Source organism: Arachis hypogaea, chromosome 19 (genome assembly GCF_003086295.3).
Source record: "Arachis hypogaea cultivar Tifrunner chromosome 19, arahy.Tifrunner.gnm2.J5K5, whole genome shotgun sequence".
Taxonomy (NCBI): Eukaryota; Viridiplantae; Streptophyta; class Magnoliopsida; order Fabales; family Fabaceae; genus Arachis; species Arachis hypogaea.
This window is the reverse complement of record NC_092054.1, coordinates 100,602,398-100,674,486: the sequence shown is the minus strand read 5'-3', so window position 1 is coordinate 100,674,486 and position 72,089 is coordinate 100,602,398. Positions and strand designations below refer to the sequence as shown.

The 72,089-nt window shown below is 36.4% G+C and overlaps 1 protein-coding gene, 1 long non-coding RNA gene and 1 other non-coding gene across 4 annotated transcripts; 1 reads left to right on the top strand and 2 right to left on the bottom strand.

Annotated features, from left to right (window-relative positions):
• Positions 1-12,868: 12,868 nt before the first annotated feature.
• LOC112781538 (small nucleolar RNA R71) lies at positions 12,869-12,975 on the bottom strand. Its single transcript, XR_003192311.1, has one exon. It is a non-coding gene; the product is annotated as a small nucleolar RNA R71 (small nucleolar RNA).
• A 38,200-nt stretch (positions 12,976-51,175) lies between these two features.
• Positions 51,176-54,661, bottom strand: LOC112779224 (uncharacterized). Its single transcript, XR_003816097.2, has 5 exons — positions 54,124-54,661; positions 52,946-53,080; positions 51,976-52,056; positions 51,754-51,816; positions 51,176-51,617 (listed from the first exon to the last, which is right to left on the bottom strand). It is a non-coding gene; the product is annotated as an uncharacterized lncRNA (long non-coding RNA).
• Positions 54,662-62,381: 7,720 nt separating this feature from the next.
• Positions 62,382-65,845, top strand: LOC112775094 (aluminum-activated malate transporter 10). 2 transcript variants are annotated; one of them, XM_072228002.1, is made up of 6 exons: positions 62,382-62,850; positions 63,222-63,359; positions 63,656-63,928; positions 64,248-64,366; positions 64,457-64,600; positions 65,188-65,845. In XM_072228002.1, exons 1-6 carry the CDS (start codon positions 62,493-62,495, stop codon positions 65,707-65,709), a joined length of 1,554 nt encoding a protein of 517 aa, XP_072084103.1. In that variant the 5' UTR covers positions 62,382-62,492; the 3' UTR covers positions 65,710-65,845. The 2 variants fall into 2 exon arrangements, with proteins under 2 accessions (XP_072084103.1, XP_025674347.1); XM_025818562.3 differs by having other exon boundaries at positions 62,383-62,850; positions 63,222-63,362.
• Positions 65,846-72,089: the final 6,244 nt, after the last annotated feature.

Below are 72,089 nucleotides of genomic sequence, written 5' to 3'. Positions count from 1 at the left end.
CGACTTGAATATAAAGCACCAGTACACCTCCGTTGAACATCCACAAGCCAATGGACAGGCCGAAGCTGCTAACAAAGTTATATTGGCCGGGTTAAAACAGAGATTACAAGATGCAAAGGGAGCATGGGTAGAAGAGCTTCCACAGGTCCTATGGGCATATCGAACGACGCCACATTCCACCATAAAGGAATCCCCCTTCCGATTAGCATATGGAATAGAGGCAATGATTCCGATAGAGATTGAGGAAGGATCGCCCAGAGTAGTTCACTACAATGAGGGAGCAAACTCCCAACTCCAGAAGGAAGAGCTCGACCTGCTACCCGAAATCCAAGAAAGAGCTCGGATCAGGGAAGAAGCGCTAAAATGTCGAATGGCTTCCAGATATAATCAAAGGGTAGTGCCAAGAAGTTTCGCAGAAAATAATCTCATCCTAATCCGAAATGATATCGGCACAACTCGACCAGGAGAAGGAAAATTGACAGCAAACTGGAAAGGACCCTATCGAGTTGTAGAAGTACTTGGGAAGGGCTACTACAGACTGTCTGAACTCGATGGACGAGAGCTTCCCAGATCATGGCACGCCTGTGACCTAAGAAGGTACTACAGTTAGAAAAGATAAAGATCTCATTGTTGGATGCACTCTTTTTCCTGAAAAGGTTTTTTAACGAGGCACCAAATTGAGACTCAGACACTATCCGCCTTAAAAGGATGATCTCATATGTATATATTTGCACTTTTCCTTTGAATAAAATATATCTTAGATATTCTACAAGTGTTCAAGACGCATTAATCTGAAGCATTCATCGTCCGATTATAAAGCAACCGATCGGCAGAAAGTGAAAAATAATTTCACTGCATGATCACGATAAAGACAACCATCCGATAAAGGTGAAAACGCGTTTCACCCAAAGGACGATCTAGAAAGGACAACCACTTTCTACAAATCGGCAAAGATGAACACAGAATAATGTAAGAAGTTATCGAAAGTGATCTAAAAAAGAACCTGACGAGGTCTTACGGATTGCTAAAATAATAACTTAAAGACGGGCCGACGTTACGAAGTCGGACCAAGTCAACCCAAGTTATAAGTAAACCCTGGAAAGAGGTCTGGCCAACCCTATTAAAGAGGATTACTTTAACTTAGAAGGGCCCGACATAACAAAGTCAGCCAAAAACCAAAAAAGTTATACAAGTAGTCCCTGAAAGAGACCTGACAAAGGTCCAAAAAAGAGGATTACAAAAGTAACTTAAAGGAGACCGATATAACGAAGTCGGACTCCTACTACTAAAAAGTTATTTGCAAAAGTAACTTAAAGGAGACCGATATAACGAAGTCGGACTCCTACTACTAAAAAGTTATTTGCAAAAGTAACTTAAAGGAGACCAATATAACGAAGTCGGACTCCTACTATTAAAAAGTTATTTGCAAAAGTAAATTAAAGGAGACCGATATAACGAAGTCGGACTCCTACTACTAAAAAGTTATTTGCAAAAGTAACTTAAAGGAGACCGATATAACGAAGTCGGACTCCTACTACTAAAAAGTTATTTGCAAAAGTAACTTAAAGGAGACCGATATAACGAAGTCAGACTCCTACTACTAAAAAGTTATTTACAAAAATAACTTAAAGGAGACCAACATAACGAAGTCGGACTCCTACTACTAAACAAGTTATAAAAGTAGTCCCTGAAAGAGATCTAACAAAGATCCAAGAAAGAGGATTACAAAAACAACTTGGAGGACCAACTTGAAGAAATCGGTCATAGATCGTCAGAAACACAAGCAAGAACGAGAAAACCGAAGAACAAGTTAAGACCCACATAACCACAACCACAAAAGGATTCAAGTACAAAGCAATCCAAAAAGGTCAAGCTGCAAGGTGCCAGCATCCTCAAAAAACAAAAAACCAAGTTAAGCGTGAAAGCATGATATAATCCACAAAGTTATAAAGATTCAGAGGCCACCAAAATCTACCTCAAAAGCTAGAAAGTTACTTTTGTTTGTCAAAACAAAAAGTTGCTAGGCAAGCAAAGAGAAAGTATCAACAGTTAACAAAAAAGAGTTTAAAAAACCCACAAGCCGGGCCAACTACGAAAATATCCAGAACAAATGGGCTAAAGGTCAGAAGACTATTTAGCAAGCATCAGTTCGAGGAGACGGAGGGCGAGTCTGGAGAGGAACAGCATCCACAGTACCATCATCCCGGTTTAAGATCTAACAGTCAGGATCAGAAGCGGGAGGGCTGACCTCGGCGGGAACGGCAGGAGTCGACACCTTGGCAGAGGATACGGGGGGAGGTTCGACATCATCCTTATCCTCGTCATCAGGGACAACCTTGCCATCTCTGACAACGTTATCTAAGCTAAAGAGGGTCAGGTCGGCCTCGGGAGCAATAACCCGAACTTGTTCCTTCAGGTTCTCATAGGCAGCAGTTACGCTGCCAACAAGATGACCTTGGAGTTTGGAATAATTAGCTCGGGCATTCTCCAACTCCTCTCTCAGACGCAACACCTCCCGATAAGATGTCACATAACTATCCTTATGTCTCATAGCCGTGTCCTCGGCCAGTCTCACAGAAGCTGCTAGAGAAGTGGAACTCGCCTTCTCATTCTCCAAAACTTTTTCCAACTTGGCCACCCTCACTTCAAGCTCCTCCTTCAAACCTTTCATCCGATCAAACTCCTGTTTGGCCTCCTCCATGAAAGCTTTAGTGGCATGGAGAGGAAGACTTTGAGCAGTTCGATATAAGGCCGCTCCCATGTGTGCCAACTTAATACCACTCCGAGTTATATGATCAAAATGATGAAGAAGCGACACGTCGTCCATAGAAAGAACACCATAAGGGCCGATTTGTTGATCCACAAACTCAACCGCATCAAAGTTTGGGGCATCAAGGTCGAAAGGCTCAGTGGTTTTTTGTTTTTTACTAGGAGGGGCACCAGAAGCTGCAGCAGAAGATTGTGGAGGATCGACCAGACGAACCCGAGGAGTAGAAATTCCTTTCCTCGGCCCGGGAGAACTTGGTATAGGAGGTTTAATTGGAACCTGAGAAGATCCCTCTCCGGCCGCCTTGGCCGAGATGTTTAAAGCAGCAGTCGCCTTCTTCACCTTCTTGTAGGCCTTCATAGAATCATTATTCTTCGACATCTCTGAAAAACACAAAATCAAAAAGACAAGTTACAACATAGGAGAAGAAAATCTCGGAAGCAGTATAAAAACAAATCAGACAGTACCCAAAGCAGCCCGAACCAAAGATGGATCACTCAAAAATCTCTTCGTGTCCAGATGGGGAGGCTTCCCCCACAAATCTTCAAGAACAACTACAAAGGCCCGCTCAACCTCACTAAGCATCTCCCATGTGTAACGTGGCACTCTTACATTCTTTTGCCACTCTAGAGGAAAAGCGGGCTCATCATTTTCATCAAGAAAAAAGGGGCGGACCCCCTCAATAGCACGGATTCAGAAGAAATAGTTCTTAAAATCTTTAAACGACTCATCATACATGGCAAAAACTTTATGCCCCTGGGCCGATCTGAAAGAAACCCAGGAAGCTTTCTTTTTGGAAGAACCTCCGGGCTTGGCCGAAATAAAAAGATAAAGGAAAAGGGTTTCAGAAGAGGTTACGCCCAACTCCTGGCAAAGAAGTTGAAATATTTTGATAAAACCCCAGGAGTTAGGATGAAGCTGGGACAGAGCAATGTTACAGGACCACAACAAGTCAGTTTTAAAAGCAGTAAAAGGGAAAGTAACATTTAATTGGCTGAAGAAGTATTCATAAGAATAGAAGGAGGGACGCTCCCCCTCGAGGAAGTCGGAAAACAAACTCTCTCATCAGAATCAGGGGCAACAAGCTCGTAATTCCCTTCACAGGTACTGTTACCACAAATCCTATGACGCTTCCTCAGCTCTGTGCAAAATTCAGCATCCACAACAGAAACACACAACAAAATAAGGGAGTCTAGCCAATCGGACATCCCCTCGGGAACTCTGGAAGACATCTCTACAATGTTATTGTGAGAAGACATGAGGCCAACTAATCCTACAAATAAGAAAAGAAGAGGGGGTTACTAAAAACATCTCGGACAAGGGAAAAAACAACTCGGTCAATACGATACAGGCGAAGAAACAGAAAAGGAAAACCCCAAGACCCAAACCAAAGTCCTGGGGCATCCTTTGGAGGCAGTAACAAAGCAAGGTTTCCAGGAAAAATCTACAGCTCGCACCCCAGCATCTCTCAGAAAGAATTCAAACAGCAAACATTCCTCATCAAAGTAAAACACAGAAAGTCATTTCGGTCTACCAAGCAAAAAGCATTCCCAAAATCAAAGCACGGCAAGTAGAAACCATCAAAGGTGCAAACTTTTTCAGAATTAGACAAAAAGAAATCTCCAAACAAAGCAAGGAATAGATGCATATTTTCTATCGGTATCAGACAGAAAACAACCAGAAGCAACAATAAAACCCTAGAAAGCCTCGACGGAAATGCCAGGAGAATGCATAAAGGAAAGTCAAGAAAAACACATTACGGTGACAAGCAATTACAAGACCACGAAAAAGATTCAAACTTTCAAATATAACAAAATCAAAGCTTCACTAAAAAACTGAAGACGAAGCTATGAAGGAAGCAAGAAAGTGAGTACCAACCTGGAAAAAGCAGCAAGCTTCAAAGAAATTGAGGATGGAAGATGAAAACTGGAGTTGCCCTCTCACGAGAAAAAAAGCACGAACAAAAGCAATATCGCTGGGAAAAACGCGAAACAACAGGCGAAAACAGAAGCTTCAGAAAAATCACCAAGTGACGCCGCAATGCAAGAAAAGCTGAAATGTGGGTGAAAGGCAGAGAATGAAGGGATAAGTGCGAAGAAGTTACGAAAAGGGCGAAGGAGAGAAACCGTTTCTGGGTTTTCAAAATCAAAATAAAGAGCCAAAAAGGAAACGGGGCAATTAATGTTAAAATTAATGAAAGCATTAAACCCCCGCACGTTCCCAAAGCGCCGATATAAAAGCGCGCGCTTTTAGAGGAAAAAATGTTCTACATTCAAAAAGGCTTCTACAAAGGAATCGACAAAGTGCTTGAGTTCGGCTCTACTAGAGAAGGACCGAAGTTGAGAACTCAGCCTCAAAAAAGAAAACCGAGCTCAAGCAGGGGCACTGTTCATACCCTGGGTCGAGCTGTCCGAACCGGGATGTTCAGTAGCAAAGCGACCGACCTGTTCAGGTCAAGCGGACCGACTTCTTTGCGAAGAACTCGGCCAAATCGACAGGAAAGCCCAGTAAAGGGCCCAAATGAAGGGACACAGCCCAATCCAAAGGCAGCCCAACCCTATGGAGATAAGGGCGGTTCCGTTGAAGATAAGCTGACCTCACCATAAGATAAGATAAGATAAGATAACTAACTTATCTTATCTAAAAAGGTCACTCTACACCACTATAAATATACTGGAGAACCCAGGTATAACTCATACTCTGATTCTACTAAAAACCTGCTTAATACCCATGCTAACTTAAGCATCGGAGTCTCTTGCAGGTAACCCCCACCCTCCGGTGACAAAGGATCAGCAGTGCAGCTAGATCAACAAGTCGGACACGACAGCTCCGGCCGCCACTCACCAGCCAGACACATCAGCACCGACCAGTACAGAAGATCTCGTCCGAGATCGACCTCCATTTTCAGGTAACCCTCGGAACAGGCGCCATTTTGATGAATTCTCGTTGCAAGTATAGTTTCTAAACTAAACAATAGTCCTTTCATACAAAAATTTGTTTGTCACAAGTAACAAACCCCTAAGTTCTATAAACCGAAGCATTTAAACCTCGGGTCATTCTCCCTAGGAATTTCAATAAAGTGTGTTGTTATTGGTTATGGACCATGTTTTGGGGTTTTTGATAAGAGACATGAAATGTAAATGGCAATAAAAATAAACTAATAACTAAAAAGACCTTGGCAAGGTTTGGTGGTCAAGAATCTCTATCCTAGTCACTAACCACAACATGGGAATTGGCAAGGATCAACCCCACTAAGTCATCCTCTAACTAATAAAGGAAAGTCAAGTGAGCTATGTCAATCCAAGACCATAAGTCCTAGTTCTCCACCAAATCAATTAGTGAGATCTAGCATTAATGGCTCCCAATCGTTAATCACTTGGACATTAGTAACTCAAGAGTTCCTAAGTTACCTTCCCAAGCCAATAGCATAAAATTATACTCTAAAATCCAACCAAGCATTTTATCAAACAGTTGGAAGGCATAAAAGGAAAACATAGTAAAATTGCAAGGAAAGTAATTCTACACTACTCAATTGCAAGGAATTAAACAACAACAAATCAAATGAACAATAAAAGAACATGAATCATAAATTGCATTAAAGGAGAATGGAAGAACAAAGGTGCATCAACATAAAAGTAGAGAATTACAAGAATTAAATGCTAAACTAGAGAGAGGAGATGTAGAAGAAGAAGAAATTACAAAAGAAAAGTAAATCAAAGCATGAATTAAACCTAGATCTAAGAACTAAACATAATCCTAATTCCTAATTCTAGAGAGAAGAGGGATCTTCTCTCTCTAGAAAACTAACTAAAGGTTCATGTTGGCTAAACTAATTGCTCCCCCTTTGCTTGGACTTCAATTCTGCATGAAATTCACGCAGAAACAAGTTGGATTTAGGCCTGGGCAGCTCAGAAATTGCCCCAGCGTTTTGCCTTTAAGTGGGCCATGTGAGAGTATCAGCGCGTGCGCGCCGTGTGCGCGTACGTGTTGATTGGCAAATTCTTTATCCGCGCGGATGCGGCATGTACGCTTGCACGTCTCTATGCGAAAATACTTCTGCGCGTGCGCGCCTTGTACGCGTGTGCGTCCATTGATGCACTCCCAATCTTTGTTTCTTCATGCATTCTCACTTTTGCATGCTTTTCTCCTCATTTCTTCCATCCAATACTTGCCTGAAATCACTCAACAAACACATCAAGGCATCGAATGGAATTAAAGTGAATCAAAATCACCAATTTAAGGGCCTAAAAAGCATGTTTTTACACTTAAGTACAATTCAAGGGAGAATTACAAAACCATGCTATTTCATTGAATAAATGTGGGAAAAGGTGATAAAATTTCCTAAAATAAGCACAAGATAAACTACGAAATCGGGGGTTATCAAATCTCCCCACACTTAAACTAAGCATGTCCTCATGCTAAAATCAAGAAATAAGCAAAGGGTATTAACACTTATTCAATGCAATCTATCTATATGCAACCTATTTACATGAATGCAACGGTTTAGTCAAAGTAAATCAACTTCAAAGAATACACATACAAGTACAAGGGCTAAGGACATTGTAGTCAAACAAACCCACAATTGAATTGAATCATTGAAAGATTTTCCAAACTTGCAAGAAAAGATGATCATGGGTGGAAACATGTAATTGAGCAATCGAACTCTCACCGGATGTGTATCCGCTCTAGTCACTCAAGTGTATGGGGTTGATTCACTCAATTCTCCCCTAATCATGCTTTCCAAGATTTGTTTTTCATCTAACAATCAACAATTATTTCATGCATGCATACAAATATCATGAGGACTTTTCCATAGGTTGTAATGGGGCAAGGGTCAAAGTAGGATGCATATGGTCAAGTGAGTTTGAAATTTGAATCTTTGATCAACTTAAACTTCCCACCTAACTTATGACTACCTATACAATTCTAAACAAACCTAACTACCCATTCTTCACTTTTTAAGACACTCATGCATTTTCTTTTGATCACCACACATATGCATTGATTTTTATTGAACCTTGACTTTGGGGCATTTTTGTCCCCCTTTTTATTGCAATTCTTTTTCTTTCTTTTTTTATTTCTATTATATTTTTTTTCAAACTAAAATGTATACAAGAACATCAATGCATATGGTTTACACATGATTAATACATGAGTATGTACCCAATTCCCAAGATTCTCAACACAAATACAAAAACACACTTTTATCACTACCCAATGTTCCCAACTTTCCCAAAATCAAATGAAAAATACTCTCACTAGCCTAAGCTAATCAAAGATCCAAATTAAGGGATATTTATTGTTTTTCACTTAGACTTGTAATGTGCTACAATTAAGAACAAATGGGTTAAGCATAGGCTCAAAATTGGCTAACAATGGAAGATAAAAGGTAGGCTATTTGGGTAAGTGAGCTATTTGAACAATGGCCTCAATCATATAAATGCATGTATACACAAAATAATGGACATATAGAATTAAACAAATCAAAGATTATAATCATAGAAAGAGGATAATGCACACAAGAATGAAAATAAGTGGCTATATGCTTGTGTTCTTAGCTCAAAAATATGATCCACAAAGTATATAATTCAAGCAAGTTCTAAATAAAAAAAAATTTTCAATAAATTGGTGTGCCCATATAGATAAAATTCTTGAAAAATTTCATTATTTTGACTAAGCTTAATATATACATATGCAAAACAAGAAAATGCAACTAAGAATCCTAAAATGAAATGAAAAAGTGTTGGGATTAGAAACTTGTTACCCAAAACCGCCGAGTGGTCAGACGACCTCCCCACACTTAAAAGTTTGCACCGTCCTCGGTGCACTAAATGAGCAAGGGGGTACGCCGACTCTCCGAGTTGCCACCTTCATCTGGTAGGTCAACCGGTTGCTGCGTGTTCTTCCTCCCGCTTCCATTTTTGCTTTTGGTGCATCGATCATAAAAAACAAAATAAACATCGTAAGATGAAAACATACAAAAGCTAGGAAGCGTGAATTATTGGAATGAGGTGAATCACTAGAATTGAGCGAGTGAATTAGTGTGACACTGATGAAAAATAGGTGTGTGGGTTCTAAAATTGTGCGCGGTTTAGAACACACACACACGCTAGTATAAAAAAAGCCATGTGACATTTACACGAAAGAAAGCATACACTTCACTCATTCTTGTGTGCTCGAAGTACTTCAAAAGAAGACTTGTAGGTTAATTCAACCAAACAAGTAGTGAAGAGGCATGAAAGTATTCAAGCAATTAATCAAGCCATTGTGAAATTGAATAGTGCATGGACATTGATTGATGTGTAGGTAGACTTAGTGAACAAAATGGTATATGAAACTCACACAACAATCAATGACACATATTGAAGTTGTTGCCACACCTAAGTGACATAGAGGTGAAACACATGGATGCTATGGAACTTAGGAAAAAGAGGATAGAAGTGAAAATTAATCACATAGCAAGCATGGTCCACAAAGCTTGAAAAGCTCAAAAATATGTCACTAGGTAAGCTTCCGATCCAACTTCACAACTCTACAATCTCAATGCATGAAATAAGTGATGCTCTGAACAAGCATCCTAAAAAAATTTCATTGATCATGTACAATTTCCTAACAATGGATAATGAAAGCATGGTGGCCAAAATATGTAATTCAAAGAGTTAAGATGCATGAAGGCAACGTAACATATACTTGGTGTTCAAAGACATTAAGCATGAAAAGTTCCAAACCAAGTAACCAAATACAACCTCATCACAGAAATCCAACAATGACAACTAAAACAATGATATTAAACTAACATCCCATTAGTAATAAGTAGCAGTAAATGGTAAACAAGATTAGTAATCCAACACTTATAATGGAAAACAAAAATTAAACTAACTAACTAACTAAAAGAAATGGTGTTACATGATGCTTGGTAGTGTTGGATGATGTTTGAAGGGTGGAAAGAGAAGAGAAGAAGGAAAGGAATGGAAAGAAGAGAAGAAAAGAAGGTGAGTGAAACAGGGCAATCCATGCGTGCGCGTCATGTGTTACATGTATGCATGAATTTAATGATAAATTGGATGATGCATGACTCATAACTTGGATTAGAGCTTTGATGCACTTTATTTGCTTGATTTCAGGACAAAGGAAGCAAGGAAAAGCCACGTTAGTAGCCACGTTAGTCTAACTAACGCGACCACTAACGTGGAATGGGAGCTAGCTTGCAACGTTAATGAGAAAAGTGATCGCTAATAACATCTTCGAAGCCATCATAACCCACGTTAATTACCACGTTAACTACATTAACGTGGTAGTTAACGTGGAGGAAAAGGAAGCTCCAAGCGTTAGTGGTAAAAGTGAGTGCCACTAACGCTCCAAAAGGGCAATTGGCCACGTTAAGAGTCATGTTAACTCAGTTAACGTGGACTCTAACGTGGAAGAGGAAGATAATGCTAATGTTAGTGACACTCACCTTTGTCACTAACGTTGGACTAAGCCCATATTAGCTACGTTAAGAGCCACGTTAACTTAGTTAACGTGAACTCTAACGTGGAAGGAGCATGGAATCGCCAACGTTAGTAACACTCACCTTTGTCACTAACGTTGGACTAAGCCACTATGAGCCACGTTAGTTACCACGTTAACGTGGAAGCTAACGCGGAGGAAAGGGATGATGAGCCAACGTTAGTGACACTCACCTTTGTCACTAACGTTGGAGATAGCAATCAACACCAGGTTAGTGGTCACGTTAATGTAATTAACGTGAGGCACTAACGTGGGAAAGGGGCGTTTTGGAGCGTTAGTGAAAAAGGTAGGTGTCACTAACGCTCTCAAAGATTTGGTAAGCCTACGTTAAAGGTCACGTTAACTATACTAACGTGAACTCTAACGTAGGGAGAAAGGGGTACTCTCAACGTTATTGGGAAAGGTAAACCCCAGTAACGTTTGCGAAGAGCCAAGAGACAACGTTAGTGGTCACGTTAGTGCCACTAACGTTGAAGTTAACGTGGACCATTTTGGGTTAGGAACGTTAGTGAAAAAGGTGATTGTCACTAACGTTCTCGACCCCACATTTTCACTTAACGTTAACACCACTAACGCCCTAAGCTAAAGTCCATGCCTACTGCACACTTTCTCTGCAAGTGAAGCTGAGCCCACTAAAGATGATAACTGCTTCAACTCAAGATCCAAACGCCCATATCCAAGACTTGAAGAGCCAACTAGAAGATCAGAAGAGTAGTATAAATAGGAGTAGTTTTGAACTAGAGAGAGCTTTTGGATTGAGAGAACTACTCTCTGTATAATTTTACTTTCTCTGCAACTTTTAGTTTTACTTTCAGAATGCATTCTCCATCTTTGTTTTCCATTCTCAGAGCCATGAACAACTAAACCTCTTTCATTGGGTTAGGGAGCTCTGTTGTAATTTGATGGATCAATAATAGTTTTCATTATTCTTCTTCTTTCTTTTCTCTTGATTTTACTAGAAAGCTTTCAATCTTCATCCAATTGGGTAGTTGTCTTGGAAAAGAAGCTATTCATACTTGGATCTCTTCAGAAACTTGGAAGAGGAATGAAGAGATCATGCTAGAAATGCTTTCTCATGTTGGACCAAATTGGGGTTTGGATGGATATAGTGACATATAATCCTACTAACACTTTGATTTGGAAATACATGTGGTATAATCAGTGACCATACTTCATCTCTTCTCATGAGCAATTGGACCAAGGAATTGGCTATTGATCAAGATTTGAGAGATTGAATTACCAAGGAATTGGAGTTCAATCACTTAAGATTTCCAAGGAGATCAATGAATGCATTGATTGAGGAAGAGATGAAAATGAACTTGATCCGGAGAATGCAACATCTCCTAAGCCAAATGAATCTCCCATTTCTGATCTTACCAATTCTCTTTAATTTCTGCAATTTATTTTGATGCTAAATTCCCCATTCCCTATTTAAGATTCTACAATTTACTTTCCGTCATTTATATTCAGCTCTTTATTCCCAGCATTTACATTTTCTGCTATTTACTTTTCGCCATTTAATTTCCTGCAACTCTCACATCAAATTTTGCTTAGCTCAACTAGAACATTCCTCTAATTAAAGTTGATTAACCAATTAATCCCTGTGGGATTCGACCTCACTCTATTGTGAGTTTTTACTTGACGACAATTCGGTATACTTGCCGAGGGAAATTGTTGAGAGACAAGTTTCCGTGCATCAAGTTTATGGCACCGTTGCCGGGAATTGATTTTGCATCAACAATGATTAAATTGGTGGATAACTAGATTGAGCATTTTTTTTCTTTTGTTTGATTTAATTTCATTTGAGTAATTTACTTTTAGTTTTAGTTATTTCCTTCCCTTTACCCTTTACCCGTTTGTGGTGTTATCTGCACATTTTTTTTTTTTTACTATTTAGTTCACCGACCCACTAACTATTTGATATATTGCATCACTCACACTAACAGCATTTCTGCAGAGAGTACTGTCTGCATCTATCTTTCTTGCTTGTGACTTGTGGGTTGTATGACAGGTAGAAGAAGCAGGGCTTCAACTTCCTTTGATTCTGAACCTAAGAGGACCTTCCTTAGATTGAGGATGGAAGCAAGAGGAAAGAGAGTCGTTAGTGCTGAGGAAGAGGAGGAGTATTTTGAACCAGACATGGATGAGAATATGAAAAACCATCATGAAGAAGAGGCTCACAACCATGGCAGAGAAGGCCCAGTGCATCATGCTGGACAAGAGAGAAGAGTTCTGGGATCCTACATCAATCCAAACCCAGGAAACTGTGGAAGTAGCATCCAAAAGCTAACCATACATGCCAACAACTTTGAACTAAAGGCACAGCTCATCATCCTTATTCAGAACAACTGTTCATTCGGAGGAAGTGTTCAAGAAGATCCCAATCAACATCTAACCACCTTCCTGAGGATATGTGATACTGTGAAGTCTAATGGTGTTCATCCTGACACCTACAGACTGCTTCTATTCCCCTTCTCACTCAAGGACAAGGCATCTAAATGGCTGGAATCCTTCCCAAAGGAGAGCTTAACAACCTGGGAGGATGTGGTGAACAAGTTCTTGGCGAGATTCTATCCTCCTCAAAGAATCAACAGGTTGAGAGATGAAGTTCAAACTTTTAGACAACAGGATGGTGAGACTCTCTACGAAGCATGGGAGAGATTTAAAGACTTGACAAGAAGGTGCTCGCCAGATATGTTCAATGAATGGGTGCAGTTACACATTTTCTATGAAGGTCTTTCTTATGAATCAAAGAAGGTAGTAGACCGCTCATCCGGGGGATCTCTGAACAAGAAGAAGACCATTAAAGAAGCCATAGATGTCATTGAGACTGTAGCTGAGAATGACTACTTCTATGTTTCTGAAAGAGGCAACACTAGAGGAGTGATGGAGCTGAACAACGTGGATGCACTGCTAGCTCAAAACAAGGTGATCACCAAGCAGCTGGCTTACCTTACCAAGAAGATGGAGAGGAATCAAGTAGCAGTAATCACCACCTCAACAGCAGCTCAAGAAGGAGTGAATGAAGAAGCAGAGGGTGATCAGGAACAAGCCAACTACATTGGAAATCTACCTAGGCAGAACCATGACCCATAGTCCAAAACCTATAATCCTGGTTGGAGGAACCACCCAAACTTTGGGTGGGAAATCAACAAGACCAAGGCCAAGATCAGATACGCCACAACCCCAACAACAATGCAGCTCACCAACATTCCACATAGAGATCATATCAGCACCCACCTAACAACACACCTCAACATCCATACCAAAGCCAAAATGGCCCTTCTCATCCCTCCAATCTCAACTCACCATCATCGGAAGAAAGACTATCAAGGATTGAAACTCTACTTGAAAGCATATGTAAGGAAATCCAAGATAACAAAGTGTTCAAGGAGGAGGTGCGAGCCAATATCAAGAACCAGGGAGACACCATCAAGAAGCTGGAATTTCAAGTGGGATACCTTTTTGAGAAGATTTCCAAACCTACTGATAGCTTCCCAAGTGACACAGAGAAGAACCCAAGAGGTGAAGCAAAGAAGGTCAGATGGGAAGATTGCAAGATGGTCACTATAAGTGATAAGGGGACTGAGGAAGAGCCGAACAAACCATTAGAACAACCTGGAGATACATCAGCAGAGAAACAGGAAGAGGATCACCAAGAAACCAAAATTTCACAGAAGGAGCTGCTGACCAGAAAAAGCTTTCTCATGTTGGACCAAATTGGGGTTTGGATGGATATAGTGACATATAATCCTACCAACACTTTGATTTGGAAATACATGTGGTATAATCAGTGACCATACTTCATCTCTTCTCATGAGCAATTGGACCAAGGAATTGGCTATTGATCAAGATTTGAGAGATTGAATTACCAAGGAATTGGAGTTCAATCACTTAAGATTGCCAAGGAGATCAATGAATGCATTGATTGAGGAAGAGATGAAAATGAACTTGATCCGGAGAATGCAACATCTCCTAAGCCCAATGAATCCCCCATTTCTGATCTTACCCATTCTCTTTAATTTTTGCAATTTACTTTCATGCTAAATTCCCCATTCCCCATTTAAGATTCTGCAATTTACTTTCCGTCATTTATATTCAGCTCTTTATTCCCAGCATTTACATTTTCTGCTATTTACTTTCCGCCATTTAATTTCCTGCAACTCTCACATCAAATTCTGCTTAGCTCAACTAGAACATTCCTCTAATTAAAGTTGATTGACCAATTAATTCCTGTGGGTTTTGACCTCACTCTATTGTGAGTTTTTACTTGATGACAATTCGGTATACTTGCCGACGGAAATTGTTGAGAGACAAGTTTCCGTGCATCAAATTTTTTGCACCAAACCAAGCATTCTAAATCTCCAAACAGCTACCAAAATATCACAAAACCTTATTTAACCTACTAGACTCCCAATTAAACTCAACTAATCAAACAAAATATGAAATTAAACTTATTTTACTAATATGTACAAAAGAGAAAAAATGAAGAGATGTTACCATGGTGGGGGTGTCTCCCACCTAGAACTTTTATTTATTGTCCTTAAGTTGGACTTATGGGGAGCTCTTCATCAAGGTGGCTTGTGCTTGAATTCATCTTGGAACTCCCACCAATGCTTGGTTCTCCATTGTGCCCCAAGATTTCATATTTGTTGCACCAAGTGTTGATGGAGTTCTTTACAAGCATGAGGCTCCCAAAGCTGATCCTCATCTTGTGATCCGGGATCCCACACTTTATTTTCACACCTGTCTTCAAGTTGATCATCATTATTAGTCCAACCGGGTGGTGAATAAGGTGAATTCTCAATAAAGTGGCCGACAATCCTCCTAGACCCCTCTAGTTGAGCACTACTCCAACCTTTATATCTCATGTTTGAAGCATCAACCATAATGAGCCTTGATTTGCAATACCAACCACAAAACATTTTTCTTTTACGCTTCATCCCACAAAGCTCCCTAAGTTGGCCATCCGTTTCAAGAAAACCATATACAAGTTGTATAATAAAGCTAATAGAAATGAATTTCACCCACTCAAATGAAGGAGTTGATGGCAACCTAGGTAAAGAAGCGTCCAAGGGTCTTGACAAAGCGTATTCAATTCCCATCCTCCTTTTTCTAAGGATCTCCACCTCTTCACAAGTTTTCTCAAATGTGATCCTTTGTTCAACAATATTATCTAAGCCTTTTCCCGTACTCAAGTCATAATTGGGAGGGTGAGAAAAATTTACCTCCACAACGCTTTCAAACCCAACGGGAGAAGGTTCTTCATACTCAAAGGATTCTTCATCACTAAGACTTGATGCTTGATCTTCATCACCAAGGGGACTCAATTCTTGCTCTATCCCATCCAATTCTTTATAAGGGACATGACTTGGAGGTTGTGCATATTCCTCCTTAGCATCAAATTCAATCATCTTGGAGCGGTTTTCTTCAATCCTAGACTCCCAAGGTGGTTCCATATCTCCTAAGTCTTCAACCACCTCTTCCTCTTCTTCAATAATTGTAGCTTCCTCCAATTATTTCAAAACGAAGCAACTTCCCTCATTCTCCACCAATCTCTCCTTCATGTTATGCTCTTCATTTGTTTATCCACATGTAACCATGGGAGTTCCTTGAGTATTCAAGCATTGGGATGCTAACCGGTTTACCACCTCGTCCAAGGCGGCTGTGAATTGTTGCACATCCCTTTTCATCTCCTCTTGTCCTTGAACAAGAACATCAAGGATGTCATCTATTGGAGGTTGGGGTGGATGGAAGGGTTCATCAATTTTGGGGAAGGATTCATAGTAGGAAGGTGGTTCTTTTAGGTAGAGTTGTGGTGGTTCAATATTTCCCATTCTTTCCACTTGTTGCACAACACACTCCATGGTTGCTTGAAATTGATCCAATGCTTCCTTGAGACGATCCCTTGACTCTTGTTCTGCTTGGATATCATGAGTAGGACCATATGGCTCTTGGATTGAAGGACATGAGTATTCCTCCATAGGAGGTTGTAGTGGAAAGTAGAGTTCATCTTGTGGTTGAAAGTTTTCATATATTGGAGGTGGTTCATCTTGGTAATAATATGGAGGGGCCGGCTCTTGAAAATGTTGATGTTGGAATAGTGGTGGCTCTTTGTGTGGTTCATATGGCTCATTTGATTGATGGTAGGATGGATATGGATTAGGGTCATATGAAGATGGTTTGTAAGAAGGGGCTTGTGAGTATGGTTGAGGGTTATGTTGGGGATATGGCTCATAGGCTTATGGTGGTGGTTCTTGAAAGTCACAAGGGGATTCACCATAGCCATTAGATTGATATGCATCATAGAATGGCTCTTGTTCATAGTGTGTTGGTGGAGGTTGTTGCCATGAAGATTGATCATATGAATATGGTTCCTCTTACCTTTGGTTATCCCATTCTTGATACACATCTTCATTGTAGCCCTCATTTCCTACAACATAGTTAGAAACAAACTCATAGCCAAAGTGAGAATTCATGATAGCAAGAGAAAATGAAAACAAAATCAAATAAGAAGCAAGAAAATTAAATCCTAAAACTACCAAAAACTAACAAAGAAGCAAAAGGTAAACGTATTTACAATATTCACATATATACAGTAACCAATAACACAACACCATTGCAAGTCTCTGGCAACAGCGCCATTTTGATGAGAGGACTTTTGACGGTTTAGAAATTCACAAATGAATTCTCGTTGCAAGTATAGTTTCTAAACCAAACAATAGTTCTTTCATACAAAAAATTGTTTGTCCCAAGTAACAAACCCCTAAAATTCTATAAATCGAAGTATTTAAACCTCAGGTCATTCTCCCTAGGAATTTCAATAAAGTGTGTTGTTATTGGTTATGGAGCATGTTTTGGGGTTTTTGATAAGAGACATGAAATGTAAACGGCAATAAAAATAAACTAATAACTAAAAAGACCTTGGCAAGGTTTGGCGGTCAAGGATCTCTATCCTAATCACTAACCACAACATGAGAATTGGCAAGGATCAACCCCACTAAGTCATCCTCTAACTAATAAAGGAAAGCTAAGTGAGCTATGTCAATCCAAGACCATAAGTCCTAGTTCTCCACCAAATCAATTAGTGAGATCTAGCGTTAATGGCTCCCTATCGTCAATCACTTGGACATTAGTAACTCAAGAGTTCCTAAGTTACATTCTTAAGCCAAGAGCATAAAATTCTACTCTAAAATCCAACCAAGCATTTTATCAAACACTTGGAAGGCATAAAAGGAAAACATAGTAAAATTGCAAGAAAAGTAATTCTACACTACTCAATTGCAAGGAATTAAACAACAACAAATCAAATGAACAATAAAGGAACATGAATCATAAATTGCATTAAAGGAGAATGGAAGAACAAAGGTGGATCAACATAAAAGTAGAGAATTACAAGAATTAAATGCTAAACTAGAGAGAAGAGATGTAGAAGAAGAAGAAATTACAAAAGAAAAGTAAATCAAAGCATGAATTAAACCTAGATCTAAGAACTAAACCTAATCCTAATTCCTAATTCTAGAGAGAAAAGGGAGCTTCTCTCTCTAGAAAACTAACTAAAGGTTTATGTTGGCTAAACTAATTGCTCCCCTTTTCCTTGGACTTCAATTCTGCATGAAATACACTCAGAAACAAGTTGGATTTGGGCCTAGGTAGCTCAGAAATCGCTTAGCGTTTTGCCTTTAAGTGGGCCACGTGAGAGTATTGGAACGTGCGCGCCGTGTGCGCGTGCGCGTCGATTGGCAAATTCTTCATCCGCGCGGACACGGCATGTACGCTTACGCGTCTCTATGCGAAACCACTTCTGCGCATGCACGCCTTGTACGCATGCACGTCCATTGATGCACTCCCAATCTTTGTTTCTTCATGCATTCTCCCTTTTTCATGCTTTTCTCCTCATTTCTTCCATCCAATACTTGCCTGAAATCACTCAACAAACACATCAAGGCATCGAATGGAATTAAAGTGAATCAAAATCACCAATTTAAGGGCCTAAAAAGCATGTTTTTACACTTAAACACAATTCAAGGGAGAATTACAAAACCATGCTATTTCATTGAATAAATGTGGGAAAAGGTGATAAAATATCCTAAAATAAGCACAAGATAAACCATGAAATCAGGGGTTATCAAATCTCCCCACACTTAAACTAAGCATGTCCTCATGCTAAAATCAAGAAATAAGCAAATGGTGTTAACACTTATTCAATGCAAGCTTACTAAATGCAATCTATCTATATGCAACCTATTTACATGAATGCAACAGCTTAGTCAAAGTATATCAACTTCCAAGAATACACATACAAGTACAACGGCTAAGGCAATTGTAGTCAAACAAACCCACAATTGAATTGAATCATTGAAATATTTTCCAAACTTGCAAGAAAAAGATGATCATGGGTGGAAACATGTAATTGAGCAATCGAACCCTCAACGGATGTGTATCCGCTCTAGTTACTCAAGTGTATGGGGTTGATTCACTCAATTCTCCCCTAATCATGCTTTCCAAGATTTGTTTTTCATCTAACAATCAACAATTATTTCATGCATGCATACAAATATCATGAGGATTTTTCCATAGGTTGTAATGGGGCTAGGGTCAAGGTAGGATGCATATGGTCAAGTGAGTTTGAAATTTGAATCTTTGATCAACTTAAACTTCCCACCTAACTTATGACTACCTATACAATTCTAAACAAACCTAACTACCCATTCTTCACTTTTTCACACATTCATGCATTCTCTTTTGATCACCACATATATGCATTGATTTTTATTGAACCTTGACTTTAGGGCATTTTTGTCCCCCTTTTTATTGCAATTCTTTTTCTTTCTTTTTCTATTTCTATTATATTTTTTTCAAACTAAAATGTATACAAGAACACCAATGCATATGGTTTACACATGATTAATACATGAGTATGTACCCAATTCCCAAGATTCTCAACACAAATACAAAAACACACTTTTATCTCTACCCAATGTTCCCAACTTTCCCAAAATCAAATGATAAACACTCTCACTAGCCTAAGCTAATCAAAGATCCAAATTAAGGGATATTTATTATTTTTCACTTAGGCTTGTAATGTGCTACAATTAAGAACAAATGGGTTAAGCATAAGCTCAAAATTGGCTAACAATGGAAGATAAAAGGTAGGCTATTTGGGTAAGTGAGCTATTTGAACAATGGCCTCAATCATATAAATGTATGTATACACAAAATAATGGACATATAGAATTAAACAAATCAAAGATTACAATCATAGAAAGAGGATGATGCACACAAGAATGAAAATAAGTGGGTATATGATGTAGCTAGACAATTAGGCTCAAATCTCACATGCTTGTGTTCTTAGCTCAAAAACATGATCCACAAAGTATATAATTCAAGCAAGTTCTAAATAAAAAAAATTTTCAATCAATTAGGGTGCCCCTATAGATAAAATTCTTGAAAATTTTCATTATTTTGACTAAGCTTAATATATACATATGCAAAATAAGAAAATGCAACTAAGAATCCTAAAATGAAATGTAAAAGTGTTGGGATTAGAAACTTGTTACTCAAAACCGCCGAGTGGTCGGACGACCTCCCCACACTTAAAAGTTTGCACCGTCCTCGGTGCACTAAATGAGCAAGGGGGTACGGCAACTCTCCGAGTTGCCACCTTCATCTGATAGGTCAACCGGTTGCTGCGTGTTCTTCCTCCCGCTTCCCTTTTTGCTTTTGGTGCATCGATCATGAAAAACAAAATAAACATCGTAAGATGAAAATATACAAAAGCTAGGAAGCGTGAATTGTTGGAATGAGGTGAATCACTAGAATTGAGAGAGTGAATTAGTGTGACACTGATGAAAAATAGGTGTGTGGGTTCTAAAATTGCGCGCGGTTTAGAACACACACACACGCTAGTATAAAAAGCCATGTCACATTTACACGAAAGAAAGCATACACTTCACTCATTCTAGTGTGCTTGAAGTACTTCAAAGAAGACTTGTAGGTTAAGTCAACCAAACAAGTAGTGAAGAGGCATGAAAGCATTCAAGAAATTAATCAAGCCATTGTGAAATTGGATAGTGCATGGACATTGATTGATGTGTAGGTAGACTTAGTGAACAAAATGGTATATGAAACTCACACAACAATCAATGACACATATTGAAAATGTTATCACACCTAAGTGACATAGAGGTGAAACACATGGATGCTATGGAACTTAGAAAAAAGAGGATAGAAGTGAAAATCAATCACATAGCTAGCATGGTCCACAAAGCTTGAAAAGCTCAAAAATATGTCACTAGGTAAGCTTTCGATCCAACTTCACAACTCTACAATCTCAATGCATGAAATAAGTGATGCTCTGAACAAGCATCCTAAAAAAATTTCATTGATCATGTACAATTTCCTAACAATGGATAATGAAAGCATGGTGGCCAAAATATGTAATTCAAAGAGTTAAGATGCATGAAGGCAACGTAACATATACTTGGTGTTCAAAGACATTAAGCATGAAAAGTTCCAAACCAAGTAACCAAATACAACCTCATCACAGAAATCCAACAATGACAACTAAAACAATGATATTAAACTAACATCCCATTAGTAATAAGTAGCAGTAAATGGTAAACAAGATTAGTAATCCAACACTTATAATGGAAAACAAAAATTAAACTAACTAACTAACTAAAAGAAATGGTGTTACATGATGCTTGGTAGTGTTGGATGATGTTTGAAGGGTGGAAAGAGAAGAGAAGAAGGAAAGGAATGGAAAGAAGATAAGAAAAGAAGGTGAGTGAAACAGGGCAATCCACGCGTGCGCATCATGTGCGCGTAAGCGTGGATTGATGAAATGGAAGCGACGCGTACGCGCGGCTAACGTGTATGCGTGCATGGCAAAGCAGAGAGTCAACGCGTACGCGCAAGGTACGCGTGTGTGTGCCCTGGGGCACAAAGTTGGCACCCTTCAGACACAACTCTCGGGTGAATGTATGGGAAGTGGAAAAATTCAATTCACGCGTACGCGTACATGACGCGTGCACGTGGATGGCCGAAAATACTTGGGCATGCGAACACGGGAAGCACGTGTACGCGTGGATGGTGCTCTATTTTTCAAAATTTTTCTACATTTTTGCACCAAACCAAGCATTCCAAACCTCCAAACATCTACCAAAACAACACAAAACCTTATTTAACCTACTAGACTCCCAATTAAACTCAACTAATCAAACAAAACATGAAATTAAATCTATTTTACTAATATGTACAAAAGAGAAAAAATGAAGAGATGTTACCATAGTGGGGTGTCTCTCACCTAGCACTTTTGTTTATTGTCCTTAAGTTGGACTTATGGGGAGCTCTTCATCAAGGTAGCTTGTACTTGAATTCATCTTGGAAATCCCACCAATGCTTGCTTCTCCATTGTGCCCCAAGATTTCTTATTTGTTGTACCAAGTGTTGATGGAGTTCTTTACAAGCTTGGGGCTCCAGTTGATCCTCATCTTGTGATCCGGGATCTCACACTTTATTTTCACACCCGTGTTCAAATTGATCATCATTATTAGTCCAACCGGGTGGTGAGTAAGGTGAATTCTCAATAAAGTGGCTGACAATCCTCCTAGACCCCTCTAGTTGAGCACTACTCTAACCTTTATATCTCATGTTTGAAGCATCAACCATAATGAGCCTCGATTTGCAATGCCAACCACAAAACATTTTTCTTTTACGCTTCATCCCACAAAGCTCCCTAAGTTGGTCATTCGTTTCAAGAAAACCATATTCAAGTGGTATAATAAAGCTAATAGAAATAAATTTCACCCACTCAAATGAAGGAGTAGATGGCAACCTAGGTAAAGAAGCATCCAAGGGTCTTGACAAAGCGTATTCAATTTTCATCCTCCGTTTTCTAAGGATCTCCACCTCTTTACAAGTTTTCTCAAATGTGATCCTTTGTTCAACAATATTATCTAAGCCTTTTCCCATACTCAAGTCATAATTGGGAGGGTGAGAAAAATTTACCTCCACAATGCTTTCAAACCCAACGGGAGAAGGTTCTTCATGCTCAAAGGATTCTTCACCACTAAGACTTAATGCTTGATCTTCATCACCAAGGGAACTCAATTCTTGCTCTATCCCATCCAATTCTTCATAAGGGATATGCCTTGGAGGTTGTGCTTCCTTAGCATCAAATTCAATCATCTTGGAGGGGTTTTCTTCAATCCTAGACTCCCAAGGTGGTTCCGCATCTCCTAAGTCTTCAACGACTTCTTCCCCTTCTTCAACAATTGTAGCTTCCTCCAATTTTTCCAATACGAAGCAACTTCTCTCATTCTCCACCAATCTCTCCTTCATGTTATGCTCCTCATTTGTTTCTCCACATGTAACCATGGGAGTTCCTTGAGTATTCAAGCATTGGGATGCTAACCGATTTACCACCTCGTCCAAGGCGGCCGTGAATTGTTGCACATCCCTTTTCATCTCCTCTTGTCCTTGAACAAGAACATCAAGGATGTCATCTATTGGAGGTTGGAGTGGATGGAAGGGTTCATCAATTTGGGGGAAGGATTCATAGTAGGAAGGTGGTTCTTTTTGGTAGAATTGTGGTGGTTCAATATTTCCCATTCATTCCACTTGTTGCACAACATACTCCATGGTTGCTTGAAATTGACCCAACGCTTCCTTGAGACGATCCCTTGACTCTTGTTCTGCTTGGATATCATGAGTAGGACCATATGGCTCTTGGATTGAAGGACATGAGTATTCTTCCATAGGAGGTTGTGGTGAAAAGTAGAGTTCATCTTGTGGTTGAAAGTTTTCATATATTGGAGGTGGTTCATCTTGGTAATAATATGGAAGGGCCGGCTCTTGAAAATGTTGATGTTGGAGTAGTGGTGGCTCTATGTGTGGCTCATATGGCTCATATGATTGTTGGTAGGATGGATATGGATTAGGGTCATATGAAGATGGTTGGTAAGAAGGGGCTTGTGAGTATGGTTGAGGGTTATGTTGGGGATATGGCTCATAGGCATATGGTGGTGGTTCTTGAAAGTCACAAGGGGATTCACCATAGCCATTAGATTGATATGCATCATAGAATGGCTCTTGTTCATAGTGTGTTGGTGGAGGTTGTTGCCATGAAGATTGATCATATGCATATGGCTCCTCTTACCTTTGGTTATCCCATTCTTGATACACATCTTCATTGTAGCCCTCATTTCCTACAACATAGTTAGAAACAAACTCATAGCCAAAGTGAGAATTCATGATAGCAAAAGAAAATGAAAACAAAATCAAATAAGAAGCAAGAAAATTAAATCCTAAAACTACCAAAAACTAACAAAGAAGCAAAAGGTAAACCTATTTACAATATTCACATATATATAATAACCAATAACACAACACCATTGTAAGTCTCCGGCAACGGCGCCATTTTGATGAGAGGACTTTTGACGGTTTAGAAATTCACAAATGAATTCTCGTTGCAAGTATAGTTTCTAAACCAAACAATAGTTCTTTCATACAAAAATTTGTTTGTCACAAGTAACAAACCCCTAAAATTCTATAAATCGAAGTATTTAAACCTCGGGTCATTCTCCCTAGGAATTTCAATAAAGTGTGTTGTTATTGGTTATGGAGCATGTTTTGGGGTTTTTGATAAGAGCCATGAAATGTAAACGGCAATGAAAATAAACTAATAACTAAAAAGACCTTGGCAAGGTTTGGTGGTCAAGGATCTCTATCCTAATCACTAACCACAACATGAGAATTGGCAAGGATTAACCCCACTAAGTCATCCTCTAACTAATAAAGGAAAATCAAGTGAGCTATGTCAATCCAAGACCATAAGTCCTAGTTCTCCACCAAATCAATTAGTGAGATCTAGCGTTAATGTATCCCAATCATCAATCACTTGGACATTAGTAACTCAAGAGTTTCTAAGTTACCTTCCCAAGCCAAGAGCATAAAATTCTACTCTAAAATCCAACCAAGCATTTTATCAAACACTTGGAAGGCATAAAAGGAAAACATAGTAAAATTGCAAGGAAAGTAATTCTACACTACTCAATTGCAAAGAATTAAACAACAACAAATAAAATGAACAATAAAGGAACATAAATCATAAATTGCATTAAAGGAGAATGGAAGAACAAAGGTGCATCAACATAAAAGTAGAGAATTACAAGAATTAAATGCTAAAGTAGAGAAAGAAGATGTAGAAGAAGAAGAAGAAATTACAAAAGAAAATAAAATCAAAGCATGAATTAAACCTAGATCTAAGAACTAAACCTAATCCTAATTCCTAATTCTAGAGAGAAGATGGAGCTTCTCTCTCTAGAAAACTAACTAAAGGTTCATGTTGGCTAAACTAATTGCTCCTCCTTTGCTTGGACTTCAATTCTGCATGAAATACACTCAGAAACAAGTTAGATTTGGGCTTGGGCTATTCAGAAATCACCCCCAGCATTTTGCCTTTAAGTGGGCCACGTGAGAGTATCGGCGCATGCGCGCCGTGTGCGCGTGCACGTCGATTGCAAATTCTTCATCCTCGCGGACGTGGCATGTACGCTTGCGCGTCTCTATGCGAAACCACTTCTGTGTGTGCTCGCATTGTACGCGTGCGCGTCCATTGATGCACTCCCAATCTTTGTTTCTTCATGCATTCTCCCTTTTGCATATTTTTCTCCTCATTTCTTCCATCCAATACTTGCCTGAATCACTCAACAAACACATCAAGGCATCGAATGGAATTAAAGTGAATCAAAATCACCAATTTAAGGGCCTAAAAATCATGTTTTTACACTTAAGCACAATTCAAGGGAGAATTACAAAACCATGCTATTTCATTGAATAAATGTAGGAAAAGGTAATAAAATCCCCTCAAATAAGTACAAGATAAACCACGAAATTGGGAGTTATCAGTAATAGACATGATGGTGGGGATACTAATCAGAATGTAGGGGTACCAACAGAGGTATTGATCTTCCTGAAATTAGTCAATACAAGTCGAGTAATGGGAGAAGGCTCGAGAAGGACTGTGGTGACAAGGAGTAATCACCGAAAATTCCACCAAAAAGAGAAGGGAAAGAAGATTACATCAAAGAGCCAGAACTTCAAGAAGAATGGTTATGTCCCTCCACATTCTTAGCTCCAGAACAATCACTAGAGGAGCGACAACTGCCAGCAACATGGTAAAGGAAAGCAGACGAGCACTCAATTGGATAATTCAAGGTGTCTGAGATGTGGAAAGTATCATCCATACAAGCCCTGTCGTTTGGGTATAGGTTTCTGCTACAGTTTTGGGTTAACTAGGCATATGTCTTGGAATTGTCCACATAGAAAAAGTCAGGACGCAGTCAAGTCTTATTCTCAGATCCAAGGTAATTGAAAACTAGTATCTGCATTGATTTAACTGCCTTGCATAAAATGGGAATGTAGTATTTATTTGTAACACGTGATGAAGTTGTGAGAACTGTGATTTTTCCAAATGAATTAGCAGCCAATGATATTCAATTATTGAGATAAAGCGATTTTTGGTTAACATAGAGGAATGCTTAGGTTCTTAGATGCTAACAGATCAGAGTGACGCAACGAAAGCGGGTTGAACCAATTCAAGAATTCAATTTGAGTTATATCTAAGGGCCGATAATTGCACAGAATTGTTATTCGAATTTAGTGACGATGAAATATAGTGGAGAGGAATGACAAGGGTTTATCTTTTAATTGCTAATCGGTTAGGCGGCGAGTGAAGTTTTGACCAAATCCCTACTACAAGGGAGTTTCCTGAAGTGTTTCTTGAGGATGTACCAGAATTTCTACCGCAAGAAGAGATGAAATTTGTAATAAACTTAGTGCCGGGAGCTGAACCAGTTTCGATTGCCTCATATAAGGTGACACTGCTAGAACCAACAGAACTTAGAATCTAGCAAAAGGGAGTACTAGAGGAGAAAATCTGTTCGGCCAAGTGTTTTCCTATGGTGAGTTTCGATTTTGTTAGTAGAAAAGAAAGACGATGGCAAGAGGCTTTATGCGAGAGAGAGAGAGAGAGAGAGAGAGAGAGAGAGAGAGAGAGTAACTGAATCTTTATGATCCAATCTATCCTTTCTCTTGTAACTTACACTGTAGTTTTGTTTCGAATTTCCTTCTTGGAAGGGGATTTGAACATCTTTCCAACTGTATTCTTTGCTCGCATATATTCATGCGTGAATCTTGTCCCTTTTGAGGTAAGCTTGAACTTGTTCGATATATCAATCGATCCTGGAATCCTCACAAACTTGTATGTCTTTCAAAAATCAGTTTAGATTTGCTTAATTCGATATGCCTTGTTCTTTTTATCAACGCTTTGACTTGGATTCCTTTCTTGAGATGCACCTTAATTCTTCTTCTTGTACATTTCATTATTCTTCTACCACTTTTGTGCGACCGCAATACAAGACATTCTTCTGACTTCTCGTGAACACCGATTGTGCAGTTCGTTCGTCTTTTGAGCTTAGTGTCCTTTCGACAATCAACTCAAGCCTAGTTTAGCATCACGTACAATTCTTTTATGTAACCACCAAGACTTTGGTTCCTTAGACTTCTAGAGGCAAAAGATGAAGCGTGTAAGTGTGTGACATCAAGAAGAGTTTTGGAGCTTCAATTCTTGCCAATCATATTGCCTATGATTAAGTTGATGCGCTAAGACGGAAAGTTTGTATGGATACCTGAATGCGAAGTATGATTTCGAACCTTGAGAGAAAAGATTAACTTCAGTGCAAGTATTCGTGATACCCAAACCTGATGAACCATTCGGAATTGATGCGATGTATTATCAAAGGGCTTAGGATGCGAGCGGATGCAACAGTGTGGTAGGGTGACGAAAGGCCTCAATAGGAAAACTCTGAGTATTGTTTAGAGTACTATTAAGGAAAAAGATCCGTTAAGTAAGGTTGTAGCCTTAAATTGGGTGTTGAGGAAGTAGATGGAAGTATCAGACTATATCGATTGCAAATTTCAAATAATTGCAAGATCGAATGTCAGGGAACGCATTAGGATGATAAGGAGCTACGAAGGATGTTGAATTTTGTTAAATCAGAAGATCGACAAGTGATCGAGAGAGACAAGGAAAGAATTTGGAGGGATAAAAAGAGGATTTTGCATCGAATGTCGGAAGTTGAGTCCTAAACTAGTGTCTGAAGTCCTCAAGAGCAAATTTTGATTCGTCCTAAAGTTACTAAGATGTTTCATGATTCAAAGAAGATATTTTGAGTGGCCATAAATGAAGAATGATGTGGCAATGCATGTAACTGAGTATTTGACACGTTAGAATGTGAAGGTTGAGCACTAGAAGCTACCTGGAATGCTGCAATCTCTAGGGGTTGCACAATGAAAATGGGGAGGTATTGTTATGGATTTCATAATGGAGTTGCCATGGTTTAGGACAGGATTTGATGTCGTCAGGTAATTGTGTATTGAGTAACCAAGTCCACTTACGTTCCGCCTATCAAAGTAAACTATTCATTGAAGACATTGGCGAGACTATATATTAGAAAGATAGTAAGTTTCCACGGTGCATTAATTGCCTCAGTGTTGAAATGTACCCGAAAAATCAAGTGTCCTAGGTCCCAAATTTGATAGCCAGGACAACAGCAAAAAGATTAAGCAAATTCGAGTTAAGATTCCAACTTTGCGAGCCGACAGAAGAGTTATGCAAATATCAGAGGAGGAAACCTAGATAGTTTGAAGAAGGAAGTTACACATTCTTGGAGGTTACTTCAATAGACTGGAATCATTGAGCAATCAAAACTAAGGGGTTGAAATCAAGGTGTATTGGGACCTGAGTTTGTGGTAGAAATGACCGAATAGATTAAGAAAATCCGGAATAGGATGCTTACTGCTCAAAGTCATCAGAAAAGCTACGCCGATTAGAGATAGAAACCATTAGAGTTTAATGAAGCTAATCATGTATTCTTTAGGGTTACTCCAACAACAGGAGTGAGTAGAGCGATCAAGACTAAGAAACTGAATTCTTGTTATATCGGTCCATTTCAGATAGCTCTACCACTGCATCTTTCAAACTTGCGCGACATGTTTCACGTCTCGCAGCTCTGAAAGTACACTTCTGGTACCAATCATGTCTTAGAACCTAAATCAGTTCAATTGAGAGAGGGTCTGACGCTTCAAGTGACTCCAATTAGAATTGGCGATCCCAATGTTAAGCGACTAAGCGGAAAAGAAGTTTCATTGGTAAAGGTTGCTTGGAGTCGAACTGGAATTGAGGAATACAAGTTGAGCTGGAATTGAGGAACACACTTGGAAACTTGAATCAGAAATGAGAAAAGAGTGCCCGCACCTATTTTTAGGTAACTAAATCTAAATTTTGGGGACAAAATTACTAATTAGGTGGGTTGGATGTAAACTCTGTAAAATTAATAAATAATTAGCTAATAAATTAATTATTATTTAAAGAAAACTAGAAAATTAAATTTTATAGTTTAGAGAAACAGAAATATTTAAAATACAAATTTTAACACTAATTCTAAAGATTTTGATCCAAAACCGGGTCTCAATGGGCCAAACCGGTCAAACCGAACTCAAACCGGATCAAAAGCCCAATATATAAGACCATGACTCAGCCTTCTTCCCCAAATCATAAAGGGAATCATGCTGGAAATTGGGGAGAGGAGAGCAAATAAGAACCCTAATCCCTTTCAATGTTTAAACTTCCATATCTCTCAATCTGGAGCACCGGTCACCGCACCGTTTGCGACCACGCGACCACCGCATCGAGCTCTTCAAAACCATCTAAACAAAGTGGTAAGAAATTTGCATTTTCTCACCCAACCTTCTTCTCTTCAGTTCGAAATTTTGGGATTTTGGTGTTGAGGAATTGAATAATTTTGATGGTTTAGGTGAACTCAAGCTGCGGGTAATCTCGGGGTTTCGTCAAAAAATACCAGTGGGCACGGTAAGAAACAATTAAACCCTTATAAATTATTGAAATTGGTAACCCTATGTTTATTGTAGTAAAATTGTGTGGTATTAGATTAAATTTTATGGATTGGATTCAAATTGGTGGATGTTGGATGCTTGATTTAAGCCTTAGAAGCTGGGAATTTATTTGGTGAGGAGTTGGAGACTTGGAGCTTGTGGAGGAGAGGACTTTGGGGTTTTGTGTGGCTTAGCGAGGAATCAGCCAAGGTATGGTTTTGGTTTCTTGTAGTTAATGTATAATGTCACGTGAAAACTTAGGCTAGTTGACTGTAGGATAAGTTGAAGTATATGAATTGTTGAAGATTAGTGACTATTATTAGAAATTATTGAATAGATTGGATGAATTTTGTATGTTGGCATGTTATGGCTTGAGTGGGAAGTGTATGAACATGGTTAGGAACATTTGGGACTGTTTTGGTTGTGAAATTATTGGTTTGGAATTGAGAATTTTGGAAAGTTAGTGATTTTGTAAACTTTGGTGAAAACTAATTTTTGACAAACTTCGACGGGCCATAACATGGCTTTCGGACCCTTAAATTTTGTCAAACTTATCTTGAATGAAAATTGGGTCCGTGAGGTTTACAACATTTGAAGAACAGACTAAAAATGATTTTTAACGACAAAGTTATTCACGTTCGAAGTAGGGTGTGTAAAATTGATTTCTGCAGACGTAACAGCTTTTTGGAAAAAAACACAAGGCATGCGTACACGAAAACATGCATGCGTACGCGAGAGTTTTCCCTTGTTCAATACACTCGCATACGTAAGAGGTGGATGCTTACACAACTTTGCCCATTTATACACTCATGCGTACGCATGAGGCATGCGTATGCTGGAATGACCAAAATTTGAACGTATGCGTACGCGGCAGTGTACTTGCTTACGCGAAATTGCAAAAAATTGCATCCATGCATACGCAAGGGGTGGCATGCGTACACATGACCACCATATTTTGTAAAAGTTGTATTTTTGAGTTCTTAACCTATCCTCTAGCCTTGCAAACCTCTATAAAGCCTGTTTAGGATCCGATAGTGAGTTTTTATAGTTTGGAAAAAGTGTGAACAAGTTGAATGAGTTGAATAGAGATTGAGAGGAAGTTTAGAAGTGGATAACTAAGTTAATGAGGTGTTGGTAATGTTGAATGAGAAGAGATTGATAAAGATTATAATAATAACGATGAATTACAATTGAATGAGGTATGAATTAATGATGATGATGACATTGATGAATGATGAATTAAAAATCTATTTGGAATGAGCATTTGTAATTTTCTGAAACACGAGTTTTCCTTAGTATACGCAATGGCTTGCCACCACTTGCTCCAGGTAGAGACTCGACACTTGATGCATGTGCGTCTTAGTTAGTTAATTAGTTAGTTTAGGTCTTTAATTTATGAACTTCATTCAATAATTAAGTGGTTTCATTGCTAATCATCACTTATTTGTACATGAAGGAAAGCATTAAACATCAAGAAGAATTTTGGTTCATTCATGAATATATGAGCTTAAATATTGAATTTTTGTATTTAAGGATTATTCATGATTATATGAGCCATGTTTGATGCAATGTTGTTTATTGATTTCTTGTTATAAGGGATTAGAAGTGACAAAGCAAGAAACATGAAGGATGCATGTCTTGGAATCAATGAAGCAAGGTAGCTAGCAAATCTCCTTGGAGGCGCTTATAGTGGCGTTTCAAGCGCTTATAGTGGCGCCTCAAGTGCCTATAATGGCGCTCCCAACGCCAGAAAAGAAAAGAAGAAGGAAGTGCTTGAATTGTCTAGCGCCTTTGAACAAGGAAGCAAGCATCAATTGAGAGGCACCTAGTGATGCTTCCAGCGCCTATAGTGTCGCTGGAGTGACACTTCCAGCGCCTAAAGCGCCCATGCTCTCCTCTCCGGGGAACCAACACTTGGTGCCTCATTAGTGGCGTCTAAAGTGCCCAAAGTGGTGCCTAAAGCACCCATGTTTCTCACCTCCAGGGCACCCATTGGATGCCTCGATAATGGTGGTCTAGGCACCCAAATTTGCGCCTCAAGCGCCCATGTTTATCATTCTCTAGGGCTAGAAAGTTTGAGTAGCAAGAGTGGCATTTCAAGTGTCCAAACTGGCGCATAAAATTCCCCTAGAAACACTCTCCAAGGCACCCATTTGATGCCTCAATAATGGCGCTTTAGGAGCCTAAATTGGTGCCTCAAGCACCTTTCCAACCTTCGTCCAAGACACCAACATTGTGGATCTCATTGGTCGCATTTCAAGAGCCCAACTTGGTGCCTCAAGAACCCTTGCTTGTCACCCTCTAGGGCACTAATTTGATGCCTCAATAGTGGTGCTCTAAGCACCCAAATTGGCGCCTCAAGCGCCCTCTTTCATCATGCCTCTAGGGAGCAAGTTTGTGCCTCCAAAAAAGCGCTTCAAGCTCCCAATTTGGCGCCTTAAACACGACTACTGGTGCCACCTTCTAGAGATCAAATTTGGTGCCAAACTTGGCACTTCAAGCGCTAATCAAGGGTAAAAAGTAAGAAGCGTTGGAAGTTTCAAGCGCCTTCGAAGGCCATATTCAAGCAAGCAACCAAGACAAGGCTCAAAGTGATGCCTCAAGTGCCCAACCATTTGGAGCATTCAAGTTGTCATACAAAGTGTGCTACAAAGTGAGCTACACTACCTCAAGGAGCACACTTTCTTATTCATGCATCCTAGCTTTAATTGATTTCGAAGCCCAAGTTAACAAGCCCACATCAAGCCAAAGTTTAAAAATCCAATTGATAAGTGTAGAATGTGAGAAGGGGTAAATGGTAAATCTAAGGGAGTGAATATTATAAAAAAGGGGTTTCCGTAGCTAGTTAAAAAGGGGTTTTTTGGACTCTAGACACGAGACTTCACTTCTACTTCTTTTACTTCCCTTTTGTAATTCTAAAAGCAATGAGTCACTAAACCATCTCTTCATTATGGGGAGGAGCTTTGTCAAATTGGAATGAATTGATGTCCATTTTCTTCTCTTCTTGATTCTATCTTTGTTTAGCTAAGAAGAAATTTCTGATCTTCACAGATACAATTCTATTGGAAGAGGAATTGGATCTATTAGAATTCTATGTGAGCCTTGGAAAAGAGATCATAGTAACTCAGTTTGAAACTCTTCTCTCATAATGATTTTAATTTTGATTCAGAACCTGATATGTGACATGTAATCAATCTGAATTGGGATCTTAAGGGTTGTGTGGCTTGGGATTAGAATACAAACTTCACCTCTTTTCATGAGCATTGGATCAAGGAATTTGCATTTGAAAATGACTAGAAAAATTGAATTGCCAAGGAATTAGAATTCAATTGCTTATAATCTGCCAGAGATCTAACATTAGATGAATAAAAGGAAAGAGAAGTTCATTAATTCAGGAATATTTGGCATCTCCAATCTCTAATGATTTAAATGCCCTTAGCGGTGTGATTGATATTAGTTAGAAATCCATGTGAAGTTTAGATAACCATGTTTATGGTTTATCATTTAAGTTATTTATTTTGTTAAGTTTGAGTATTTTGTATCGATGTGAAGTTCTAGGATTGCCTTTAGTGTCCCGAAATCTTATATTTTACATATTGGGCACTGTTACCATACTGAGAACCTCCAGGTCTCATACCATATATTGTTTTTTGTTTTTCAGTTGTAGGTCGCAACTCACCTCGATGATTTTGCAGGATGGTAACAGAGCGAAGGATCACGCTTATCTTTTGTATTTTGGTTTATTTTGCTTTAGTATTCTCTCATTTTTGTATTTGATGCTTTGTTGCCTTAGAGGCTTAACTTGAGAGACAGGATGTTGTTCTTTTATTATCAAAGACCCTGTTATATTTGTATTAACTAGTCGGCCTAAACTCTATGGGCTGCGGCTAGTATTTCTTCTGACTATAATATATTTAAAGATCTGTTTACTTTGAAATCTTGTATCTTCATCTTGTATAGCTTATCCTTTACGCTTGTAGTTAGTTCGTGTGAGACGCATCGCATTTTTGTATCTCTGTTTTCTGAGTCTTTGAGCTTTATTTCTTCATCAAGCTTATAGTATATTATATCCTTTGACTGTATATTATTATATTGAGCTTTAGAACTATCGTGACACTTTGTTATCCTTTGCTTTACGGCTAGAGGTAAGGCTTAGAGTGATAGGGTGTTACACCAGCTTGGCAGCATCAGTTTTCTTCCTTTTTCTTTTGCACAATGATGCACCACTATTTCGTGGTATATTTTATGCTTAATTGAGTAGATTTTATCCACTAAACTCACACTTATGCATATAAATTACATGTTTTACATTTTCTTTCCTAATTCTGTGCTTTGATTGAAGACATGCTTCTTTGGCCTTAAATTTGCTATGTTTAATCCTCTCTTATTACCATTCGATGCTGTGATATGTGTGTTAAGTGATTTCAGGGTTTACAGGGCAGGAATGGCTTAGAGGATGGAAAGGAAGCATGCAAAAGTGGAAGCAATACAAGAAATTAAAGGAATTGCTAAGCTGTCCAGCCTAACCTCTTCGTACTAAATCGATCATAACTTGAGCTACAGAGGTTCAAATGAGGCAGTTCCAGTTGCGTTGAAAAGTTAACATCCGGGGCTTCAAAATGATATATAATTTTTCATAGTTTCTATGCTGTTAGGTGATGCGCACACGTGGATTACACGTACGCGTGACCTTGGAAAAGTTCAATCGACGCGTACGCGTGGGCGACGCGTACGCGTGACAGAACCATGTGCTGGACATATCAAAAAATGCTGGGGGCGATTTCTGGGCTCCTTTTGGCCCAGTTTTCGGCCCAGAAAACACATATTAGAGGCTGCAGAGTGGGAGAATCAAAGACATTCATTCACACAACAATTCATTCACACAACTTTCATTCACATAATTTTAGGTTTTAGATGTAGTTTTCTAGAGAGAGAGACTCTCTCCTCTCTCTAGGATTTAGGATTTTAGGTTTAGCTTTTCTTAATCTCAAATTTCTATTTTACTTTGATTTAGTGTTTCTTCTACTCTTATTAGTTCTAGAACTTTAGTTTATCTATTTCTCTTGTTGGTTTGTTTATTTCCCCAATTTGGTTTATAAACCCTTCATGTTAGATTTGATTTTATATTTAATGCAATTTGAGGTATTTCATGTTTATTACTTCTTACTTTAATTATTATCATTGATGCTTGCAATTGTTGGTTTTAGATTTTACATTCCCTATTACTTTTCTATGTCTTTATGTTGTGCCTTCCAAGTGTTTGATAAAATGGTTGGTTGGATTTTAGATTAGATTTTTATATTCTTGGCTTTGGTAGAGTAATTGGAGACTCTTGAGTTATCAAACTTCTTTGTTGATTGATAATTGAAAGTTGCTGGTTGATTTGGATACCTCTAAAGCTAGTCTTTCCTTAGGAGTTGACTAGGACTTGAGGAATCAAATTGATTCATCCACTTGACTTTCCTTCATAGTTAGAGGTTAACTAAGTGGTAGCAATAGACAATTGATGTCACAATTGATAAGGATAGCTAGGATAGGATTTCTAATTCTCATACCTTGCCAAGAGCTTTTCTAGTTATTAATTTACTTTCTTGCCATTTTATTTCCCTGCTCCGTATTTCAAAAAAACCCAAAAAGATACTTTCCCATAACCAATAATAACTACACTTCCCTGTAATTCCTTGAGAGACGACCCGAGGTTTAAATACTTCGGTTTAATTTTATTGGGTTTGTTACTTGTGACAACCAAATTTTTGTATGAAAGGATCCTTTGTTGGTTTAGAAACTATACTAGCAACGAGAATTTATTTGTAAAATTCTTTACTAGCAAAAATCCTCTCTTCAAAATGGCGCCGTTGCCGGGGATCATCAAAATGGAGTTGAATCCCCTTTCACCCCACCTCAAGTATGCTTACCTTGAGGATCATCAGAAGCTCCCAGTTACCATTGCAAGGAAACTCACTTTCCAACAGGAGGAGCAGCTGCTTAGTGTGCTGAGAAGACACAAGAAAGCAATTGGGTGGAGTTTGGTGGATATAGTAGGCATCAACCCTCAAGTTTGTGAGCACAGGGAGCAATGGCAAACCAGACAGCGGAGGTGATGCTTCCAGCCCTACCTTGCTCCTTACTGATGGCATGGAGGACTGTGCCAAACCTTAAGTGTGGAGAGGTCAATCCTTGACTTCCGGAGGTAACTTCTCTCTCTCTCTTAACACCAACATTTGACTTTTCTTTTGTTAGATAGGATAGATTGCATGATAATAATTGCTTGCATGTATATTTTGCTTGATTAAAGTACTAAGTTTCTTTTCAAGACCCTTTTATAGTATTTTACTAATTTAAATTGAAAAATTTGTGTTAAACTTGTTTGAGGATTGTAATTTGGAACATAGGTTATAGCTAAGAACACAGAACCTGTGAGATTTGAGCTTAATTACATGGTTACATTATTTAATCATAATATTTTATTCTTCTGTGTTTTCTTCTCTATGATTGCAATCTATATTTTGTTCCATTCTATATGTCCATTGTTTAGTATATTTGCATGCATATATATGATTGAGACCATCATTTGTTATTAGCTCACTTATCCCAAATAGCCTACCATTCCATTTACCTTTGTTAGCCACTTTGAGCCTTTTATCCCCATTTGTTCTATATTTTACCACATCACTAGCCTTAAGCGGAAAAACAATTAATTACCCCAATTGAATCTTTGGTTAGCTTAAAGTAAAGATTGTGTACCAATTAAGTGAGGGGAATTGTGGGAACTTGGGTTAATGGGAATGTGTTATGTTTCTAATTTATTTGAATATTGGGAATTTGGGTACCTACTAATGTGAGACCAGAAAAACTAGATGCATTGATATGTTATTTTTGCTTTCATGTTCAAAAAAAAAATAAATAATAAATAAATAAATATCACAATATAAATAAGTAAACAAATAAGGGGACAAAATTACCCCAATGCATATGTGATGAAATTAAAGAAAATTTGGTACATGAGTATGTGAAATATACAAAAGTGGGAATTTGGGTAGCTAGGTATAATTTTAGAGTTACATAGAGAGTGTGTGTGTGTGTTACGTGAGAGCTTATGGCCCGTTTGGTTATTGTCTATGTCTATCAAAGACATAGACACGGTGACACACGTTTAATGTTTGTTGTATGAGACACAAAAAATTGAGAGACACAGTTACACACAGGAATACATAGAATACGTGTATTTTGTGTCTCTTCCAAATGGTGAGACACAGATTTTTAAAGATGAACACAAATTATATCATTTTTTGGACAATTTCACCCTTACTAATTTTATAAAATTCCTAACACTACCCTCTTTCCTACTTCATCTCCTCCCACTTCATCTTTTTCAGAGAATCTGAACTCCTCCATCTTCTCACCTCCATCTTTCTCTTTTTCTTCATCATAGTCTATTTCTCTTCCAGAATAGCTACATATTTTTCTCTTTCTCCTCTTTATCTTTGTCTATTCTTCGAATTTCTTTTTTTATTCTTCTTCTTCTTGGCCTATTTCTCTGCCTCTTCTACTTCTTGGTGTATCTACCTTTGTTTATGCCTAAATCCACCAGTGTTAGTGCTCCATATCACATCTATCATCGTCTTTAATGTCGTTAGCTTTCAGATCTGCCATTCTTCTTCTCCTTTTCTCAATTTGTTTCTGCCTTTGCTTCTCTTGTTCAAGGGTTTCATCATTTTCATCATTTTTAAAATCAAGGTTACAACAATGGCTACTGACCTTGCTGGTGGATCTTTAAACTGATGATGGAAGGAAGACTTTGGTGTTGTTGGAGGCAAATGGCTAGGACTGTTTGTTGATAGAATATTCTTTGCTTTTTTAAAAACAAATTGTATTTGATTGGAAGCTAGTTAAGACCATTCGTTAAATATCTTGGGTTATTTTATTTGATTAATTTCTTTTATTAGTTCAAGAGTTATTAATGATAGTAAAAAAGTAGAGGTGGTTATTTAAACAGTGACAGTGAAAAAATGGTGATGGTGGTGGTGATATTTTGTGGCAAGGACAATGTTGTCATTTTATAAAGAATTAATTTATTGTTGTGTCTTGTGCTTACTTACCAAACAAATTAAAAATATACGTGTATCACTATGTCTATGTCTTCAATGTCTATGTATTTGTGTCTATGTCTCAAACTGAACATAAACCAAACACAGCCTTAGGTAAGTCAAAGATTCATATTATAGCTCACTTGGCCATACATATATCTTCACCCTTACCTTAGCCCCATTACAACCTTCAAAATATCTCATGATGTTTGCATTGGTATACTAAATATTTTTTGATTGGTTAAATGAAGAACAAAGTTTTAGAATGCATGACTAGAGAAGAGTAGAGTGAATTAACCCTAGACACGTGAGAGATTGGAGTGCATATACACTACCAGTGAGGGTTCAATGCTTGATTCTATGTTCCCTGCTTTCATGAGCTATCTTCTCACAAGTTTACCTGTCTTCTATTGTATGATTTGCATTAGTGAAATCTCATTTATGTTTGTCTTGGAAAACTTATTTACTTTTAACTAAGTAGACAGAATCATCTTAGCGTATAGTTGTATTCACATACATAGGTTGCATCTCATAAGTCTTACTTCCCCCATTCATTCTTTCTATCTCCTTGAGCTTAGCATGACGACATGCTAATATTTAAGTGTGGGGAGATTGATAAACCACTATTTTATGGTTTATCTTGTGCTAATTTGAGTGGTTTTTATCAAGTCTTTTCACACTTATTCATACAATTTTCATGATATTACAATTCCTTCCCAATTTTGTTCTATGATTGAAAACTTGCTTCCTAAGCCTTTAAATTGTATATTTTTCATTCCCCTTTATACCATTCGATGCAGTGATCTGTGCGTTAAGTGTTTTCAGGCTTTATAAGGCAGGAATGGCTTAGAGGATAGAGAGGAAGCTTGCAAAAATGGAAGGAGCACAAGAAATAAAGGAGATAACCAGCGAGAAGCGACGCGCACGCATGGCTCACGCATGCACGTGAATTGGAGTTTGCACAGCGACGCGTGCGTGTGCTTGACGCGTACATGTGAAACGCAAAGATGACCAGCGACGCGTACGCGTGACATGTGCTACCTGTAGAAATCGCAGAAAATGCTGGGGGCAATTTTGGGCCAAGTTTGGACCCAGTTTTCGGCCCAGAAACATAGACTAGAGCCAGGGGACAAGCAAAGACTCAAGAGACATTCTCATTTGCATAGTTTTAGTTTTAGATTAGAATCTTAGAGAGAAATCACTCTTCCTCTAGGTTTTCTTCACATTCATAGTTTTTAGAGTTTATGCTTTTGATTTGAATATTGAGAAGAGTCACTATCTCAGTTGAAGTTGCTACTATTCTAGTTTGCCTTCTTATTCCTTTACTCTTTTGATTACTTATTAACCCTTCTCAGATAAAGATGTTTATGATTTTGGGATTTATTAATGCCAAGAACTATTTTTACCTTTAATTAATTTTCAGTTATTATTTTATTCAGTTATCATGTCTTCTTATCCCTCTTTATCGTTTATGAAAATCACATTCATGTCAATGGAGTAGACTCCCAACTTGACTTGGGGGTTGATTAAAAGGAGACCGTTGAGTTGGAATACTCAATTATTAATTGTAATTGGAAGTTGTTGGCTAACTCCCTATTTACTAACGCTAATCCTTCCATAAGGAGAGGATTAGGACTTGTGAATAAGAGTTAGCTCAATCACTTGACTTTCTTTTATTTAGTAAGGGTTAACTAAGTGAAAACAACAACCTCTTGCTATTACACTTGGGAGAATCCAACAAGGATAGAACTTCCAATTAATCTTTCCACCGGTCAAGGCTTTTTATTCTGATTATATAATTTCTCTTGCTAATTTTCATTGCTTTAATTTACAATCATTTATTTTTCCGTCCTCCAACTCTTAAGATTTCTCAGCAAACTCCTGACTAATAAAATAGCACTCTTTTGTCAACTTGTTGGGAGACGACCTGGGATTCCTACTCCCAGTAATTTTATTCTAATTTTGTGACAACCCTTTAAAATTGATAAGCGGATTTTTCATCAGTTAGAAACTGTACTTGCAACGTTATTTCTATAAAAAATTCTTAATCGGCTAATTTCCGCATCGTCACACGAACTCTGCGAAACTTGCCTGGATTTTTCCTGAAGTAAATAAAACCACAATGTGCCTCAAAGTAGCATCTAAATAGGCTTCAAACACTAAAATATCAATAAAACTCAATAAATTCATATCTAAAATAATAAGAAAATATAGAAAATATAATCACGCATCATCGTTTTGCCGTTTTATTGTTGTAGAATATAATCGTGTTGCCCCCTAATGGTGTCGTTGTTGATAGTATATGACGGAAGCTATTTCTATGTTTTCTGTTTTAAAAAGATCTTTTGAAATTGCATTTTATGTTTTGTTGCTTTTACCCGACTTCTTTTTACTGGTGTCCGAGCTCTTTAGTGACCCCTTCTTCATTTTGTATTTGTAGGTGTAGCTTTATATCTCGGTCTGTCATTCATGATATGTCAACAAAAGTTCCCCCTTCTCTATTGACTTAGGTAGATACTCCTGTCATTACCTCTGTCCCTGTAGTTGATAAAAAGTACACTTAGGTATTCTGTAGACACCATAGGTTATGTAAGAGTCGGGAGGATGAAAGGAATTACGAAATAATAGTGGTTGATCCCAAGGAGAGGGTTTTCTTTCTCCCTTTAGCAAATCCAGAACGCCCTTTTTTTATGCCTACGAGTGCTTTTTTACAAAGTTAGGCATTAAACTCTCTTTTTTTGACATCGAGACGAATATCCTCTGGACTTGTAATGTTGTTCCTTCCCAGCTTCACCCAAATTCTTGGGATTTTTTTAAAATTAACCAGCTTTTATGCAAGAGCTCAATGTCTGACCTTCTCTCAAGGTTTTCTTTCACCTTTTTATCTTAACCAAACCCAGGTCTTTGAAAGGAAAGTCTTTTTGGCTTTCCTTTCGTGTTGTTTAGGGTAGAAAGGTTTTTTTATATTTTTAATAAATCTTTCCACGACTTCAAAAACTATTTCCTCAAAGTCTGAGTTGTAGAAGGTGTTTGACCTTTCTATCTAGATGAGAATGATGAACCTTCTTTTACATTGTACTGGGAGGAAAAACCTGTGATAGCTAAGTATAATGTAAAGGCTTTAGATGATCTTGAAAAGTGTGTGGTGGACGTGTTGGAAGAGTGCTGGGCCGGGCTCCTCACTTCGATGCTAAAAGGTTCTTAGGGGACCCCAATCAGCTTCGGTCCAAGCTAGGTAGCTTTCTGACCTTTAGCTTTATGACTTTCAGTTGTGATTTTTTGACTAAGGTGCCTTTTATTTTATTTTTTAGAGAACATGGCTCTGAAGTCTCCAGCGATGAAACAATTACGCCAGACCAGAAAAAATGTTGTGGCTTAGAGCATTCAAGAGAAGAAAACCTGAGGTACCTCTGTTCGATCTTCTCTGAAGAAATCAGACTCGGGTACTTCGGCCCAAAAGAAAATCATTCCTACTCCCTCAAGTCGGTTGATCCCTCCTGAATCCCCTCAAGAGAGTTCTGTTGTTCCTCCTTCTCCCTCATCTTCAGAGCCTCCCAAAAGGCAAAAAAATGTTGAAGATGGGAGTATTTACGATAAAGGATTTGACGGGATTGCCTAGAGCGAGAGAAATATTCTCCCTCGTAATCGCATCAGCATGTATGATGTGGCTATTCAGAACCATCTCCAACTTACAACCCGAAATAGAATTCGAATAGCGGGAGTTTGTACGTCATTGGCCAAGGAGTTACAGAAGACTCCCCTCATTGCCACTCACAGCTCTCTAGTGGTTGCCTGAGCTAAGGTGGAAAGGCTTAGTAGAATCAAGAAGGAGTAGGAGGAATGACGAACGGATTTTCTGTCAGTAAAGAATTTTTATAAAAATATATAATCGCATTGTAAGTATAGTTTCTAAACCAACAGAGAATCCTTTCGTACAAAAATTTAGTTGTCATAAGTAACAAAACCCAATAAAATTTATAACTGAAGTATTGAAACCTCGGGTCGTCTCTCAAGGAATTACAGGGAAGTATGATTTATTATTGGTTATGAAAAAAGGTGTATTTTTGGGTTTTTAAAATAAGGAACAAGTAATTTAAATGACAAGAAAAATAAATTAATAATTATAAAGAAAACTATTGGCAAGGTACAAGAACTGGAAATTCTATCCTAGTTATCCTTATCAGGTGTAATGAGAATTGTTATTGCTCCCACTTAGTTAACCCTTACTAAATAAAGGAAAGTCAAGTGGACCAATCAATTTGATCCTCAAGTCCTAGTCAACTCCTGTGGAAAGACTAGCTTTAGAGTAATCCAAATCAATCAGCGATTCCCAATCTCAATCTACTGCTGAGTTTGATAACTCAAGTGTTACCAATTACTTAACCAAAGCAAAAAGGGAAAATAAATCATAAATAGAATAAAACAATCATAAATCTGAAATACTACAAAATATATTAAATAGAACATTCAAATCTTAACATGGAAAAGTTCATAAGCCAATTTGGAAAGATAAATAACAATTAAAGTAATAGAATAAATAAAAGTAGAAAATAAATTAAAGCAACTTTGAACCTGTGATTGTAGAAGCAATCCTAAAATAAGAGAAATCATAATCCTAAATCCTAAGAGAGAGGAGAGAACCTCTCTCTCTCTAAAACTACATCTGAAAGCTAAAATTATGAATATGAATGTTGTCTCTTTTCTCTGTATGAATGGATTGATTCCCCCACTTTATAGCCTCTAATCTGTGTTTTCTGGGCCGAAAATTGGGTCAAAAATAGCCCAGAAATTACCCCCAGCGATTTTTGGTACGTGATGCCAGGAAATTTTGGCCAGTTTCACTGACCTTTTCTTTACTGTTTTAGGGTTGTTTCATGCATTTTCTTAGAAAATAAGCAAGTTTTGGGTAGAATTTCACTTACATCTTGATTTAAGCATACATTGTGCACTTTACATGATTTCATGAGAATTTTGCATGAATTAGATGACAAATTGGATGATGCATGTCTCATGATGTGGATTAGAACTTTGATGCACTTTATTGCTTGATTTCAGGACAAAGGAAGCAAGAAAGAGCCACATTAGCAGCCACGTTAGTCTAACTAACGTGACCACCAACGTGGAATGGGAGCTAGCTTGCAACGTTAATGAGAAAAGTAATCGCCAATAACGTCCTCGAAAGCCATCATAGCCCACGTTAAGAGTCACGTTAACTAAGTTAACGTGAACTCTAACGTGGAAGAAAGAAATAAGGCCAACGTTAGTGACACTCACCTTTGTCACTAACGTTGGACCAAGCTCATAATTGGCCACGTTAAGAGCCACGTTAACTCAGTTAACGTGGACTCTAACGTTGGGAAGCAAAAGAGAAGCCAACGTTAGTGACACTCACCTTTGTCACTAACGTTGGCCAAGCTACAATGAGCCACGTTAGTTGCCACATTAACTTAGTTAACGTGGAAGCTAACGTGGAGAAAGCAAGTGATCGCCAACGTTAGTGACACTTACCTTTGTCACTAACATTGGGATGTACCACCACAAGTCACTATGAGCAACATTAGCTCCCACGTTAACTTAAGCTAACGTCGATAAAGAAGATGATAAGCCAACATTAGTGACACTCACCTTTGTCACTAACGTTGGAGATGGCTATCATTACCACGTTAGAAGCCACGTTAACTTAGTTAACATGGACTCTAACGTGGGAAGTAGGGGCACCTTGGAACGTTAGTGACAAAGGTAAGTGTCACTAACATTCTCGAAGAATTGGCAAGCCTACGTTAAGAGCCACGTTAACTAAGTTAACGTGAACTCTAACGTAGGAAGGGAGGACTCTCAACGTTATTGGAAAAGGTGAGTCCCAATAACGTGTGCGAAGGACCAAGAGGCAACGTTAGTGGTCACGTTGGTGCCACTAACGTTGAAGTTAACGTGGATCATCCCTGGGTGAGGAACGTTAGTAAAAAAGGTGATTGTCACTAACGTTCTCGAACCCACACTCTCACTTAACGTTAACGCCACTAACGTCCTGAGCTAAAGACCCTTCCTACTTCACACTTTCTCTCTGCAAGTAAAGCTAAGCCCACTGCAGAAGATAACTGCTTCAAACTCAAGATCCAAAGGCCCATATCCAAGACTTGAAGAATCAACTAGAAGATCAGAAGAGTAGTATATATAGGGGTAGTTTTTAATCAGGAAACAGAGCTTTTTGGGGGATTGGAAATTGAGAACTACTCTCTGTATAATTTACTCTACACTTCTAGTTCTAGTTTTCATGATGTATTCTCGATCTTTGTTTTCCATTTTCAGAGCTATGAACAACTAAACCCCTTTCATTGGGTTAGGGAGCTCTGTTGTAATTTGATGGATCAATACTAATTTTCATTACTCTTCTTCTATCTTTTCTCTTGATTTTACTAGAAAGCTTTCAATCTTCATCCAGTTGGGTAGTTATCTTGGAAAAGAAGCTATTCATACTTGGATCTCTTCTGAACCTTGGAAGAGGAATGAAGAGATCATGCTAGAAATGATTTCTCATGTTGGACCAAATTGGGTTTGGTTGGGTATGGTGACTATAATCCTACCAACACTTGATTTGGGAATGCATGTCGTATAATCAGTGACCATACTTCATCTCTTCTCATGAGCAATTGACCAAGGAATTGGCTATTGATCAAGATTTGAGAGATTGAATTACCAAAGAATTGGAATTCGATCACTTAAGATTGCCAAGGAGATCAATGAATGCATTGATTGAGGACGAGATGAAAATGAACTTGATCCGGAGAATGCAACATCTCCTAAGCCCAATGAATCCCCATTTCTGATCTTACCCATTCTCTTTAATTTCTGCAATTTACTTTCATGAGCATTTTTCCCATTCCCATTTACAATTCTGCAATTTAATTTCCGTCATTTACTTTCAGCTCTTTACTTCCAGCATTTATATTTTCTGCTATTTACTTTCCCGCCATTTAATTTCCTGCAACTCTCAAACCAAATTCTGCTTCGCTCAACTAGAACATTCCTCTAATTAAAGTTGCTTGACCAATCAATCCCTGTGGGATTCGACCTCACTCTATTGTGAGTTTTTACTTGACGACAATTCGGTATACTTGCCGAAGGAAAATTGTTGAGAGACAAGTTTCCGTGCTATCAATACGTACAGGTCGCGGCAAAGTCACACGGAAGCGTCGTCCACGCGTTAGCGTGGATTGGGTTTTTGCCAGGTCACGCGTCCGCGTGATCCACGCGTGCGCGTCGCCTGGCTTTGAGGCAGCTATGGCAAATTATATATCCTTGCGAAGCCCCAGATGTTAGCTTTCCAATGCAACTAGAACCGCGTCATTTGGACCTCTGTAGCTCAAGTTATGAAATGAGTGCGAAGAGGTCAGGCTGGACAGCTTAGCAATTTCTTCAACTTCTTGTATTCCTTCCACTTTTGCATGCTTCCTTTCCATCCTCCAAGCCATTCCTGCCCTATAATCTCTGAAAACACTTAACACACATATCAAGGCATCGAATGGTAATAAGAGAGGATTTAAACATTGCAAATTTAAGGCCAAAGAAGCATGTTTTCAATAATAGCACAAAATCAGGAAGGAAAACATAAAATCATGCAAATCATATGAATAAGTGGGTAAAGAATTGATAAAAACCACTCAATTGAGCACAAGATAAACCATAAAATAGTGGTTTATCAACCTCCCCACACTTAAACATTAGCAAGTCCTCATGCTAAGCTCAAGAGAAGCTATAAAGGATGAAGAAGAATGGTAAAATGTATGAAATGCAACCTATCTATATGAATGCAACTATATGCTAAGATGTTTCTACCTACTTGGTTAAAAGTAAATAAGTTCTCCAAGACAAAAATAATTCAAATTTCACTAATTAAAATTATACAGTAAAGACAAGTAAACTTGTAAGAATACAGCTTATGAAAGCAGGGAACATAGAATCAAGCATTGAACCCTCATTGGTAGTGTATATGCACTCAAATCTCTCAAGTGTCTAGGGTCAATCTCTCTACTCTTCTCTAATCATACTTTCTAAAATTTTGTTCTTCATCTAACCAATCAACAAATATTTAGTATACCAATGCAAACATCATGAGGTCTTTTTAAGGTTGTAATGGGGACAAGGTAAGGGTGAGGGTATATATATATGGCTAAGTGAGCTATAAATTGAATCCTTAACTAACCTAAGCTTTCACCTATCATACACACATACTCTATGTAACTCTAGAATCATGCCTAGCTACCCACAATTCCCATTTTTTTTTTTGCATTTTTCACATACTCATGTATCAACCTTTCTTTTAATTTTTATCACATGTGCATTGATCTCTTCATTAACTTAACTTTAGCATTGGGGTAATTTTGTCCCCTTATTTATTTATTTATATTATAATATTTTTTTTTGGATTTTTTTAATAGAAAAATAAACATAACTTATCAATGCACATGGATTTTTAATTTTTCTGGTCTCACATGAGTAGGTACCCAAATTCCTAATATTTTGTCAATGAAACACTATACACTTTCATCAACCCAAGTTCCCACAGTTTCCCCACACTTAGTTAACACACTATCTTTAAGCTAACCAAAGATTCAATTTGGGATAATTAATTTGTTTTTCCGCTTAAGGCTAGTGATGTGGTAAAATATAGAACAGAAAGGGGTTAAAAAGCTCAAGGTGGTAAACAAAGGTGATTGAAAGGGTAGGCTATTTGGGATAAGTGAGCTAATAACAAGTAATGGCCTCAATCATATGCATACATTTAAATACACTAAATATTGGACATATAGAATGGAACAAAGCAAAGATTGCAATCATAGGGAAGAAAACACACAAGAATAAAAATTTATAGTTAAATAATGTAACCATATAAATAAGCTCAAAATCTCACAGGTTGTGTGTTCTTAACTTTTTAAACTATGTTCCAAATACAACTTCAAACAAGTTTTAACAGAAAAATTTTTTATTTAAATTAGTAAAATTATATAAAATAAGGTCTTAAAAAGAAACTCATTAATTTAACCAAGAAGTGGTAAATATATGTACAAAATCAAGAAAACATGCAATCAAATATGCAGATGCAACAATGAACTAATAAAGAAAATAAGACATTGGTGTTGAGAAGAAAATAACTAACCCATGGAGATCGGTATCGACCTCCCCACACTTAAAGATTGCACCGTTCTCGGTGCATGCAGAGATGTACAAGTGGACGGGTGGCTCCGCAACTAGTGCTCTTTTTGTTTCTTTCCTTGCCGATTGTTTGGAAGTAGCTTTCTCTTTACCCATCTTGGTGACCATCCTGAAAAGGGAAAAAATAAGTACATGGAAAGGTAAGGGTTCGAGCAAGGAAGAGGATGGTATAGGTGATAATCAATGCACGGTAAAGAGGGATGTCGTTAACACATGGTCATGACTACATGTGAAAAGTTCATCAATGGAAATATAGCTAGTGCATGTGATGGCAAGTAAATACAAGATGTTTATTGGCATGCTGGCAAAGGCATGAGTAGCATAGCTCAAGCATTAAATGCCCAATTTGATTATCAAGTCTCTTAAACTAACAATCTGTTTGTATTGACAATTATATTTTAATCAATAAAATATAAAAGGGGTTTTGTGAAAAACAGGCATTAGAGTAGTAGAGTAGAATAATTAAAAATAATGTGGAATGCCATACGGGCTTTTTCACAAACACATAGCATGCATAGTAAAGAATTTAGTGAAAGTATTAAATTTGAACATGCAAGCAACCCTTAAGAAGTAATATTAATTGTCAAACAATTCCTTAATAATCCACAAGCAATATGTAGAAGATAATAATCACCCAATTAAATTTCTAACACCAATTAAAGGAATAAAAAGAAAAAGAAAGAAAAAAAATATAGATAATGAAAGTAGAAAGAAAAAGAAAGAAGAAAACATAAACAAAAATAAAAGTAATAAAGGAAAAGTAAAAAGTAAAGAAAGAAAGAAAAGAACCTTGATAATAGATGTGAAAAAATAAGAGAGGAGAAAGTAAAAAAATTGAGAGGGAATAAAGACGGAAGAAGGGAGAAGAAAGAAAGAAGGAGGGAAAAAGAAAAAAATAGGGTTTGGGGAAGAAAAGATATGATATTTGGCTGATCTGGAAAAATTATGCGCCGCATATGACGCGGAAGCGTGGGTCACGCGGTCGCATGGTGTGCGATTTTTTCAAGTGACGCAGACGCGTGGGTGACGCGGACGCGTGACTTGATTTGTGCTAGTGGTGCGAGGGCAGCCTCGCACTTGCGCAACTCTCTGTTTCAAACTCATTTTGCCAAAATTTAGGGTGACGCGATCGCGTGAATCGCCAAACATTGAGGATGATGCGGACGTGTGGGGCACGCGTTCGCGTGGTAGGGATGGTGCTTATAGCATAGTTTCAGCTCGACTCCACCATAACTCTCTGCCATACACCCTTTTTACGTCGATCTTTAGGGTCACACGGCCGCGTGGGCGACGTGGACACGTGGGGAGGCTATTTCGCAAACGACGCGAATGCGTCAGCGACGCGGTTGCGTGGTCATATTTGTGCCTAAGGCACACCTCCAGCCATACTTTCGCGTGACTTTCTGTTCAATTCTCTTTTCTTCAGAATGCACCTATGACGCGGACGCGTCAGCGACGCTTATGCGTCGCATGCATTTTTTTTAATGCAGAATGCAAAAATGCAAAATGCAGATGCTGGTGCAGATATGATGAATGAACACTAAGAAAAATAAAATAAAATAGAACCAAGAATAAAACAAAACAAAATAAAACTAAGACTGAAAAAGAACAATCATACCATGGTGGGTTGTCTCCCACCTAGCACTTTTAGTTAAAGTCCTTAAGTTGGACATTTGGTGAGCTCCTTGTCATGGTGGCTTGTGCTTGTACTGATCCTTGAATCTCCACCAATGTTTGTAATTCCAATGGCCTCCGGGATCCCAAACTAGGCACATACAGCTGTCAAGCAATCTAAAGTAAGTGACAAGGCTCCAAGAGTGTTGATTGTTAGACTGAATTCTAGGGTCCCAAACCTTGCTTTTGCACATGTCTTCTTGTTGATCATTAGTATTACAACCGGGTGGCAAGCAATCTGAATTCTTACTGAGGCATCCAAACAGCTTTCTAGACCCATACAATTTAGTATTCTTCCAACCATGATACTTCAGCCGTGAGCTTCCTACCACAATGAACCTAGGATTGTGTTGCCAACCACTAACCATCTATCATCTTGGTATGCACCTCGGAATGGCTCTTGACCATAGTAATTTGGTGGATGTTGGTTGTCACGAAGGGGTCCACCATATCTAATGTCTGGGCATGCATTGTAGGATGGTCGTTGTCCATGGTATCTTGGAAGGTGTTGTTGCCGAAAGGGTTGATCAGATCCCCGTGGCTCCTTCCAACTTTGATTGTTCCGACCTTGATGCATGTTCCTGTTATAATTTCTATTCCTTGCAATAACATTAGAACCAAACTTGAAACCAGAGAAGTAAGAATTCATAGTAGCTAAATAGAAATTAAAAACAAAAACAAATAAACAAGCAAAAGAAAATAAAATAAAATAAAATAAATAAGAGAAAAGGTTTAAAAAAGATTTGATTTTAAGATTAGAAAAGATAAGATAAGTTAGGTAAGAGAAGATAAGTTTTTATATTAAAAGGTTTTGAAATTTAAATTTTTGAATTTGAAAAAGTCAACAATATAAGATAAAGATTTGAAAAAGATTTAAATTTTGAAAAGGTTTGACTTTTAAAATTTTAAATTTAAATTTTGAATTTTGAATTTTGAATTTTGAATTTTGAAATTTAAAACTAAGATAAGATAAGATAAAAAATTTTAAAATAAAAATCTGAATTTTTTTTTACCAAAAAAATCAATTTAAAAGTAAATATTTATAATAACCAATAATAAGGCACACGTTTGCAATTCCCCGGCAACGGCACCATTTTGACGAACGGATTTTCTGTCAGTAAAGAATTTTTATAAAAATATATAATTGCGTTGTAAGTATAGTTTCTAAACCAACAGAGAATCCTTTCGTACAAAAATTTGGTTGTCACAAGTAACAAAACCCAATAAAATTTATAACCGAAGTATTGAAACATCGGGTCGTCTCTCAAGGAATTGCAAGGAAGTATGATTTATTATTGGTTATGGATAAAGGTGTATTTTTTGGTTTTTAAAATAAGGAACAAGTAATTTAAATTACAAGAAAAATAAATTAATAATTATAAAGAAAACTATTGGCAAGGTACAAGAACTGGAAATTCTATCCTAGTTATCCTTATCAGGTGTGATGAGAATTGTTATTGCTCCCACTTAGTTAACCCTTACTAAATAAAGGAAAGTCAAGTGGACCAATCAATTTGATCCTCAAGTCCTAGTCAACTCCTGTGGAAAGACTAGCTTTAGAGTAATCCAAATCAATTAGCGATTCCCAATCTCAATCTACTGCTGAGTTTGATAACTCAAGTGTTACCAATTAGTTAACCAAAGTAAAAAGGAAAAATAAATCATAAATAGAATAAAACAATCATAAATCTGAAATACCTCAAAATATATTAAATAGAACATTCAAATCTTAACATGGAAAAGTTCATAAGCCAATTTGGAAAGATAAATAACAATTAAAGTAATAGAATAAATAAAAGTAGAAAATAAATTAAAGGAACTTTGAACCTGTGATTGTAGAAGCAATCCTAAAATAAGAGAAATCCTAATCCTAAATCCTAAGAGAGAGGAGAGAACCTCTCTCTCTCTCTAAAACTACATCTAAAACCTAAAATTATGAATATGAATGTTGTCTCTGTTCTCTGTATGAATGGATTGATTTCCCCACTTTATAGCCTCTAATATGTATTTTCTGGGCCAAAAACTGGGTCAAAAATAGCCCAGAAATCGCCCCCAGCGATTTCTGGTACGTACAGGTCGCAGCAAAGTCACGCGGAAGCGTCGTCCATGCGTTAGCGTGGATTGGGTTTTTGCCAAGTCATGTGTCCGCGTGATCCACGCGTGCGCGTCGCCTGGCTTTGGGAAAGCTATAGCAAATTATATATCATTGCGAAGCCCCGGATGTTAGCTTTCCAACACAACTAGAACCGCGTCATTTGGATCTCTGTAACTCAAGTTATGACTGTTTGAGTACAAAGAGGTCAAGCTAGACAGCTTAGCAAGCAATTTCTTCAACTTCTTGTATTCCTTCCACTTTTGCATGCTTCCTTTCCATCCTCCAAGCCATTCCTGCCCTATAATCTCTGAAAACACTTAACACACATATCAAGGCATTGAATGGTAATAAGAGAGGATTTAAACATTGCAAATTTAAGGCCAAAGAAGCATGTTTTCAATCATAGCACAAAATCAGGAAGGATAACATAAAATCATGCAAATCATATGAATAAGTGGGTAAAGAATTGATAAAAACCACTCAATTGAGCACAAGATAAACCATAAAATAGTGGTTTATCAAGGAGGAAAGGGACGGGCTAAAGTCCTACTTAGAGAAGGCCCATTCTAGGATAAAAAAGGCTGAGGCGGCTACAGCTATGGCAAAGCGGTTGAAAAAGAAAGCAAAGGAGATCTATACCCGGGTTTTTAGGGAGAAGCTCGACCTTCAGGAGGAGTTGGAGAAGGCCAAGGAAACATATGCCACCCTTGAGGAGTTTGTGGCTGAAGGGATGGATGAGATGTTTACTAACCTGAAGGCCCAAGTTCAAGTTCTGGCTCCTAAGGCCGATCTTTCCTTGTTCAGTCAAGACAATATCGTGCTGGATGAAAAGATTGTCCCGGTCCCTGAAGAAGATGAGGAACAGCCCTTGCCCTACCCAAAGTCTTTCGGCAGTTACGAACCGCCGCAATGTTATTACATTTTTTTTATTTATGAATGTTTGTGGCGGTTATAAAAGCGCCACTATTTTCAATACAAATTTTAAAAAAAAATTCCTTTTAAAAAGCGCTGATTTTTTTTTTTTTGAATTTTAAAGATAAATTTTTTGGCCTTTTTTGGATTTTTTAATGCTATAAATCTTAATATTTTTTTATCTATTGAATATAAATTTGTGGCAAAAACAACAAAATTACCTGGAAAATAAAATAATATCTTTATAAAAATATCAACATAGTAAATCTCTTGCTAAGAATTGCATAGTCAAATTCAAAAAAATGTTTACTTCAAATCAAAATAAGTCCAATCCTAGGATTCTATTTTTCACTCTGTCCTTCCACAGAATTGATCCATGCGATACTATTGAGTCAACAATCTGTATAAGGATAAATAACAAATGTTTTAGTCTAATTAAACAATCGAACACACACTTAAGCCAGCGATATATATGACTTTTGATACTTAGTTATAAAATACTACCAAGTTAGTATTATTTTTTTTTCTGTACTAACCTTGATATCATCAATATTTGATCGTGGTAAGTTTCTCGTTGATGTATATATACATTGGTTTTCCTGCTTCATAAAAGCAAAACCTGGATAGCTAAATTTACAAATGTAACGTGGCTGATCTTAAATCCTAATCAATGAAAATTAGTTAATAAATTATTTTTGGTAGGAAACAAAATCATAATTGTAAACTTGCTGCTAGATTATGATAAACATGATACTTACATGTTCGGTGAGGGCTAAATTTGCTTCAAAGAGTGACCTGATTGTCCCTATATCCTCCCAATAATCATTGAAGAGAAAATCCTGCAAATATATAAGTTATTGCTTTAAGGATTTGTAACATTAGAACAGAAGCATATTGAAATCTTTACACTAATTAAGCTCAAATATATACAAGTACTGCTAGAAGCAAAGCCATCATAACTGATACAACAATGCTACCAAAAAAGTTAGCTTTCCATGGATACTTGATAATTGCAACAACATATATAATACTCTACTGCCTCACAGAGTTTATTATATCACATTCACATTTCTCAGTCTCCTTTTTTTAAAAAAATAAAAGTCAAACAAGAGTCTCAACTTACTAATAACATCAAGTGGAGGCAAATATAGTAAAAAGCCAATAACCACTAAAAATGTCTCTATACATAAATAAAGAACGCTACTTTATTTTGAAACATGGATATCACCATTTACATCAAATTAGCCAAGAAAACCAAGTGCATTTCAGCAACATGGTAGCATAAACACCAATAAGTTATTCTCTGATGAGTTTCAGTTACTCATATTAATTATGAATCATCCTCAACATATCTCAATCCTCTTCTCTCCAACAAGGACATAGATTAGACAATTTCAGCCAAGCTTCAAGCTTAATACTCGAATAACATAGCATCATAGAGTGACAATAATAGTAACAATAGTAGAAATATAGAACATGGGAAGAAAAGCCTCCTGTGTTGTACTCCAGTAGAATCTACTGGAAGCCTAGTATGTGTTTGGTTGGAATGGAAAAATAGTGTTGATAAGAAAAGAAAAATACAAACCGTTTATATTTTAAAATGACATACAGACCCTGAAGAAAAATTATTACATGAATGGAAAAGGAAAACAGAAAAATAATGTTTAATTTGGTGATGTGAATGTCAAAGGTTGGAAAAGATTGGACATTGAGATGATGAAAGAATACCTGTGAGTTGCGCAATCATCAAACTAAATCAATATCTGCCAGAGTTGGGTTACTCCAAATCCTGGTTCAGTACCACACGCATTCCCCACTTCACTTCCAAACACAAATGCCCATTATCGACATAGTTGTGGTCATCTACTTTGAATTCAAAGCGAGATCCATCAAGATCATGTTGCTTTTAATCCCGAAGGAGTAGTTGGCAAGAAAAATAGAATAGGCAGAGGTGACCCAATTTACCCTTCACAAGACTAATTTCAAAAGCTTGGATAGCTTACAACATGATAGAAAATACGTAAATGGATAATCTTCCCACTCAAGATAGAGCAATTCGCTAGAAATGCTATTAAAACTTCCAGAAAAACTAACACTTTTTATTTTGAGAAATTCAAGTCATCTCATTCTTGATAATGTTTCTGCTCTTAATGTCATATTTCTTTCTTCATATGGTTCAATCAATTGCACGGCCTTAACATCATCAATGACTTAAATACAAAAAATTCACAAAATATTAGATTACATCAATTACCTATTAACTCTATAAAATTGAAAAATTTAAAACTGCATACCGTATTTCCAAACATAATACGTTGAAAATCCTCTTTGCACCATATCCTACTCCACATCCATGGCTCATTTAGAGCATTTTCCCAAATTATTCTCATGCCTAACTCTTGCAACAGGTCATGCATTCTAATATAGCATTTATCAATTGTTATTAATGATTTATCGATGAGTACACTTATTCCAATCTTTGGATGAAGACCATGACAATACAACATGCCTTGCACAAGCGGATTCTTTTTGTGGTTAAAGAAAAAAGCAATGTCCAAAAATATTTCCTTTTCGAGGGGTTCCAATCCATCAAAACTAAGTTGAAGCACATCTGCGATTTCCTTCTTTGAATTATTATGTTAATATTATGTCAAAAACAAAATCAAACATTATTGAAACTGAGTCAATCACATAATTTTTTTCATTTATTTACTCTAACTATCAATTTCAATTCAAAGCACACAATAAATAAAAACAAGTAGTACCTTCAAATCCCTAACTCTAAATAGCAAAAATTAACCCCAATTAATAGAAGATATAGACAAATTCTGAATCAAAATAACCGGAATCAAAATTCTGAACCAAGAATGAAAACAAGAAAGAAAGATCAATGTGGAAGAACGAACCAGTAACAGCGGAGAGGCTGCGATAGCTCAGATTGGCACAAGGGGAAGGAAGGTGTAAGGGTTTCACGCACGATCAAGGAGATGGAAAACTTCGACGCCGGTGAGAGAAGGATGAAGTGCAGTCGGCGACTCCACAACCACATAGAGGCGCAGGGTAGATCGGAGATTAAGGATTTCACGCACCGTGGATGAGGGAGTATGGATTTTAGGCACTATGCAGGAAAGTCGAAAGCTCGACGCCGGAGAGAGGAGGATGGATCAGCGACGCACGGTGGAACAGCAGTGCCAGGATTTCGTGCGCTACCAATCTCGCTTCGCAGGTTTCTGCAATATTGGAGAAAATTATTGGTTATAAGATAAAAAAAAAAGACAAAATAAAAATTGAATTATGATAAAGTCCAAATTAACGGCATTTCTTGATGCAGTCGCCACCGATGGTGCAGCACATGAAGGTTGGTTCTTCTGGAGACATGTTTCGCGGCGATAAGTTGAACGGCTGGCAATTTTTGGTCGCTATGCTCCGTGTCTCTTGTAGTGCCATTAAATCCGTCGGTAACATCCGTCGTTAAATCCGATAGTAAATTCGACGGCATTGAGCATATTTTTTGTAGCATATAATTGTATTTTTAGTTTTAAAAAGTTATAAATATTTTTAAAAGCATTATTATACGGAGATACTTTTTTAAATTAGTGTGTGATTTTTAAGTTAAAATGTTTAACATAGCCTTAATAAATATTTACACTTTTTTGTTAAATTTATGTCTATTAAAATTATTTTAAATACTAAAGAGATAATTTTACCAAACACATTTTTTTAGCTTATATTTATTGACAGTTCTTTCTATTTTATTTTACCAAATATAGTTGTTATAAATTTTAAACTGTTACGTTTCACAAACTAATTTTGATAAGTTAGTTTTAAAAATAAAACCTTTACTAAATGGAGCCTAAAACTTTAAGCATCCTTCGGTTAATAATTAATATGAAGATATTAGGTCATTAATGTGTTTGATTCTCTTGATGATCAAATGGTATGCAAGAAATTGATATGTCCATATTGATTATTGTTCCAATGACAAAGATGCCATTTATTAATGTGTTTGATTCACTATGATGATCAAATGGTATGCAAGAAATTGATATTTCCATTCCTAATTAATTAGTGTTTCAATGACAATGTTGACATTTATCACAGGATCCTATAGTGCACGATGCTTCAAGTTGAAAAGATTCTCCAGTGAGAAAGCATGCTACATTATTTTAGTATAAGACGTTTATTCGAAGCTAAAAATATTTTTTGAACATTTAAATTATTATATTCTATATAATCACCTGTTTGAATTATTTTGGTACGATTCTTATTTTTAAACACAAACTTTTTTATTTAATCTTTAGATCTTATCAAGGGTTAAATAGATCAGACACAATTTTTTCGTAAAAAATTGAAAAATGGGTAGTATTGATTCAAAAGAGAGATTTAATAGTGTAAATAACATCATTCTTTAAGTTTTATAGAGAGATTTTTCTACCTATAGATCAGTTAATTATTGCTCAGGTCAAAGTTAGGGCACCGAGTAAAATAGTGACCGAAAGTGACAAAATAGAGCAACTACTTTTGATAGTTGGATTAGCTTTTCAAATAAGAGAGTGAATTTAGAAGAAGCTAGATAAGTGCTCTACAATATGTTATATTAGTTCCAAAATAATTCTATAAGATGATACAGACCAATAATTTGAAATGTGCATTAAAAAAGAAAAAAAAAATCAACAACCCACATTGTCTCAAAAAGAATTAAATCTTTTAAAATAAAAGGTCGTACTCATAACCTAATAAATTCGGTACCTGCATACATAGTTCTATGTCCTAAATTCCTAATTTTTGTTATCCTATGTAGAAACTTAGGGCAAGGAATCTGATCAACCACCACTAAGAATCAGGTGAAGGGTATGGTGCGGTACAACACGCAAGCAATTTAGTATGGTGGTGGTGGCCCAAGGCACACCATATACGTGCTATGATATTTTATAAGCTATGCTTACCAAAATGTTTTAGGTCAACATTGATTTGAGAAATTAGAAGTAATCAAAATGATTTTGCACCCTACATCTTTGATCTATTTGTATGTAAAATTGACACCCTTATCACTCTTAAATTTCGATAATATTTATTAGAGATATAATTATTTATGTATTTTTTCTATCAACTTAAATTTTTAGAAGAAATAATATTATGACATAATATTAAAGTTTTTATGACCAAAAAATTTAGAATTTAATTTTTGTTAAACCCGTTAATATAAGACAAATAAAAATAAGTTTATATAAAAAATTCATGCAAACTCAAAAAATTATTATTGCATGAAAAATGTATTAAAAATATAATTATTTATATAATTTTTCGATAAGTTTAAGATTTTTTTTGTATATATGATGACAATATTTATTCTAATAAGTTAATTCTTCATAATTTTTCGAGTGAATACCTCGTCCGGCCCCTCACAATTATCTCAAAAGGACAACGAGGCCTCAAAGAAAAAAAACACCCAACCCAGTCTTTTTTTTTTTTGGGATTGATTAGCCTCTGTGCAAAAAAAAATAACATTCACTTTTTTTGGCACAGGGGCTAATCAGTCTCATAAAAGTAAAGTTCAGGGACTGGATTAAATATTTTTTTTCGAGAACTTCGTTGTCTTTTGAAATAATTGTCAGAGGCTGTTTTAGATTTTTCTCTCATTTTTCACATTCAAATTATTGTTGTATTTGGTGCTTATTACAATATAAACATCTAAAAATATAACACACAATGTTATTACTCCTTTTTCTAAGTAATTTCATATTGAAACTAACCATTTCCACCTAATCCCCCCCTCCCCCACAAAAAAAGAACTCGTGATACGTGTGATTTTGGATGCATACATCTATATATGAATAATTATTATATTGATAAATAAAAAAAATATAGAGAATCAATTAGTGATGTAGCCAGCAACTCAAAAAATTAAAATTTAAAACATCTAAAAGAGTTACTCTAATTCCATTTTTTCTCCTATTCACAATTAAAAAAACAACCTCACAAACCCTTATCAGTTATCACACTCTCTTGCTCCATAACCATAGCCGTCAAGTAAAATTGGATATACACGTTATAATTCATGGGTCAACTCGTTTACCACTTAAATACATAATTTTTTATCCATAATTTTAATAAATTTTTCAATTCGTACCATTTAATTCATGACCTAAATAGATTGATTCCGTAGTTTAACGGACCAACCCATTAGTTTGTTTTAAATATATATAATATAAAAAAAATATATTTATATAGGTTAAAAGCTAACAACCCATTTAAAACTTATTTTTTTCACCCCAATATTTACTCTTTAACTCTTTAGTTAAACCTAAACTTGGCATAAATATCAATTTATTGCTGTGCACAATTTGTGACTTCTTCTATGGCTCATTCTCTTGCCAAATTTTTAGTCACAACTCATGAATTTAATAATAACAATGCAGTAAAAAGAAAAAGATAGAGATCTTTAAATCTCAATTTTTTCTTATACAAATTATCATCTCTCTCAATATCATACATTTTCAACTTATTTAATAATTCAATATCAAAATTTAGTTTTAATATTATCCATTCATTATCAGTTTTTCTTTTATTTCCACAATTCTCAATCATCACCTCCCATCAAGAACAACTCTCAGCGTCACTACTGTCATCATAAAGGATCTCTCAACTGTGCAAACACATACAAGACAATAAAAAGAATACAGAAATAGAGAGAAAAAATAAAATAATTGGCATATAAGTACAATTATTCAAATAGGCAAGCCAAATACAAGATGCACACCCAAACAAAACACACAAATGCAAATGATGCATGCATGCCTTATGGACAATGAGCTCATTTGTTGTTTATACAGCCAAACCCAATATGTCCAGTAATTAACCCTGGATAGTCCCTCGGTGCGCGTATCCCCAAACTCAAACTCATACTCATTGATCAATGCCCATGGGGAAAACATCCAGGAAGGTATAAGTGCCCAGCCATATTTTACGACGGAGGGTCAACAAAGTCTCAATTCCTACCGGGAGCAAGCAACACAAAACCACCATCCTTGCATATTATCTTGAAAGCTCAAATACCGACTAGAAGTAAGCGAGACAAAATCACAATCCTTTTATCTACCCCAAAAACTCAAATACCGACTGGGAGCAAGCGAGACAAAACCACAATCCTTGCATCTGTCCCAGAAGCTCAAATACTAATTGAGAGCAAGCGAAAAAAAACCACAATCCTTGCATCTACTTCAGATGCTTAATTATCAATCAAACCTATTCTCATTATCCCCTCGAATCAACTCAATCTCATCATTCAATCATATAATCTCATTCTCGTTATCCTCTCGAATCAACTCAATCTCATCATTCAATCATATCATCTCATTCTCATTATCCAACCATATCAACTCATTCTCATCATCCAATCATATCAACCCATTTCTGCAATCACTTCCAACTCAATTCAAGTCAATATTTTTCTTCCCAACACTTTCTACCCTCTAATTCACCGTTCTATACCCATTAGAGGATTTACAAAGTTTGGAACATTAAGGAAATGGTTTAAAGGCACAAGATTCATTCCAAATCCTAGAAAATAGTTATCAAATCTCAAATAGGGGTTACAAAAGTGAAACAGCGGATTGGATAAGGAAAAATAGTTAAAAATTATCATCTTTAAAAAACAAGACAGTTGTACGTACGCATGCTTCATGCATATGCACAAATCCCTCCTTGCACACACGCGCGGAACGTGCACGAAAAACATTCAATTTTGGAAATGCGGGTTGTGCATACGCATGCCATGGGTGTACGCACAACTCCGTTTTTTGTGCGTGCGCAAGAAACTCGTACAAAATCAATTCTTTTTTTGTTACACACCCATGCGTATGCAAGGGTCATGCGTGCATGACCTCAGTTTTTTGCAATTTCTGCAAAATTTAGTTTTAAACCCACAAATTCAAACTCTCACAACTTTTTCTACAAAAGTCAATTCCTTCATTCCTAGATGGTTTTAAAGATCTTTCCACTAGCTTTAACCTAAGACAAATTTCATTCAAATCCAATCTCTTAGCGCCAAATTATGGCCCATCGAAGTTGGCTAAAAATTTGATTTTTTTTACCAATTTCACCTAATCCCTTAATTCCATCAATTCTCAATTCAATTCAATCCTAAACCAGTTTAAAATCATTTCTACACATTCCAAACACTCATTCATCAACCCTTCACCATTTCAATCCTAAATTAACCCACTTCCAACTTATTTAACACATTTCATTAACTATATCCATATTCATCAACAATATGCAACATTCATATATTCAAACTCTCAATTAACCAATAATCAATCCTCATATTCTCATACAACAATTCACGCCGCTTAGCTTAACTTACCACATAAGAAATTTCTTCACCCTATCACGGCCTCTGGCCCAAATTTCACAAATCACAATATTTATGCATCTAATTTTCAATTAAAATTTCAACATGCATACTCATTTTCATGCAACATGACACCATCATATATTACAATATCCACTTGCAACAATATCACATCATGCTCCTTAATTTCATGTCAAAACACATCAACTAACAAGATACTCATACTAGTCATTATTCAAATATATCAACAATCAATTTCATTTAACTTATCCTAGGAGCAAGTAACCTAGGTTTTCATATAACCATACATAATGCGTACTCAAAACTACCACCCATACTTTAATATCGCAATTTCAAGCTTCCAAGCATTCCTTTACAAAATTTCACCAAGCCAAGTTTTCAATTACTCAATCTAACATCACATTATACAATTTGGCACAATATTAAAAACTAGAATTTTCATAAATTAATGAATCAAGAGAAAAAAATAGTTCCTTACTTTTACTCACTAAAATTAATGATGAATACCACCAAGAACACAAGTTAGAGAGTCCTTATAACATCAAAATCACCAAAAATTTTCAATACCCAAACTAAAAATGCGATTTCAGATTTGAATGAGAAACTGGGGTTGGGATTTTGAATTACTCACCAAACTATTCAAATATAATTGAAGAGGGAGAGACAAGCTTTGCATAATCACAAACAGTGCGGCGATTAGAACTCCATAGTAAAAGTTATAGAGATTTAAAGGTGGAACTAAGGTTAGGTTTTCTCCTCTCTTCTCCCTTCTCTCAATTTCAGCTGTCTCCTTCTAAAATGAATGGAGAATATGCTGAATTATGTGTTAAGTATGGATATATATAGTTCGACTTGGGTTCAGTGTAACTCAATTTCATTTCCTTAGTCCGTTGGCCTAATTTTGGACCAAAACCTTAAAATAAGCGTTTTAATTCACACCTTAAATATTTTTATTTCTCCAAATTATAAATATTAATTCTCTAATCCTTTTTCGCTTTCATATGATTTTACACTGTGAAAGAAGGGCAAGGATACGCCCCTTTAACGTTGTTACTGCCCATCGTGACCCCACGATGCCGTCCTCTGTGCCGCCAACCGCCACTGATTACCCACAGTCAGTTGAATGTGGAATAAGGTCGCACATCACACCAACAACGAATGCTTACCACGCCATGGAGAAGCATTGTTTTTTTAAAAAACAATATTTTTTGTGTGTTTAACCAATATTTTTAAAGGATTGTCTCTGTCCAAATTTATTGTGATATTAAGATCACATAAGTTGTTTTATTAAATATGTTGACCTCAAAAACAATTTTTAAAAGAACTTTATAAATGAAGGAGCAATATTCAAGTTATAACAATATTAAAGTTTTGGATGTTTTTTCTTTTAAGTTTCGAATTTTTTTTATGTTTTAGATGTTTATATTTTTGGGTGTTGAATGAATTTTTTAATAGTTTATATGTTTCATTGCATAGGTTTTAGATGTTCTTTTTCTATTTTTTTGTTTTATTTTGTTAAGTTTTAAAATTTTTAAAATAATTTTAAATATCTCATCATGGTTAAGTTTTGAATTTTTTATTACGTTTCGGATGTTTCTTTTTATTTTAATTTAAAATTCTTTTGGAATTTTTAAATGATATTTGAAATTTTTGAAATGAATTTTTAAAATAATTTTGCAATGATTTTGGTTTTTGTTATTATTTAGTTTTAGATATTTTTTATAGATTTTGAATTTTTTCATTAAGTTTTAGATGTTTCTCATGATAATTTGAATTGAGATTCCTTCCAAAAAAATTTTAAAAAAATTTTGGACATCTCATTTTTGTTAAATTTTGGATGGTTTTTTCTATTATATTTCAAATATTTTTTATTTGAAATTTTTAAAATAATTTTAGAATTTTTAAAATAAATTTTAGAATTTTAAAATGATTTTACAATAATTTAAATATTTGTTATTATTTAGTTTTAGATATTTTTTAAAATTTTAATTTTTTATTTAATTTTAAATATTTTTTTATAATCTAAATTGATATTTTTTTTCAAAATTAAAAAAAAAACTATAATTGACTGTAGTTGAGTACACCCCATAAAATTGTAATAAATGATGTACACATGTATGTATATGTTGCTACTTTATTTGGTTTGAGTGCATAGATGTGCTTACAAAAGCTAAGATAATGCATACAGAATTCTGAGTGTTTTGTGATATCATATCATTTATGTCAAGAGGAAAAACGGGAGACTTCAACTGATAAATTAAATGAACAACAACAACATTAATAATAACAATATAATTATGTTAGAGGTACATTAAAATTAATTATTAGTATAAAATATATTAATATATAAAATATATATAACAACGAACTAAATTATATATATTATAATAATTAATTTTGATATATAAATAGTATTTTTAATAATAATAATAATAATAATAATCTACCCTTCACATTTTAATTAAATTTTTAAAGTAAGATTTATGTCTTGTTTATATAATATACATTTCACTTAATTTAGTTGTATGTCAATAGATGTGAGACTTTATTTTCTAGGCTTGATATCTCAAACTCTTTATACCATGCATATTCTAGAAAAAAATAAGTAATAAAAGTTGACACTTGTGATGATGAGATTAGAATATAATCCCCTGCTGCTTTGGAATTCAAGGTGGAGTATATATTTTATTCTTATTTTTCTAATCAATAATATTATTATCTAATCTTCATGTTGCATACAGCAAGCACATTCAACATTAATTCTCTAACTATATAAATGTAAGTGTCTTCCACTACTATTTGTTCACCTATAGATTCTCCTTGCATATTCCATCACTTTTACCACTAACATTGATAATAATAATAATAATTCAAACAAATAGTTTCCAACAAGAAACTAAGATGAGCCAACAAGATAAGGAAGTGGTGAAAGGAGTAGTGGAATGGAAGATCAAACTAGGAGATGATGATCATGATAACCACTCATTAGCGTTATCATCATTATTGTTATTACCATCAGTGATGGTGGCTTGTATTTGGGGAGCCATGGTAGGGGTGAGTATGAAGGTTTGCAAGTTTGTGAAGAAAGCATGGCAAATGGGTTTGGATGACCCTAGAAAATTCATCCATGGATTGAAAGTTGGGGTGGCACTTTCAGCAGTTTCATTTTTTTACTACATAAAGCCTTTATATGATGGAGTTGGTGGAAATTCTATGTGGGCAGTCATGACAGTTGTGGTAGTTTTTGAATACACAGCAGGTAGGTAATTAATACTTATAATATATACCAAATTTAATTTTAGTGCACTGTGATATTTAGATTATTTTTTTATTAGTTTAACGTTCAAGATAATTAATTATAATAGGAATACATAAGGAGTACATAAGATTTTTTCTGGAAAAAAATTAGTTCTTCTTATTTTGACCAACCTCAAAAAATGAAAAAAAAATCTTATGTATTCGTGATATATTTCTACTATAATTAATTATTATTAATATTAAACTAATAAAAAATAATTTAAGTAATATAGTGAGCGTAGAAGATGTTAATGTAAATAATAAGATGGAATATTATACATGTAAATAAAAATAATAAAATTGTAGTAACATTATGGATGCATGAAATTGCAGGGGCAACCATTTGTAAAGTTATAAATAGAATATGTGGGACATCACTTGCTGGGTTTCTAGCCATTGGGGTTCACTGGTTAGCAGATAGAGCTGGAGAACAAGGGGGGCCTATGATTGCTGGCGTCTCTCTCTTCCTCTGTGGTAATACCACTCTTTATCTGTGAATATGCATTATTATTTAGAATAAATATTCTTTCCAATCTTAGCTGTTTGTCTGAAAAACATCATTATTATTTAAGCGGCTTTTGTTATTAGTTTAAATGGTCCCTCACATATCAACAGATTATTATGCATGGAAGTTCTCTAATTACTTCAGCAATTGAAAATAAATTGAATCTTCCGATAAATAGGCAAAAAAAAAGAGATTTACTCTATTATTTATTAATTGGTACATAATTATTGATCGTCTTGCTAATTAATTTGTGTGCATGCAGCTTCTGCAACAACATTCTCGAGATTCATTCCGAGCATAAAGGCTCGTTTTGACTATGGGTGCTTAATATTCATATTGACATTCAGTTTGGTTGCGGTGTCGGGTTATAGAGTTGAGAAGTTGTTGGATTTGGCACAACAGAGAGTTTCAACAGTTATAATTGGGACATGCCTTTGTATAATAGTGAGCATGACCATTTGCCCCATTTGGGCTGGTCAAGAGCTTCATCTTTTGGTTATTAAGAATCTTGACAAGCTCGCCAATTCCCTACAAGGTCTTCCTTACTCCAATTTATTTAGATCTTTTACCATTACTTTTTAATGCATTCTTAGCTGAAAGAGTAAATACAATCTGCTTCCAGCATTTTACTCTCTAACACAATTTTATTTTTTAGAATAAATAATCAAAAAATTATTCACACATCAGATAGATTAATTTTTTTGTCATTTTGATTGAAGATTAATTTAAGTATTTATTCCATTCTTAAATTATTTAACAAAATAGTTAAAACTATTTTTTAGTTAGGTATATTATCGAATATTTTAAGTAAATATATTACTTAATAAATAATATATTTGTGTATTTAATTTCAGGTAATGTAGATGAGTACTTCAATAATAATCAACAGGAAGGAGCGAGTGACGAGGAGTGTAGAACGAAGCTAATTGGTTACAAGTGTGTCCTAAGTTCCAAAGCAACAGAAGAAACTATGGTATATATGTGCATCTACAGATAGAAATTCAATAATAATAATAATAATAATAATAATAATAATAATAATAATATTGTGTTTTTTATATAGGCAAATTTAGCAAGATGGGAGCCTGCACATGGGCGGTTCAACTTCCGTCACCCATGGAAGCAGTATGTTAAAGTAGGGGCCTCCATGCGCACTTGTGCTTCCTGCTTAGATGCTCTTATTGCCTGCATTAATTCACATAATCAGGTAATTAACTAAATAAAATAGCAAATTATATATATTTAATATGAGTTATGCTATTTGTATACTAAAGTCAGTTACTAAAGCCAATATAAAATACAAATTAAAATATAAATACACATTAAAAATAAATTAAACTACACATGTATTTATATACAAATATATTGATGACTAATTTTAGTAGTTGATTTTAGTGTACAAATAACATTTTTAATTTAATCAGATTAATCTTTACCAATATAAAAACATTCTAAAAATAATTTAATCACTTGTACAAAAAAATATTATTGTTCAATTACTCATATAAAATATATATTAAAATATAAAATTTACATTAAAAATAAATTAAATAATATAAATATTTTTTATATAAATATATAATAATTAATTTGATAACTAATTTGTAATGTACACATAATTTATTTTATAAAAAATATATATTAGCTAAATTTGTATTTACGGTCTCTTTCGGTTATATATATAAAAGACAATGGACAATAAATGAACCGACGTAATATCTTTTATATTTTTAACTTTTATCATGACCTTTTAGATACAGTAATTGAGGTAGAAAGCAATGAATTTTTTCGCAGGCTCCAGATCACATAAAGAACAAGATTAGCGGCATCTCAGTGAAACTGGGATCCAAATGTGCCAACGTCATAAAAGAGGTAGCAACAACAATGAGGAACATGACAAAATCATCCAAAGTTGACATGTTAATTATGGAGATGAACGATGCAGCACAAGAACTGAGGGACTTGTTGAATAATTCACATTCAAACAATCTATTGATTATCCCACAAAAACCATCAACAACAACAAACGAAGAAGATGAAGAAGTAGTGGGTTCAGTAGTTGAATTGAATATGATGATGATACCAGCAGTGATGGAAATAATTCAGGTGGTAACTGTGGCTTCATTGCTCATTGAAACTGTGTCGCGTGTGGAAGACATTGTGAAAGCCGTTGATGAACTATCAAATTTGGCTAAATTCAAAGAACCCAAGTGTGTCAAAGACAATAAGATCCACCCAACCAAGCAGCAGAATCATCATGATGATGTTCACGAAGCAGCCAATAATAATGATAATAAAACGCTCCAAATGGTCTGAAAATCGAAAACTTCAATGGTATTATATATATGTAGAAGGTCTAGCTGTGTACATTCTTTGGTACATGATAGATTGCATGTTACATATATAAAAATTCATATTATGAAAGGATACATGAACCAAATCTGTGGAGAAATTAAGAACAAGGAACTGAAGAAAGGAATACCCACACGCACAAATAATCCATCATATCAAATACTAATAATTTTATTATCCTAGAAAACACTTAAATTACGTTTGTAAAAAAATTCATATCAAATATTATATTCTAGAAGTCTTCAAAATGGATTGATTTTTCTGTCAAAAAAACTAATTTATTTTATACAATACTTTAAGATTTAATTATTCTATAATAAAATAAAAACTAATTAATTGAAGTAATTCTCAAAACTTTTAAAATAATAAAAATTTATTAAAAAATTAAGTATATTCCAACCTAAAATTTATTGAAATCGATTTCGGTATTCATACAAATTATTAATATCCTCCATTAACAAAGATGCTATAAACTCACAAAAACCGCTAAAGATAGAAATCAATGATAATATATATATATATATATATATATATATATATATATATATATATATATATTATCATTGATTTCTATCTTTAGCGGTTATATATACGGTAGAGGTCCAAGTGATTGCTCTTCAAGACCTTACTAGGCTCGGAAGGGAACTCTAAACTAGCTACTAGAGGAAGTCAAGAGAAATCCTAAACGGGAAATGAACTTACTCTACAATTACATTGTTCCCCCACTCGACGGGGAGCTACTGGCCCGTCCTCTGGGCACCTTTGGAAGGCAGGGAGTGTGACAACGTACACGCTTACCTTTACTTGAAAGCTTTCCTAACTTTATTCATGTAGCTATTAGAATAGGTAGTCCTCAGGGAGGGCTTGAACAAAAATAGAAACTATAGGATAGGTTTGAAACTAATGAGATCGAAGTTTGCACCTTTTCTTTCCATATATAACCGCTAAAGATAGAAATCAATGATAATATATATATATATATATATATATATATATATTTTTGATGTATTATAATTTTCAATGAAAAGTAAAAACTAAATTTTTATAATAGGAAAAATTATAAAAAAATTTAATCATAAAATATAAATTTTTTGAAAATCTTTGTTTTTTCACAAAATTTTATGATTCACTAAAAAAATTTTCATATTAATGAGTTAAGTCCTATTTTAGTTTCTAAAATTGTCGAGTTACACTGACTTAGTCCTTAACTTCTTAATTGCTACGATTTGGTCCTCTAGATTCAAAAAATTGCATCAATGTAGTCTTTCATGTATCTTCCGTCATTGGAACTCAGCGCTGTTAGTGACGTAGTTCAAGCCTTACCATGTTGGATATATGAAAACAACGTCGTATACGTTTTGGTGCTAAAAAAAGTACTAAACAATATCATTTGAGAGTTTGAACAATACTAAAAAGAGGCATAGGATTCGGTGGTCCAGGAACCTTTGGACCACTTAGTGGTCCAAGTAGAAAACATGTTTTTGGAGTTTTTTATCAATTACTACGTAGTCCTTGAACTAATTTTAATTACAAATTAACCCCATGTATTTTATTTAATTATAAAAATAATTTTTTATTTTATAAATTATTATTTTATCAATTATCTATTATATTTATTAACAATCAAATACAAAAATAACAACCAATTATATTGGTGCACGAAATTGTGATGTCCAGGCTCAAACAATCCCTGGTAATGGCTCCAAAGCTTGGTGCTTTGATCTTAATTCATAATTGTCACAACTTCGATACAACTAACCAGCAAGTGCACTGAGTCGTCCAAGTAATACCTTACGTGAGTAAGGGTCGAATCCCACGGAGATTGTTGGTATGAAGCAAGCTATGGTCACCTTGTAAATCTCAGTCAGGCAGATATAAAGTGATAATGGTGTTTTCGAATATAATATAATAAAATAGGGATAGAGACACTTATGTAATTCATTGGTAGGAATTTCAGATAAGCGAATGGAGATGCTTTTTGTTCCTCTGAACCTCTGCTTTCCTGCTATCTTCATTCAATCAGTCTTACTCCTTTCCATGGCTGGCTTTATGCAAGGGCATCACCGTTGTCAGTGGCTACATCCCCTCCTCTCAGTGAATAATATGCTCACGCACCCTGTCACGACACGGCTATTCATCTGTCGGTTCTCGATCATGCTGGAATAGGATTCACCCTCCTTTTGCGTCTGTCACTAACGCCCAACAATCGCGAGTTTGAAGCTCGTCACAGTCATTCAATCATTGAATCCTACTCAGAATACCACAGACAAGGTTTAGACCTTCCGGATTCTCTTGAATGCCGCCATCATTCTAGCGTACGCCACGAAGATTCTGGTTAGGAGATCTAAGAGATATTCATTCTAGCTTAATTCATGTAGAACAGAAGTGTTTGTCAGGCACGCGTTCATAGGGGAGAAGGATGATGAGCGTCACACATAATCATCACCTTCATCACGTTCTTGGGTGCGAATGGATATCTTAGAAGCGAAATAAGAAGAATTGAATAGAAAACAGTAGTACTTTGCATTAATCTTTGAGGAACAGCAGAGCTCCACACCTTAATCTATGGAGTGTAGAAACTCTACTGTTAAAAATACATAAGTGAAAGGTCCAGGCATGGCCGAGAGGCCAGCCCCTCTGATCTAAGAACCAGGCGTCCAAAGATTGTTTACACTGGTCAAAGATGCCTAATACAATAGTAAAAGGTCCTATTTATAATAAACTAGTCACTAGGGTTTACATGAGTAAGTAATTGATGCATAAATCCACTTCCGGGGCCCACTTGGTGTGTGCTTGGGCTTGGGCTTGAGTGTTACACGTGCAGAGGCCATTTGTGGAGTTGAACGCCAGTTTCTGTGCCAGTTTGGGCGTTCAACTCTGGTTTTGGATCCTTTTCTGGCGCTGGACGCCAGATTTGGGCAGAAGGCTGGCGTTGAACGCCAGTTTACGTCGTCAATTCTTGGCCAAAGTATGGACTATTATATATTGCTGGAAAGCCCTGGATGTCTACTTTCCAACGCAATTGGAAGCGCGCCATTTCGAGTTCTGTAGCTCCAGAAAATCCACTTTGAGTGCAGGGAGGTCAGAATCCAATAGCATCAGCAGTCCTTTTTCAACCTCTGAATCTGATTTCTGCTCAAGTCCCTCAATTTCAGCCAGAAAATACCTGAAATCACAGAAAAACACACAAACTCATAGTAAAGTCCAGAAATGTGAATTTAACACAAAATCTATTAAAAACATCCCTAAAAGTAACTAGATCCTACTAAAAACATACTAAAAACAATGTCAAAAAGCGTATAAATTATCCGCTCATCACAACACCAAACTTAAATTGTTGCTTGTCCCCAAGCAACTGAAAATCAAAATAGGATAAAAAGAATAGAATATATTATAAATTCCAAACTATCAATGAAACAGAGCTTCAATCATATGAGCGGGACTTATAGCTTTTTGCCTCTTGAATAGTTTTGGCATCTCACTTTATCCATTGAGGTTCAGAATGATTGGCATCTCTAGGAACTCAGAGTTCAGATAGTGTTATTGATTCTCCTAGTTCAGTATGATGATTTTTGAACACAGCTATTTTATGAGTCTTGGCCGTGGCCCTAAGCACTTTGTTTTCCAGTATTACCACCGGATACATAAATGCCACAGATACATAATTGGGTGAACCTTTTCAGATTGTGACTCAGCTTTGCTAAAGTCCCCAATTAGAGGTGTCCAGGGTTCTTAAGCACACTCTTTTTTTGCTTTGGACCTTGACTTTAACCGCTCAGTCTCAAGTTTTCACTTGACACCTACACGCCACAAGCACATGATTAGGGACAGCTTGGTTTAGCCGCTTAGACCAGGATTTTATTCCTTTAGGCCCTCCTATCCACTGATGCTCAAAGCCTTGGGATCCTTTTTATTTGCCCTTGCCTTTTGGTTTTAAGGGTTATTGGCTTTTTCTGCTTGCTTTTTCTTTTTCTTTCTATTTTTTTTTCTTTTCTTTTTTTTTTTTCGCCCTTTTTTTTTTCTGCAAGCTTTGTTCTTTGCTGCTTTTTCTTGCTTCAAGAATCATTTTTATGATTTTTTAGATTATCGAATAACATGTCTCCTAGTCATCATTCTTTCAAGAGCCAACATATTTAACATTCTTAAAAAACAACTTCAAAAGACATATGCACTGTTCAAGCATACATTTAGAAAACAAGAAGCATTGTCACCACATCAATATAATTAAACTAAGTTCAAAGATAAATTCGAAACTCATGTACTTCTTGTTCTTTTGAATTAAAACATTTTTCATTTAAGAGAGGTGATGGATTCATAGGACATTCATATCTTTAAGACAGAGTTACTAACTACTAATGATCATGTAATGAAGACACAAACATAGATAAGCACATAACATAGAAAATGAAAAACAGAGAAAGTAAGAACAAGGAATGAGTCCACCTTAGTGATGTCCTTGAGCTCTTCTATGTCTCTTCCTTGTCTTTGCTGCTCCTCCTTCATTGCTTTTAGATCTTCTCTGATTTCATGAAGGATGATGGAGTGCTCTTGATGTTCCACCCTTAGTTGCTTCCAATAATTGTGTGGAAGAAAATGTATCCCCTGAGGTATCTCAGGGATCTCTTGATTTGCAGTCAAATGTTCTACCACTGAGCTATAGACCCTTGATGGAAGCTTTTGTCTTCCCTTTCCTCTTTCTAGAGGTTTCTCTTGGCCTTAGGTGCCATCAATGGTTATGGAAAAAACAAAAAAGCTATGCTTTTACCACACCAAACTTAGAATGTTGCTCGCCCTCGAGCAAAAGAAGAAAGAATAGAAGAATAAGAAGAAGATATGGAGGAGATGGATGAGAGTGTGTATTCGGCCATATGGGTGGGATTGGGTGGGAGAGAGATGTTGAATTTTGAAGGTAGTAGGTGTATGGATGTGAGTGGTAAATGGAAAACAGAAGGGATGATCATGAATGGAAAGAGAGATGATGAGGTAGGTGGGGATCCTGTGGGGTCCACAGATCCTGGGATGATCCTGTGGGGTCCACAGATCCTGAGGTGTCAAAGCATTTACATCCCTGCACCAAATTAGGCATGTAAAATGCCTTTGCACACAACTCTGGGCGTTCAACGCCCCTTTGCTGCCATTTCTGGCGTTGAACGCCAGAACCATGCTTGTTCTGGGCGTTCAGTGCCAGGATGCTCCCATTCTGGGCGTTCAGCACCAGAACTATGCTCTGTTCTGGCGTTTGAACGCCAGACAGATGCTCCTCCAGGGTGTGATTTTTCTTCTGCTATTTTTGATTCCGTTTTCAATTTTTATATTTATTTTGTGACTCCACATGATCATGAACCTAAGAAAACATGAAAAAACAATAAAAATAAGAATTAGATAAACATTGGGTTGCCTCCCAACAAGCGCTTCTTTAATGTCAATAGCTTGACAGTGGGCTCTCATGGAGCCTCACAGATGTGCAGAGCTTTGTTGAGACTCTCCAACACCAAACTTAGAGTTTGGATATGGGAGTTCAACACCAAACTTAGAGTTTGGTTGTGGCCTCCCAACACCAAACTTAGAGTTTGACTGTGGGGGCTCTGGTTGACTCTGCTTGGAGAGAAGCTTTTCAAGCTTCCTCTCCATGGTTGCAGAGGGAGATCCTTGAGTTTTGAATACAAGGGAGTTCTCATTCCATTGAAGGACTATTTCACCTCTGTCAACATCAATCACAGCTCTTGCTGTGGCTAGAAAAGGTCTTCCTAGGATGATAGATTCATCCTCTTCCTTTCCAGTATCCAGGACTATGAAATCAGCAGGGATGTAAAGGCCCTCAACCTTTACTAATACATCTTCTACTTGTCCATAAGCCTGTTTTCTTGAGCTGTCTGCCATCTCCAGTGAGATTTTAGCAGCTTGCACCCCATAGATTCCCAGTTTCTCTATTACAGAGAGGGGCATGAGGTTTATCCCTGAACCAAGGTCACACAGAGCCTTAAAGATCATGGTGCCTATGGTACAAGGGATTATGAACTTTCCCGGATCCTGTCTCTTCTGAGGCAATGTCAGTTGATCCAGATCACTTAGTTCATTGATGAACAAGGGAGGTTCAACTTCCCAAGCATCAATGCCAAATAATTTGGCATTCAGCTTCATGATTGCACCAAGAAACTTGGCAGTTTGCTCTTCAGTGACATCCTCATTCTCTTCAGAAGAGGAATACTCATCAGAGCTCATGAAGGGCATAAGGAGGTTCAATGGGATCTCTATAGTCTCTAGATGAGCCCCAGAGTCCTTTGATTCCCCAGAGGGAAGCTCCTTATTGATCACTGGACGTCCCAGGAGGTCTTCCTCCTTGG

Excerpts from the sequence above, each read along its gene's own strand:
- LOC112775094 (XM_025818562.3), top strand. The coding sequence starts at position 62,493 with ATGAGCCAACAAGATAAGGAAGTGGTGAAAGGAGTAGTGGAATGGAAG. Across the intron at positions 63,363-63,655 it reads CGTCTCTCTCTTCCTCTGTG|CTTCTGCAACAACATTCTCG; the intron begins GTAATACCACTC and ends GTGTGCATGCAG. Across the intron at positions 64,601-65,187 it reads GCATTAATTCACATAATCAG|GCTCCAGATCACATAAAGAA; the intron begins GTAATTAACTAA and ends ATTTTTTCGCAG.